The sequence below is a fragment of the Hemitrygon akajei genome, chromosome 25 (genome assembly GCF_048418815.1).
Source record: "Hemitrygon akajei chromosome 25, sHemAka1.3, whole genome shotgun sequence".
NCBI classification, from domain to species: Eukaryota; Metazoa; Chordata; class Chondrichthyes; order Myliobatiformes; family Dasyatidae; genus Hemitrygon; species Hemitrygon akajei.
In genome coordinates, this window is record NC_133148.1 from 49,169,272 (window position 1) to 49,241,360 (window position 72,089).

At 42.0% G+C, this 72,089-nt stretch overlaps 1 protein-coding gene across 1 annotated transcript; it reads left to right on the plus strand.

Annotated features, from left to right (window-relative positions):
- Positions 1–9,085: 9,085 nt before the first annotated feature.
- On the plus strand, positions 9,086–52,851 carry LOC140716291 (Ig heavy chain Mem5-like). Its single transcript, XM_073028894.1, has 5 exons — positions 9,086–9,378; positions 41,349–41,479; positions 41,594–41,956; positions 50,212–50,523; positions 51,392–52,851. Exons 1-5 carry the CDS (start codon positions 9,086–9,088, stop codon positions 51,493–51,495), a joined length of 1,203 nt encoding a protein of 400 aa, XP_072884995.1. The 3' UTR covers positions 51,496–52,851.
- The last annotated feature ends 19,238 nt before the right edge of the window (positions 52,852–72,089 follow it).

A 72,089-nucleotide genomic window follows, 5' to 3' on the forward strand; every position in this document is an offset into this window, starting at 1 on the left:
GCATTAACAACTTCCCACAACTCAGCCTTTTTAGCTTTCTTCAAAGCCGCAGGGTCGGGCACTGCCAGAAATTCTTCAACATCCATTTCTGCTGTTCTGCCCTCACAAGCCAATCAAAGGAAGATAATCACTCATTCAACAAGCCCCCACAAATTTTCAGAATAGCTCCTACCAATTTGTTCATATCCTGGATGCAGCCCCCAATTTTTAGTATGTACACTGTATCGGGTTAAAAAGGACTAGCAGAAATGGATACACCTGGAGTCTGAGTCTTCCGTTATAAACACTATTTTATTAGTAATGATGTGAGAAAGTAATATAAAACAAGATAAGGCAAACAGCTCAGCAGAGTATATGCATATTTAACTGAGTAAATAAAGTTCCCAAGCTTCTCCCAGCTCAGGTGATAAATGATACAGTCTTACGATTGTATCGGTAGGAAGTCAATTCAGTTCTGGATATTGAATTGTGTAGATTGAAGAGAGAGAGAGAGAGATGTTTTGTCTTCCCAGTGCAGATGCTGTTGAATCTTCCACGTCGTCCTCCTGTTCCCGAAACTTATTAAAGTCACCGACTGTGACCACAGAAAAGAGGGTGCCATTTCCACGTGGTACAGCTATCAACCCAGGCAAGGGTTAAACACACCGATAGCTTTCCACCGGTCACACCGTTTCCACACTGTGAGCCAAAAGCCCCTCCTTGGCTGTGGGCACAGAAAGCTCAACCAGTATCACTGTCTTCCTTGTCTCTGGTGTGTCTGATTACAAAGCTAGTTGACCTTGTATATATTCCACAAATGCTGAACACCAGCTGTCCATCATATAGCTCCACCTTTCCATTTCCAAGGCAAATCACAGGCTTTCATTGCACTCTCTGTCGCTGATCTAGGACACATGCTGCCCGCTTTCTCTCTCTTCAATCTACTCAATTCAATATCCAGAACTGAACTGACTTCATTCCTATACAATCGTAAGACTGTATCATTTATCACCTGAGCTGGGAGAAGCTTGCGAACTTTATTTACTCACTTATATATGCATATACTCTGCTAACCTGGTTGCCTTCAACCACCATCCCCTGCTTCCTACCTCCCAGCCAGTTTTGAATCCACCTGACCAGCACTCCCTGGGTTCCATGGGATCTGACTTTCTAGACTAGTTTGCTATGGTGAAGGCCTTGCTAAAGTTCCAACAGACATCCATGGCCAGGGCCGGATTAAGCTAGTGCAGGGCCTGTATCATACATTTTAAAGGGGCCCTAAATTAAAAAAAAACATAAGTATTAAAACATAAATAATTTACTTGCATAGTAAAGTAATTCAATTTTTTCATTTGCTATACAGCCAGATAATACGACAAATGTCTGACACTTCAGTAACAGTATTACTTGCATTTCAAATGTCAAAAGTAACAAAACTACAATTTAAAAGTTAGATTTTCTATATTTAGCATGAGCAACTTTGTTGATGATACTGGAAATGTCTATTTCACGCAGAAGTTCATGTTCTTCTGAACGCGGTGGACACTGAACGTCTGATCCCTGAAGTATTTTACCCAGTAGACGCAGAAGAAATTTGATAATTGCGCTTCGTTTGAATTTATTTACCCTCACCGTCTTTTATGAAAAGTAGAACATTAGAAAATTGAGAGCGGACTTTTAAATTTTAACAGCCCGGGTTTAACAATGGTACACGGATTATGGTACATGGTACACGATTTAACAATGCATGGATTATCTGTTACACAGTAATTGAATTTATCGGTGTCCCGAGTAAATCCCTTTCAGTTATTTGTACGGAGGCCGTGATGTCTCCTCACTCTCAACAGCTGCCGATGCGATTTTAGTCCGTGTTAATGAAAATGCGTTCACACCACAGTTTTCTATAGCAGATGATGTTCCGGTTCCAACCCACATTCCACGTTAGAATCGTTGCCTGTTTCAAACAGGGTTGTTCGCAAATCATCTGATGCCGTGAAACAATTAGTGGAACCAGTGGTGTTTACTGTTAACCTGATCTATCAGCACTCCCTTTCAGATTTTCAACTCGTGTTCCTGACAGTCCCTAGAATGCCGTTTCGTTCCTCGCAGTCTCATTTTGTGTATGAACGCCAATTGACAATTTAACCTGGGTCATGCAGACTTGTCACTGGAACTGTTTGTAGTTTTTTTCATTTGTGACGTGAGACCTCGAACTGTACAGAAACACCAAACACAATCCATGTCTGTCATTAGCAGACCTCATTCATTCGAACTTCATCCCTCTTATGAATATTCGAGTCAAATGATTCACTCATCCCTGACCTCCTAAACCCAGTCTATGCTTCCTTCTTTTTGGTGACAAGAGCCTCTGTCTCTCATCAACCAGGGTTCCCGAGCCTTGCCAGGTTTACCCTTCAATATCCTGCTATCACAGTCATGGTCCCTCCTGGCAATCGCCCACCTGGCTATTTACCTCAGGAATTGGGCCTCAATCACCTCGTTTAGTTTCCAATCATTCCCAGGTTCCACTAACTACAAACACTTGCTTTCCATCAGCAAATGCAGATAAAAATCCTGCGACCACCACAAGGAGCAGTCTGACCAGCCTGGAGCAGCGATGTCTGATGTGTCAACAACACGTCTGCCAAGTGAGCCACACGTGCCTGAACCAGAACCCTACGCTGGAGATCTGGGGAAGTGCCAGGCTTTTCTACTGCAATGCTTCTTTGTGTTCGAGCAGCAGCCATCCATGTACGCCACAGACAGGTCAAAAATAGCTTACATTATGGGGTTGTTGTGAGGAAATGCTTTAGCATAGGCCACCATGATTTGGGATAATGAGCCAGAGACCTGCTTTTCCTTCTCCACATTCATCTCAGAAATAAGGAAGATTTTTGACCATCCCGTCCATGGTAAATATGCCACTAAGCATCCACTCACCCTCTGTCAAGGCTCACGCAGTGTTGTCGAATACTCCATGGAGTTCCGGATACGAGCAGCCGACTCGGGTTAGAATGATGAGGCACTCCAGGAGGTATTCCAGCAAGGCCTCTGTGACAAGGTAAAGGACGAGTTGGCGGCTAGGGATGACACTAACAGCCTGGATTCAGTGATCTCCCTAGCCACCAGGTTGGACAACTGACTCTGAGAACGTCTGAGAGAGAAGACTGGTTACCCAGTTCCTCAGGCCATCTCACGGTCCACCTTACTTTCTTCAACCAGCCCTAGCCTCTCTCCCCCTTCCATTCCTTGCAGAGCTCCAGCTCCTACTGTTCTGGTGAGTCCGACGACACTCCCTTCAGGGAGACCCCCTCTGTCTGTAGATGGAGTAGCAGTAATTTTGTGTTCTTAGTTTTCTCTCTCTCCCCCTAGTTTAAATTTTGAATTTAAAATTTTTACTTGCTGATTCTTGAAGGAGAGTGATATGTCTATGTCTACGAGGAGTGGGAAGAATCTGTCTGAATGTAGTGACAAAGATAATGGAAAAGGAAAAATGCCAAAGGAAAGATCTGATGAAATGCCATCATGGGCTGAAGTTATCGTTCGGACACTGAATTCAATTCAAAATCAGAATAGGTCAATTAAAGACCAACTGGAAAAGAATAATAATGAAATGAAGTCATTTCTGGGAAAACTTAAAGACATGGAAACACAAGTTATTACACATGAAGAGAAACTGAAGTTAACCAAGAAAAGATTGTCCGAAACTACAACCCATTTGGAAAGATATCAAAATAAGATTATAGACCTGGAAACTAGGTCTCGCCGAAAGAACATACGAATTGTTGGATTGCAAGAAGAAGCTGAAGATGGAGATTTAATGGTTTACTTTGGTAAGCCTTTCCATACTCTATTTCTTACTATTTTATCACAGCCGCCTGCTGTAGAAAGAGCACATAGAGCGTTTACTTCAAAATTTAAGGATTCATGTAGACCAAGATCCATTCTGGTTTGTTTTCATCACTTTAAAATTAAAGATCAAATAATGCGACAGGCAAGAAAACAGAGAGTTTTTAGATTCAAGGAGTCTGAGCTCCGTTTTTATAAAGATTATCCGAAAGAAGTAATGGAACAAAGATCAAGGCTTGCTTTGGTAATGAAACAAGCATATGATAAGAAACTGTTTCCTTCTTTGCGTTACCCGACAAGAATTAAAGTTTTTCCTCCTAATTCTCCTCCTCGCACATTCTTTGATCCAAAAGTCACACTGGACTTTGTTCAGACTATACCTGCCACCGCTACTGACGCTGCTACCGCATGGACTATCTGAAGAGTTGTTTGATTACATGTATATTATTTACATTTTGAAAAGAAGATATATGAGGTTATTTGGATATTTCCTTGAGAGATTAATAAAAGAAGATAAGACTTGTTCATTATTGCATATTATTGGATTTTTTTGGAAAGTAGATTTATGGTTCAAGTTTGACTGTTTAAATGGCTATTCAGATATTTGACTGAGAAAAGAGGGTAAAGGGATTTGTTCCTTTCATCTAATATTTGGTTTGGTTTTTTTTTTGTTTCTTAATTAACTAATTTGTAGTTTTCTCCTATTAATAGGGTTTCTTTATATACATATAAATTTGGGAGGGTTTAATTACTTGTTATTAATATTTTTGTAAATTTTGTTCGGTTAAATATACTGTTAACCTTTTTTTTCTCTGTTTCATTATAGCGTCTTATAACCGAATTTCAAGTTTTTTTTTTACAGATTTAATGTTAAACTTAAGATGGCGCTTGTTTTTCTCTCTAAGAGATTATATTACTTTGGTTCTTTTTTTGTTTAATAGATGATGGAATGTAAATACTTTCCTTTGCTGAAACTTTACCGTCTTTCTTGCAAGGTCATTTTATTTTGTGCTGGCTGGGGGGAGGGACAGAAGAGACCGACATAGCAGTCCTTGGCTTTGTATTCTATCTTAGTTCACTTGCCTTTTTTTCGGGCTTTTGGGAGGGTGGGCGTGTTTAGAGTTAAGAGTATTTTTCCCATTGGGTGGTTCTGGAGCATGCGTGTTTTCTATGTGGTTGTATTCTTCATCACTGCCATTTTTGGTCATCACGTGTTGGTATGTGTTCTGCGCATGTATAAAGTAAATTAGAATAAAATTATAGTATGGCATTTAAACGGATTAATGTAATAAGTTGGAATGTATGTGGTTGGAATCAACCTATCAAACGAAAAAAGACTTTTTAAATTATTAATTGATTCCAACCTGATATAATTTTTGCTCAGGAGATGCATATCAGGGCGGGAGATCAAAATAAGTTTTTTAGATGGAGAATGGCTTGCAATTCCACTCTACTTCTCAGAGTAAAACTAAAGGCATGTCTATCTTTATTAAATCCAATATATTTATTCAAGAGGATATTGAATCAGATTCTAATGGTAGATTTCTAATTGTTAAAGGAGTGATTTGTAATAGAAAAGTTGTTTTGGTCAATTTGTATGGTCCTAATTTAGATGATCCTTTGTTTAAAAAAGGAATTTGCTTTATTGCCTGATTTAAATGAATATATGTTGATAATGGGTGGGGATTTTTAACTGTTGTTTAAATCCTATGATTTTGATGTCTTTTGAACAATTAGTCAATAAATATTCTCTCTCATATTCGCACTTTTTACAATACCTTCAAGTTAGATATTTTTTATAAAAATATTTAAGTAATTTTCCTTGCGTATTGGAGGCTGACCTGTTAGATACTATTATGAGTATGAACCCTTCGATGAAGGGTTCTATTGGAAGAATTTATAATTTATTATCACAATAGGATAAGCGTCTCCTTTATTGAAGATTAAACAGGATTGGGAAAAGGAACTCAATTTGACTTTTATATGGGAGGATTGGGCGCGGATTCTGAAGCTGGTTAACTCTTCTTTGATCTGTGCTAGTCATTCACTGATTCAATTTAAAATTCTACATCGTTACCACTTGATGAAGGAGAGGCTCTCTAAAATATTTCCCAGTGTTGATAGTTATTGTGATAGATGCAAAACTGAGATAGCTACATTGACACACAAACGTTCTGGAAGTCTTTTCGACAATTTCTAAAGCACTCAGAATTAACCTACAACCTAATAAATTGACTGCTTTTTGGAATAATTCCTCAAAATATCCATGGTATTTCTGTGTCTGACCAACATGTTATTGCATGTGTTACATTGATAGCTAGGAGGGCCATTTTGTTGAAGTGGAAGGATATATCAGCTCCTACTTTGTCACAATGGTTCTCTCAAGTAATGCTATGTCTTAGTTTGGAGAAAATTAGAAGTTGAAACTTTACTTGATTTTGAGAAAAGATGGGGCTCATTTGCTCGCTATTATCATTTGAGCTGATTGATAGATCTTCTCCACGATCTAATTGTAAATTTTTCTGATATATTTTCTTTCTTGCTGGCGGTTTGATGTTTATTTTCAAAAGCTTTTTGTATGATGTATGGCTCTGGGGTTGTACCCCAATGGGTCCTGCCCCCACACACTTTTTTGCTTAGTGGCGTTTTTTATTCACAAAATTTTCAAACTTTAAGGTTTTTTTTTCCTTGAGGCATTGTAAGTGTTGCTACTTCGATGTACTTGTGTTATTTTTGAATAATATAATAAAAAGATTTGAAAAGAAAGACACTCCCTCCAGGCCCCCAGACTTGGATGCAGATCCCGGCTACAATAAATTACCAACGGCACTCTGTGTCCCTATCTGCTTTGGTGGATTTCAGTGCCAAGGGCAATCTGATGGACGAGGACATAGCCTCCCAGGCTGTAATACCTTGCGAGCCGCTAACTACACCCCTGGAGGCCCGGGCCCTGCATGGAAACTGCTGGCTCGGGTGACCCACTGTACGCCTCCCCTGACCTTGATCCTATCCAGCAACCATTAGGAGGAGGTACGGTTCAGTTTCATTCGTTCACCTCAAGCCCCGGTAGTTCTAGGGTATCCATGGCTGACCCAACACAATCCCCACATCGACTGGTCTGCCAGGAGTATTGCCAAATGGAGCCAGTCTTGCCACGTCAACTGTTTGTTGTCAGCCCCATCTCCCAGGGAAGCTACTGCGACCCCGCCTGTCTCCACAGAGTACCATGACTTGGGACAGCTAAACAATGGGCCCTTTCCCTGCCTCCCCACCGCCCACATGATTGTGCCATCAACCTTCTCCCCGGGGCCTCACTACCCACCAGCCTTTTTAACCTATCCCGACCAGAGAGAGAGGCCATGGAGAAGTACATCAGCGAGTCCCTTGTGGCGGGCATTATCAGACCTTCATCTTCCCCGGTAGGCACTGGTTTCTTCTTTGTAGAAAAGAAGCATGGGTCACTTCGTCCTTGTATTGATTACAGAGGCCTAAACAGTATGACAGTTAAGAATAAGTACCCTTTACCCCTCATTAGTTTGGCTTTTGAACCACTGTGTGGAGCCACTGTTTTCTCAAAGCTGGACCTTCGGAACGCATACCATCTAGTCAGGTGAGGGAGACGGACAAGTGGAAGACGTCCTTTAATACCTCTCTGGGCCACTTTGAATATTTGGTCATGCCGTTTGGCCTCACTAATGCTCCCGCAGTTTTCCAAGCCCTCATTAATGACGTACTGAGGGACTTTATTAATCAGTTCATATTCGTTTACCTTGATGATATCCTGATATTTTCTAACACCCCCCAAGAACACGTTCACCATGTCTGTCAAGTCCTTCAGAGACTGTGGGGGGAAACCAATTATTTGTGAAGGTGGAGAAATGTGAGTTCCAAGTTCCTTCAGTCAGCTTCCTGGGTTATATCATCGAGGAAGGGCAGGTGAGAGCAGACCCTGAGAACATCTGGGTAGTGGAAGAATGGCCTAGGCCCACGACCTGCAAACAACTTCAACGATTCCTGGGGTTTTCAAATTTCTACCACCAATTTATCAGAGACTACAGTCGAGTGGTGGCCCCCCTTACCCGGCTTACCTCACCTACTACCCCCTTTTGTTGGGACTCTGAAGCTGACTCATCATTCACCGGCCTGAAGAGGCATTTCACCACCGCCCCCATCCTGGTCCATCCGGACCCAGTCCGTCAATTCATTGTCGAGGTGGACGGCTCTGACTCCAGGATAGGAGCAGTCCTGTCTGAACGATTAAGTTCAGACGAAAGGCTTCACCCCTGCACCTTCTATTCTCGCTGAGCGAAATTATGATGTGGGGACTCGGGAACTCCTGGCGGTCAAACTAGCATTGGAAGAATGGAGGCTCTGGCTGGAGGGGGCAGAACAACCGTTTGTGGTTTGGACGGATCATAAAAACCTGGGGTATATTCAGACTGCCAAATGTTTGAACTCCGGCCCTAGGCCTGTTGGTGTTATTTTTCGGACGGCTCAGGCTTTCCCTCACGTACCGTCCAGGGTACAAGAACAGGAAGCCGGACGCGCTCTCCTGCCAATCCGACTCCAAGGATGACACTTCCAGTCCAGGGACTATCCTCCCACCGTCCTACGTGGTCGCCACTCTCACTTGGGAGATCCAGTCCAAAGTAAAAGAAGCCCAACGGGATGACTCCAACCCCGGCGATCGCCTGTATGTGCCTGTTCCCGTCAGGTCCCAGGTTCTTCAATGGGGGCACACGTCTCGGTGCACCTGTCACCCCGGGAGTGATCGGATCCTAGTGCTCCTGAGAAAACACTTTTGGTGGCTGTCCACGGAGGCGGATACTCGTTCCTATGTCTCGGCATTTCCATCTGTGCACGGGGAAAAAGCCTCTCATCGGCCACCTGTAAGTTTACTTCGTCCTCTACTTGTCCCTGGTCATCCATTGTCATACATCGCCCTAGACTTCGTCAACGGTCTACCCTTTCACATGGGAACACCACCGTACTCACCATGGTAGACCAGTTCTCCAAGGCGGTGCACTTTGTAGACCTCACTAAACTCCCCTCCTCTCAAGAAACCACAGATCTCATCTGCCACGACTTCTGCCTCCACAGAATCCCCAAAGACATTGTCTTCGATCGAGGTCCTCAGTTCATCTCACAGATATGGAAGGCCTTCTGTCAAGCCTTAGGTGCATCGGTCAGCCTGTCATCCTGCTTCCACCCCCAGACGAACGGACAGACGGAATGGGTCAACTAAGACCTGGAGGCGATGATACGTTGTGTAACGTCAAACAACCCGTCGAACTGGAGCGACCACCTCCCATGGGTTGAGTACGCCCACAACTCTTTAGTAAGCTCGGCAATTGGAAGGTCTCCATTTGAGTGTTCCCTGGGGTACCAACCCCTGCTGTTCCCCGCGCTGGAAGAGGAGATTGCGGTACCATCTGATCAGAACCATATCGATCAGTGCCTTAAGGTGTGGGAGGAGACACGCACGGCCCTTCTCAGATCAGCAAAACGAAATAAGAAGACGGCCGACCGACACCGGACTCCGGTGCCTGAGTAACAACCGGGGTAGATGGTGTGGCTTTCCTCCAAGGACATCCCGCTGAAGAATGAGGATAAGAAACTCGCCCCTTGCTTCCTGGGACCATTGAAGGTTGAAAGTGTTATCAATCCTGCACCAGTCCGCCTAAAATTGTCAAGATCCATGCGCATCCACCCAACTTTTCATGTTTCCCAGTTAAAGCCAGACTCCGTCAGCCCCTTGTGTCCCCCGGCTGAGACTCCCCCACCTGCCTGTATCATTGACGACCATCCGGTATACACTGTCAGAAGACTACTGGATGTGTGCCATAGGGGTAGGGGTTTCCAATACCTGGTAGACTGGGAAGGGTACGGTCCAGACAAGCATTCCTCGGTCCACTGCTCCTTCATCCTAGACTCTTCCTTCATCCAGGATTTTCACCAGGACCATCCAGACAGGCCTGGAGAATCACCTGGAGGCTCCTGCTGAGGGAGATGTACTGTCGTGGTCCCTTCTGGCAATTGCCCACCTGGTTATTTTCCTCAGTAATTGGGCCTCAATCACCTCGTTTAGTTCCAATCATTCCCAGGAAAACAATGCTGGAAAGGTAGTAATAGGAACAAGGAAATGGCGGATGAACTGAATAAATATTTTTCATCAGTGTTCACTGAGGAAGACACTAGCAGTTTGGTAGAAGTTTCAGGTGCCAAGAGCCATGAAGTGTGTGAAGCTACCATTACTATGGAGAAGATTCTTGAGAATCTGAAAGTAGATAAGTCACCTGGACCAGATGGTGTACACCAGGACATTCATAAAGAGGTGGCTAGAGAGATTGTGGAGGGATTAGTAATGATCTTTCTAGAATTAATGGATTCCAGAAGACAGGAAAATTGCAAATGCCATTCCACTTCTCAAGAAGGGAGAAAGGCAGAAGAAATAATTTATAGTCCAGTTAGTCTGACCTCAGTGAGTGGGAAAATGTTGGAGTCAATTGTTAAGGATGTGGTTTTGGGGGGATTGGAGGCATAGAATAAAATGGGCACAAGTCTGATGGTTTCTCAGGGCTTTAATATAGGAAATCATCAGAAGGTGTTTCACAGGAGCATAAATCAGATGTCAGGTCATAGAAGGAGAGGGAATGGCAGGTGAGGAAGTGTCTGGTCAGAGGAGGAATCTGGAAGCAATGCCTCAGTCCAACGGGATGATGTGCTGAAATGCTTTGCACCACAATTTACTGACGTACTGAGACATCGACACAGAGTGATGGAAGAGTGAAGGGAATGGAAATGACATCCATAAGATGGATTTAAATTAAAGAGGAAGGGAAATTGTTACGTACCCGTGACACGTGACAGTGGTGTACTTGTCACGTGAGTGGTGTTGAAGCTATACTGGACTTAAGGTAATGGTTTTGTGATGGTGGAGTGATGTCATTTTCCCGCCAGTAGAGGTCACGTGACAGGTTTTTTTACAGGGTATAAAAGGAGGACCCCTCCCTGTGAGGAGGGGCAGTTCATGGCTGGATTTGCCATTTTGACTTCATGCCACTGCGTGGTTCAATATTATGACACAGTTTAGTTGAAAGATGGAGTTTTATTTAATGCCTAAAGTTTAAAAGGTCATTGCCAGCAGTTTCTTTATAATACTGCTAGTTAAAAATCAGTGGAGAGTGAAGATCGGAGTTCGGGAGTTAAAAGATCGAGGAAAATCGATTTCGATGATGAAACAGGTTCGACCTTGTTTGATCCTCATTCGGAAGGAATTCGTTGGCTGTCCCCGTGTTAATCCCTGCGAATAGCAGAAAGGGTTAGGAACAGTTTTGTAAAGGAAAGGTCAGTGCCTTTAAGCCGTTTCAATTTCCATCTTCGTAAATTCTCCGTGGGAAAAATATAGTTCTACTGGGAATCGCAGTGACACGACGTGAAAGAGAATTTAAATCATCTAGAAATGTCTCTCCTTTAATGGACTGTAAGCATTTTGAACTTTTGCAGTACTACTTTAAAGAACTGTTTTTGCAACATCGCTTTAAGAACTGTTTAAACTGCCACACAGCAGCTGATTTCCAGTTACGTTAGTGGTTTGTTTACTTTTGGGGGTTTGTTTTTCAGTGTTTAATAAATGTTTTATTTGTTATAAAAACCCCTGCCTCACTCATATATTTATTGTTGCTGAATCCGTAACAAAAGACACAGACTGCAGGTTTAAGTTCATTAGAATGAATCTGTGGACTTTGTTGAGGAAGCTCCTCAGACAGAGTAATTGACAGTAGGACTAGACTCCCATATAGAGGAGGCTGAGAGGAAACTCAGGAATCATTTTAGAATGAATTTGTGGCAAAAACTCAATAAAGTCCATGTTAGTTAATTAAGCAAATGTGAAATACATGCTCAGCTCTTTGACCAGTCCTACACTTTAATTGAGTTTATCCTGGGTTCCCCAGCCTGTCTGATGGATTCATTGATTAAAACTTAAACCTGTGTTGGATCCTGAGGGTTTTGCAACCTAATGTTCTCTGGAAATCTAGAAGGGGCATTAAAACCATTAATTATGATCACTGACTCCTTGTAGTACACATTCTACTCAAATTCCATTGCTTTAATTAACCAATAAGATAGTCCCTATTTGAGTAACTTGATACCTACCACTGAAACTGAAACAATATCCAGGAGATACATGGGCAATGGCAACCCACTGAAGAGCTACCTGTATAAGTAATTATTTAAAAACAAACAAACATAAGAAAGCTAACCTAATAGGAAAATTACTATTATACAGTCCAATCCAACACCTGAAGAAGCAAAATTCCAAACATAATAAGTTAGTACCATCCCAGTACCTTCCTCAGGACAGTTATTTGCAAGTATTGTGAGATCTGTCAATCTGTTCTTGCCAGAATTGATTCAGTGTAAAGAGACTCAAATCCAGTTCAGGTGATGTTATTTTATTCAAGGTGAACACAAAAAAAAACAAATAGCAAGGTACTGATCCAAGGCTTTTTCAGGAGTAAAACTACACATTTTATTGTCCAGGTGCCAAAAAGAAAGGTTTAGTAGATACCTATGCTTGCAGACCTCATTAGCTGACGACATTTCAATGACAATTGGATATCAGAAGTGGAAAGGGTGACCAATTTCAAGTTCCCATGTGGCAATATCTCAAAGTTCAATAGTTTCATTTAGTATTAAAGAATTGTATGCAATATACATTCTGAAATTCTTGTTCTTCGCAGACATCCACAAAAACAGAATAGTGCCCTATAAGAATGCGTGACTTTAAAAATGGTAGAACCCCAAAGCCCCCTCTATTCCCCCATCGCACGCACAAGTAGCAGCAAAGCAACAACTCCCCTCACCCCCACTTACTTCCGCAACAAGCATCAGTACTCTCCACCCACCAAGCAAGCAATAGCAAAGCCTACAAGAAAGACCATGATCTGCAGTACAACGAAAACTAATCATTCACCTGACAATTTGACATGCCACAGGCTCTCTCTCCCTAATGAAGGGAAAGAGAGTTGTCCCCTTTTCACATTCAGAGGGGAGACATCACAAATCAACTTGCCGATTTGCGATGATAGTCACTTGTGTTGCATTATTTTTTGAATTCTCTGACTCGAGAATTGGTGACAATCTCTGCCCCACCAACAAGAGAGATTGCGATTCACTGAGTACGGCGCCTCCAACAGTTGATCCACCATTCCCAATGTTCCGTTTTCTACTGTGACACTTCCGTCAGTGGCACCGGTATAGAATCAACTCATCCACAGGGCCACGAGGCCTCAGAACCCTGACAGCACGTTTGTCTTTTATGCAATGTCCTTTGGATTTCAAAAAGTGACTGGTTGTGAACCCCCCACCAGGAATGGGTCTTGATACCACAAAGAACTGATGTCTTAGTGTAACTCCAGTACAAGGACTCCAACAGAACCCCATCTACACAGAAAAAGAAATAGAGAAACAAAGGTAAAAATTAAGCTGTTTCCACAGATGAGCTCGAAGGAGTCTCTGTAAAACACCATTGTAGCTCTGCCACCGTATCTGAAGATCTATCCCCAGACAACATATCAATGCAGTTACAACGAAGCCACGATAGTGATTATATTTCATTACAATTATGAGGAGATTTGGTATGTCACCAAAGACATTCTCATCTTTTTACACATGTACAATGGAGAGCATTTTAACTGGCTGCATCACTGTCTGGCATGGCGGAAGATAGCAAGGGTACTGCACAGGATTTAAATAAGCTGCAGAGAGCTGTAAGCTTAGTCAGCTGCATCATGGGCACTAGTCTGTGTAGGATCCTGGACATCTTCAAGGAGTAATGCCTCAAAAACAGTGACATCCATCATTAAGGACTCCATCGCCCTGTTCATGCCTTGTTTTCATTGGTACTGTTGTGATTGTGATTGAAATGACTGGGAGACACTGAAGCTAAGGATATGGAAATCTTTATTCAGCACACAAACATGCATCTTACTGGAGACACTCTCAGAAGAGGGTCCCTGCTCTAATATTATACAACATAGGACAATTCAATAGTTACAATGTATTCACAGTACATCCTTTGAATTACATATAATTTTTAAACAGCTAGATGTTCACACCAACACTCCAGACACCCAAAATGAATGTTAATAACCACTGGCTCTGGGTTGCATTCATGCATATGCAGACATCTCAGGTCAATGGTGAATTTCTCAGTTTACAATCAACCCCAATCTGCAGCTCCAAGATGACCATTGCTCTGAGCTGCATTTTAAACTCAATCAACAATCCACATTCAGGTCTGAAGACTGATTGCTGTTGAAATTAATATTTGATATATACTGTAACTCCAGAATATGCATTAACACTATAATCAGGAAGGAAGTACAGAAGCCTGAAGGCACACACTCAACAACTCTGGAACAGCTTCTTTCCCTCTGCCATCTGATTGGACATTGAACCCATGAACATTACCTCACCACATTTTTACTTTTATTTTTGCACTACGTATTTAATTTAACTATTTAATATATATCTGTATTTGTTTTCTTTCTTCTATTATGTATTTCATTGTACTTCTGCCACAAAGACAACAAAATTCACAACATATTCTGTTGATATTAAACCAGATTTAGATACCTAAATTTGTTATCCCTGATCTTCAGGACCTGAGAGCTTCCAGGCCAAAGATAACCCTCAGCTCCAACAGTGATCCATACTGATTGTGGTCTGTGTTGCTGTTTCTCTAAACTTGATTCACTGGGCAGCCTTGGTTCTCATCAGCGTACATCAGCTCTCATCCATTTTGGTATAAAGTTCTTGATTTGTTGGGGAATTGGTCAAGTCCTACTCTGCCCTTGTGCCCACGGCTTTGTCTCCTAGGTGATAGGACAATGATACCTATAGTAAAAAATGACAAATTTACTATTTTAAAGGTGGGTCTCATCAGAGCTGCAAGAATTATATTGCAAAACTGGAAAAAACCCCGGCATCCCACTGTGAGGGAACGGACTGAGGAAATGGTTAAGATTTCGTTATATGCACAAGACAATATACGAAGGACACTTCACATTATGGATCATATACAAAAAAATAAAATCTAAGCAATAGTGATAAGTGTGGACGCTGAAAAAGCATTTGATTCGGTTAATTGGAATTTTCTTTACAGAGTTTTACATAGATTTGGTTTCCAATACACAATTATTAAAACTATACAGACACTATATGACAATCCTACAGCTAGTATTAAAATCAATGGATATTTATCAAATAATCTTACCCTAGAATGGGGCACGAGACAGGGTTGTGCATGGTCACCGCTACTCTTCGCATTATATCTGGAACCATTAGCTCAATACATCAGGCAAAATGAAGATATCAGGGGAATTTCTATTAAAGGGACAGAGCATAAATTGGCTTGTTATGCGGATGACATTTTGATCTATCTAGGGCAACCAACATACTCTTTACCTAAATTGATGCAATCCTTAGAACAATATGGTCAATTATCAGGATACAAGATCAACATAGATAAAACTCAATTACTTTCATATTACTATAGCCCACCAAGAGAAATTGAAAGTCAATACCCTTGGGCATGGCACACAGAGTCTTTCAAATATTTGGGCATCATTATGCCAAAAGATTTGGCAAAGTTATCAGAATGTAATTATCAGCCTTTATATAAAAAAATTAAGGAGGATGTGGCAAGATGGAACCTGATTCCTTTTTTCAGTCTCAGTTCAAGGATTGAGTCTATTAAAATAAATATGTTGCCCACACTGTTATACCTCTTTCAGACCCTACCAATAGAGATTAATCAAAATCAATTCAATGAATGGAACAAGAAGCTATCAAGGTATATTTGGCAGGGTAAAAGGCCTCGAGTTCGTCTCAAAACTTTGCAATTAGCAAAGGAAAAGGGGGGATGGGGCTTGCCTTCTCTTAGAGATTATTATTTTGCAGCACAGTTGAGAGCTGTGATATGTTGGTGCAACCCATCATATGATGCTCAATGGAAAAACATTGAGCAGCGGGTTCTTCCCATCACAATACATGCAATTTTGGCTGATAACAACCTGCAAAGGTACATAAATAGTATTGATAACCCATGGGTGAAATTGACTCTTAAAATATGGAAATCTACCATAAAAGAATATAATCTAGAGGGAGATACTGCAATTCTTAAATGGTGTGTATATGACTCGGATTTTACACCAAATAAATTGGATGCTAGACTTAAGGACTGGACAGCTAAAGGAATAACAGTTCTTTGCAACATAATGAAAGAAGGAACACTGTTCAGTTTTGAAATGCTTAAAGAGAAACACTTAATAGAAAAACAAGATTTTTAAATAGGTATTTACAGATGTGACAATATGTTAATAAGACACTTAAAAATGTAACCAAGGCAAGTACATGCTTGATAGAGCTATTTAGAAAAGCATATAATTCAGATAATGGTAGTGGAATAATTTCAAGCATGTATACGGGGTTGTCAAATCTTAAAACACATTTGACTTCATACATTAAAACAAAATGAGAGAAGGAAGGAGGGATAATTATATCTGAGGAAAAATGGACAACAATATGGAGGTAACAATGGAAGTGTACCAGTTCACAGAAATGGAGGGAGTTTGGATGGAAAAACTTGATAAGATATTTTATTACACCTCTCAGAAATCCCATTATGATAGCAACCTCCCTGTTTGCTGGAGAAATTGTGGAAATCAAAATGCAAATCATTATCATATCTTTTGGGACTGCCCTGTTATCAAAAACTATTGGAGGGGGATACACAATGCCCTACAAGACATCTTTAAATAAGATATACCCTTAGAGCATAAGACCATATATTTTGGATCTATACCTCAAGAATGGTTGAAAAGAGATAAATATTTAATGAATATACTGTTGGTGGCTGGTAAAAAGACTCTTACAAGGAAATGGTTATCACAAGAGAGCCCAACTTTAAATACATGGATGGAAATTACAATGGACGTTTACAAAATGGAGAAGATAACAGCATCTGTTAATCATAAGCTGGAACAATTTGATTCATACTGGGAAAAATGGTTTAACTACATAATGCCTCATAGACCTGATTTTATTCTCACAAATCAATGAATCTGTTGTAAAAAAAAAGATCACTCCTTACTTGTACATAGTTCCTTCCTTTTGTTTGCTTTTTCTTTCCACTCTTTTCTATAAGTGTATACCTCAGATAAATACCTTGTGGAGATTTTGTGATATATATGATTATATGATATATATGTACAATGTCTGAAATACATCTTATAGAAATGTTTGTTTGATGATAAACTTCAATAAAAAATAAATTACAAAAAAGATTTCATCATATGAACACATGTTGGGAAGAATTAACAGTGAGGGAAAAGTGCAAGACGCATGGGATCAATTTTGGTTGTATGCTAATTTAAACTTAAATTAGAAGTTTTTTTCTCTTTCCTAGTTTTATGTTTCCTGTCATGGGATGGCTGTATTAGTATGCTGTACTGTATCTGCTCTATGATATGCTGTGCTGCTTTGTAAAATAAGAATAAATATTAATAAAAATTTGAATTACAAAAAAACATTCATCAGCTCCTGCATGTCATACAGGGATTCTGCCTATCAAAGTAATGTTGACAAGGCAGCCCGTGGTATCTTTTGCTTTGTCTTTACATTCCACTTTATGTCTGCCAATTCGCAATTATCTGATCACCTGACCTACAGTCATCAGGATGTACTTATGCCCAGTCTGAGAAAACACACTTTCAGTTGTTGGTGGGAGTCTCGCAACTGCTTCAGAACACAAATTGCAGGTGTACATACATTTGAACTGCTCATTCCCATTACATAATCAATAAATCAGTAACAGTCAATCATCATTACAGTGAGCCCATTTCTGACACAAGACAAATGCTCTGTAACGAGGAGAGGGTCTTGCTGTCCATGTGTCTTTTGACCATTGGTTTCGATTCATTTTGTCTCATTTTGTGCAGAAGCACAACATTAGAATTGTATTTCCATATGTAAAGCAGTGTTTATTCTTTTTAGTAACACAGCTCCACCAGGAGGGCCCCCTACTCAAATTAAACCTGCCTGTGAAACTGGAGAGGAAGTGCAAGGACTGAGTGTTAATGTTATCGCAGAGTTTCAGACATCTGTCAGCTATTAATAACAAATCGTTACTGAGCTTCAAGTAAACCTCCAACACAGAACAGTACAGCACAGGAACAGGCCCTTCAGCCCATCATGACTGTGACAGCCATAACACCAAATTGATCTAAACCAAACTATCTGCACATAATCAATATCCCTCCATATCCTGAATGGTCATGAGCTTTTTCAAATGTATCTTAAAGATCCTGTCATGCTGATTCCACCATTACCCCTGGCAGTGCATTCCAGACACCTACCACTCCCTGTGTTTAAATAAAAGCTTATACCACACATCTCTTTTAAATGTTACATCCTCACCTTAAATCTCTGTCCGTTTGGAAATGACATTTTACACTGGGAAAATGACTCTGACTGCCAACCTTATTGATGACTCTCATACTTTTATAAGCCTCTATCAGTTTGCATCTCAGTATACTCTCCAGAGTAACAGTCAAAGATTGTTCAACCTCTCCTTACAGCTAATATTCTGTAATCCAGGCAACATGCTCATGAACATCTTTTACACCCTCTCCAAAGCTTCCACATCCTTCTTACAATAGAGCAACCAGAACTGTGGGTTCATAAAGTTTCACCCAGGTTAATGCAGGCATAAATACCTATGCTTTAACTTGGACAAAAAGCAATCTGTACTCTCCTCTTACCCAGTCCCATGAAATTCTCCCAGCAGGGACACTGTCTCCTTGATGCTGGAATGTACTGGATTCAACTTTAGGGCTTTTTCTTGGGGACACAGAAATTTTGACTTCATTAGTAATAAGTGGAACGTTTAGATGCTCAAATTAAAAAAAAATAATTGATTGGGTGGAGGAGAAAAATGCTTTCATCTGTGGTGGTGGGAGACTAAAACTATTGTAAATAATCACTAATCATCCAGTTTGGTTTATTTATCCAGAGACTGGGGAGAATGTGGATTTCTTCTACAGAAGTGAATGTGGTGAAAGGGAGCAGAAGGAGAAGTTAACCCAGTTGCACAAAGATGGAGTGACTGAATGTTCATGCAGAAAATAAACAATGGGATGAAATAATTGGTCTGAATCTGCTCCTGTTCTGTAAGTTTCATTTAACTCTGTGTAGTAGCAGAATCACGGGAGAGAAACAAAATCTATTGAGTTTCCTTTACTTCAACATATTCCTCTCCCACTCCCTTTATCTCTTCCTGGGGCTTTCACTCTCCTCACTCCTCCAGCCCATTGCATATCCACGTCACAGTGGCCCCTCCATACCAGACATTGATGTAACCGGTTAGGATGCTCTCAACATTACATCTGTACAAATTTCTAGTCTTTGATGTTTGACCAAATCACCTCAAACTCCTAATGAAATGTAGCTGCTGACGGGTCTTCTTCATAACTGCATCAATATGTTGGGCCCAGGAAAGATCTTTGGAGATTTTGACACCCAGGAACTTGAAACTGCTAAACCTTTCCGCTGCTGATCCTCTGACTATGAGTGGAATGTGTTCCTTCGACTTCCTCGTCTAAAGTCCACAGTCAATTCCTCGGTCTATTGACGTTGAGTGCAAGCTTGTTATTGTGACACCACTCAACCAGGCAATCTATCTCAGTCCTGTACGCCTCCTCTTCACCATCTGAGATTCTGCCAACAGCAGTTGTGTCATTGACAAATTTATAGATGGAATTGGAGCCTTGCTTTGCCACACAGTCAATGGTGTAGAGTAGAGCAGAGCATGTCCGATGTCTCAATTCCGAATGGGCAATAGGCAGTGGGAGCTGGAATGGGACAGCCAACTGTGAGATTTTTTAATCTTACAGCCATAAGCAGAGAAAGGCATACAAAATTTTGAGGGCTATAGGGTCAATGAAAATCAGGCTTTTTCCACTGAGGTTGGGTGGGACGACAAGCAGAGGTCATGGGTTAAGGGTGAAAGGTGAAAGTTTAAGGGGAACATGAGGGGAAACCATTTAACCCAGATGGTTGTGAGAGAGTGGAATGAGTTGCCTGCACAAATGGTGGATGAGAGCTTGATTTTAACATTTAAGAGAAGTTTGGATAGGTACATAATGGTATGGGTGTGGAGATCAGGGGTCCAGATTGATGGGAGTAGGCAGTTTAAATGCATTCAGCATGGACTAAATGGACCAAATGGCCCAAATGGCCCATTTCTGTGTTGTACTTCTCTATGACACTAGTTTAATGAATATAAGCCAATGATAGGTCGAGGCAGGTAGATATGAAAATTCTCAGGTGTGGTGAGAAACACAAGGAGGTAAACTGCCCACAGTCACAGAGGTTGTTGTTTGGTGAGCTCGTGTTTCAAGAGAGTCTTGGTTCTGCTGTGTCAGCTGACTGACACAGATTCCATAAGGCCAGAGATGGAATATGGAAGGTTTATTTTGGGTGAGAGACCCCTGGCAGTTTGGGTTCTAATTATTCCTAAAGATGAATTTAAACTTAAGGTCTCAATATGCTGCAGTTAATGGGGAAAACAGGGATACAGAGGGATACAGAGATCGAATTAGACCACACCTGGAGCACTGGCTGTGATTCTTGGCATCACCCCTCAGGAAAAATGTATTTTCCTTGGAGAGGGGGCTGTGTGGACGAGGCATAGTGAAGTACTGTTGGGACAGTGATGGACTATTAGGTCTGGTTTTCTGTTCTGAAGTGCAGAACATTGAAGGCTAGTGTAATTGGGGAGTTTAAAAACATTGAAGAATGGCACAGAATAATAACAGAGAATCTGTTGCTTCTTCTGTTTATTCCAGTGCTAGGATATTTAGGACCCAGGATATTCAGAATTCTCCCTGGAAATGGTCAAACTGGGGATTGCCAATTGAAACTTTCAAAATCAATAGAATTTTGTTTGATTTAGATCATTAAAAAATGTGGAACCAAAGAGGGTGAATGGAGCTTGGACACAGGTCATCTTAAGTGGGAATAGACTGGAGGGCTGAACAATTCTGACATTCAGTGCACGGGATAAATTTGAACAGAATCTCTGTGTGCAGCTGTTGATTTACCAGAAACATTTCATATTTTCGTTCTTGACAGGTGGATGAAACTGGGCAGTGATAGAGGCTATATCCTTCTCAGGCTTCCTGTAGGAGATGTCAACTTGACTTATTCTGAACAGGGGAACTTCCAGAGGAAAAAGACTTTCTAAAAAGAATAAGTATACTACTGGCGATATAGTTTTTTTTTGATTTGGAGGCCAATACCAATAATCAATTCTTGTAGAGTCATAAAAACTAGAACACTACAACACAGAAACAGACCCTTCAGCCCATCTAATCCATGCCAAACTATTAATCTGCCTAGTCCCATTGACCTGCACCCGGAACACAGCTCTCCATATACCAATCCAAATTTCTCTTAAATGTTGAAATCGAACGTGCATCCACCACTTCCACTGGCAGCACATTCCACACTATCATCACTCTCTGAATGAAGATTCCCCTATTGTTTCCTTTAAGTAATTCACCTTTCACCCTTAACCCATGACCGCTAGTCTTATTAGTCTCACCAAACTTCAGTGGAAAAAGGCTGCTTGCATTTACCCTATCTATAATCCTCAATTTTGTATACCTCTCAAATCTCCTCTTATTTTCCTGCACTGTCGGGAATAAAGTCCTTACCTGTTCAACCTTTCCCTATAATTCAGATCAAGTCCAGGCAACATCCTTGTAAAAGCGGATTGACTAATGGGACAGAAAATCTGAAGGAAGAAGGGGTCCTTGCAATCATGGGGACATATGTCCTTTGAAGAGTAACAGCACAAAGCTGTCTTGAACCAAATTTAAACATTGGGTTCTCCTGGGAAGAAGACAGATTGGCTGAGATTAAAGTTGGTGTTTATTTCTTCTGTAAACGGGAAATTTGTGCTCTGGCCTAATCCCATTGAACTGGTTGTTCCAGCTGAACTGCTCCAGTACAGATGCAACACTGACATGTACACAAGAATGAGAAAAATTCCCCGATATGTCCACTCTCGATATACGGGACAAATCTAATCAGCCAATAATTGTCCAAATAGTCTCCTCAATCTTTGGTAATGTGATGGGAGCAATAGTCGACAGTGTTAGCAGGTGGAACTTATTCACCAAATAACCTAATCACCAGTGACTAGTTCATGTTTTGCCAGGACCACTTGGTTCTTCTTTGATCACAGCCTTGATACAATTATGGGTCAAAGAGCTGAATTCCAGAGATGAGATCAGACTGACTGCCTTTGACAAGTCATGGCAATGAGCCTCTCCACCAAGGGACAGCTGAACCAGCAAAGGCAAAGTACATAAGAACATCATCAACAGCAAATCATTCATTATCCAGAGTTGGAAATACTTTATCAATGCTTCATAATCACTGGGTCTAAATTGAAATTCCCCACCCAACAGCAGTGTACAAGATCTTTCACCCGAAGGACTACAGTAGTTCAATAACACCACTTTCCACAAGCTCCAGAACATCCCTGGATGGACAATTAACACTGGCCCTCCCAACAATCCACAAATCCCAAAACTAAATTTAAAAAAAACAGTGGTTTGATGAAAGGTTTCGAGAGGTTGGTCATAACTAGAATCAATTTCTGCCTTAGCAAGGACTTGAACCCACTGCAATTTGCCTATTGCCATAGTGGGTCTACAGGGGACATGATCTCAATGGTGCTTCATGTGGCCTTGGGTCACCTGGACAATATGAGTACCTATATCAGGATGCCGTTCATTAACTATAGCTCGGTGTTTAACACCATATTCCACAGTACTGATTGAGAAGTTAGAGAACCTGGGCCTCTGTACCTCTCTGTCTGCAACTGGATCCTTGACTTCTTAACCGGAAGACCACAGTCCGTGCAGAAATCTCCTCCTCCCTGATGATCAACACTGGTGCACCTCAGGGATGTGGGCTTAACCCACAGCATTACTCTAGCTCAAATCCCATCCATAAATTTGCTGATGATACAACCATTGTTGGCAGCATCTCAGATGGTGATGAGAGGACGTATCAGAGCAAGATATACCAGCTATTTGAGTCGTGTCACAGCAACAACCTTACACTGAACATCAGTAAGACCAAAGAGCTGATTGTTGAATTCAGGAAAGGCAAGATGAGGGAACACGAAACAATCCTTACAAGTGGAGAGAGTGAGCAATTTCAGGTTCCTGAGTTCCAATGTCTCTGGGGATTTAACCTGGTCCCAACATATTGATGCAGTTATAAAGAAGACAAGACAGAGGTTATATTTCATCAGGAGTTTGAGGAGCTTATGTTTGTCACCCAAAACACTTGAAAACTACAGATGTATGCCGGAGAGCATTCTGACAGGCTGCATCACCATCTGGTATAGTGGTGGTGGAGGAGGGGGGGCGGATGATCTACTGCACAGAATCATAGACAGATGCAGAGAGTTGTAAAATTAGTCAGCTTGATCATGGGCACCAGCCTCCATAGCATCTAAGATACCTTCAAGGAGCAGGACCTCAGCAAAACAGCTTCCATCTTCAAGGACCCTCTTCTCATTGCTACCATCAAGAAGGAGATACAGAAGCCTGAATACACACACACACACACACACACACACACACACACACACACACACACACACACACACACACACACACACACACACACACACACACACACACACACACACACACACACAGTGATTCAGGAACAGCTTCTCCTCTGCCATCCAATTTCAATATGGACATTGAACCCATGAAAACTACCTCACTACTTTTTTTTAAACTTCTGTTTTTGCGCTACTTATCTTAATTGAACTATTTAATATACATATATACTTACTGGAATTATTTTACTGCTGCCACAAAGTTAACAAATTTCACAACATATGCTGGTGATATTAAAGCTGATTCTGATTCTGTTGGGGTAGACCTGCAGTACTCTAAGTTCTTAATGTCCAGCAGAGTCTTGCACTCAAAAGGTAATGCCTCTGGTTGACCCTGCCCTCCATCTTCTTACCAGAAGTCCCTTACTACCTTGACCCACTAACCCTTACCTCCAGGCCTCCAACCAACAGTACATTATTATTTAGAAACATAGAAAGCCTACAGCACAATAAGGCCTTTCGGCCCACAAAGCTGTGCCGAACATGTCCTTACTATAGAAATTACCTAGGGAGCCCTCTATTTGTCATAAGGTGAGCACTGGGAGCAGACCCAAATGCAAGAGACAGACACTGAAGTACTAGGAACTGGACTGGACTAGAGTTAGGGATGGGACAGGACACAGACTAGGAGCTGGGACAGGAACACAGACTTGGGCTAGGTCTTTGGCTAGGAAAGCAGGACCAGGACAAGGAACTGGGAACTAAGAGCCTGGGCTTGGACTCTGAGCCACATATTGGACAAGGGCCCAAAACCTGGTTCTTGACTTGGACTCGGACCCCGGAACTAGGCAAGGACATGATGTGGCTACAGGACTGAACATGGCTTAGGTTCTTTGAGGCTTGGCTGCAGGACTAGACATGGAACTCCTGCACAAGATGAGACACATGGATAGGAAAAGAACCCAAAGCCTTGACTCAATCATGGGACACCTGAACATGAGGCCTTGGTCTCGAGAGAGACAGGGACATGGAACACAGAGCCAGGACCCCTCCTTAGGAAAAGGACTTGGGGCCAGAGTTGTACACAAAGTCAGGACCCCTCCTAGCGAGCAGGACCTAGGACCAGAACTCATACACAGAACACAGACAGACAGTTCCCAACACAAGGCAGCAGCAAACAGTCAGACCGACCTAGCAAAGGCGTGGACACAGAGACAATTCCAAACAACAATATACAACTCCTTATCTAGACACAGCAAAGCTCCAGTCTCGCTCTGGTGGTAGAACTTGACAGCAATAGAGGCAAGGATGCAGGCAAAGGCAAGGCTTCAGGAGGAAGGTGAAGGAAATAGAATCTCTCTCTCTCTCTCTCTCTCTCTCTCTCTCTCTCTCTCTCTCTCTCTCATTGTTTTACAGCAGTTGGCACCCAGCTTAATGGTGCATTACCACCACCTTCTGCTCCGGAGTGTGCGATAGACTCACATTCTAAATCCCTTCACCCAATCGCACACATACACATACCCTAACCTACACTTTATCCTCCCCATCCTAGTACCCTATTTCTGTTTATCCATCATATCCTATAAAAAACCTCTGTACCCCTTAAGAAAGCTAAAAATACCCTAACCTGTGTTCTCTCACTCATGCCTAGCAACGCTTTTAATGTGAATTCCTGAACCCCAATTCCCTTAGATTAATTCTCATCATCTCTCTGTATCCCATACTTCCTGCAACTCAGAACTACATGTTCTACTGACTCCACTTCCTGACATTCCTCACAGTCCTGTCTGGTGTTTCCCTATCAATTTCAGTGTTTGGTTTAGTGCACAGTGCCCCAGCCTTAACCTAGTCCACACAATTTCCTCTCTTCTGTATCTACTACCTACCCTAGTACCTGCAACACATTTTTGTATTTGATATAAATGCCTCCCTTTCCCCTCCTTGTCTCATCTTTCTTGCCACATTTGGTTGATTTTTTCCCAGATTACACACTTAACCTCTGCTTTACTAATACTAATGTGCATTTCTATATTTTCTTTCTTTACTGCCCTCTTTGCCAACTCATCCACCCTTTCATTGCCCTTCACCCCTACATGAACTGGAACCCATAGAAATTTAACCTGACCTCCCTGATTTGCAACTCTTGTGACTGACTGAAGGACTTCATGAAGTACATCTTGCCAGCTATTTGAGTGAGAAGACCTTAAACTTGCTAGAACTGAAGATGAATCTGAGCATATCAACACTTTGACTAGCTTTCTCCACCCAACGCAACGCAACCAACACTGCCATCATCTCCACTGTATACACTGCTAACTTATCAGACGATCTTCTGCTGATTGCAATTGCTTTTGCTGGTATAGCCACCTCAAACCCTGTCACTCCTGTCTCAGGTTCTTTAGCACCATCTGTATAGACCTGAGTATAATCACTATACTTTTCCATCACATGACAGTTAAATGCACTTACCAAATCAGTTTTATACTTTCCTTTCCTTTTTACCTCTAACAAATGCCAGTCTATGTCAGGCCACACCAGCTTCCATGGAGCTACAACCGGATAAACTACTGAAGGACTTATCCTTAGATCAAACACTCCACATGATCTAGCGATATCATTCCCTACCTGACTAAAGTTTTCCCTCTGAAACCTCCCATTTTCCCAGGACTCCTGCAACACTCCTTTAGCAGGGTGAGAATCATTGTGTCCCTGCAAATTAACCCAGTAGTTTGCCATCAATTGCATCCTTCTTAATTCCAAAGGCATTATTCCCATTTCTACCTGCAGGGCTGATACTGGTGATGTTTTAAAAGCCCCACTGCACACTCTCAAAACCTGAGCCTGAATCACATCCAGTTTCCTTATAAGAGACCTAGCTGCTGATCCATATGCTACACTTCCATAATCCAACACAGATCTTACTAAAGCTACATACATTCTCTTTAATGCTGAACAACTTGCTCCCCATTCCCTACCAGTCAAACATCTCATCACGTTTATTACTTTTTTACACTTCTCCTCAACTTTCCTGATATGGTCTGCCCATGTTAATCGTGAATCAAATCTAACTCCCAGAAATTTAAATGATCCAACCCTTTCTAACTCAATCCCATACATCCTTAACTTCTTCCCTACCTCAATTCTTTTCCCAGTGAAAAATACAGTTTGAGTTTTTTTCCACTGAAAATCTACATCCTCAATCATAACCCCACTCTACCACTTCATCAATTGCTCCTTGTAGTTTCCTGATTATATGCTCCATATTCTTGCCTCTTTTCCACAAGGCCCCATCATCCGCAAACAGTGACCTACCTATATCCACTGGTACCCTTGTGAAGACATCATTGATCATAATGATGAAAAGTAACGGGCTAATCACACTACCCTGAGGTGTGCCATTTCCCACTATATACTGTTTTGATAATTCTGATCCAATCCGAACTTGAATTTTTCTACCAAACAAAAAATCTTTAATCCAATTAAAAACTCTCCCCCCAACCCCCATCTTGTGCAGTTTAATTAATAATCCTTCATTCCACATCATATCATAGGCCTTTTCAATGTCAAAAAACACTGCAACTACTGATTCTTTATTTGTCTGGGCCTTTCTTATTTCAGTCTCTAACCTTATCACCGAGTCCATGGAATTCCTTCCCTTCCTAAAATCACTCTGATAACTTGCCAGCATTCCTCTCTTCTCAAGATCATATGATAACCTTAGAGATATCATCCTTTCCATTACCTTACATATATTTGATGTTAGTGCTATTGGCCTGTAGCTAGTGGGTTTTGACGGATCCTTGCCAGGTTTCCTTATTGGAATTACTACTGCTTCTTTCCATGCACTTGGTAATCTTCCCTCCTCCCACACTGTTGTAAAAATGCAGTAACTTCAAGAGCACTCCTTCTCCTAGATTTTTTAGCATAACGTAGCATATTAGATCTTTCCCTGGGGAGGTTGGTCTCGATCTCTTTATTGCTCTCACCATTTCTGCCAAAGTAAATGGATCATCAATTATATAATCTGTTTCTTTCCTCCTGTTTAACACACCTGGGTATTGACTCATTGTTCTTTCCCTTCTTCTTCAGACAAATTTTCTGAACTATGTATCTTTACAAATGACTTGGCCATGATCTCAGCCTTATCCCTGCTGGAGACTGCTGTTTCCTCCTCAGATATCATTACTGGATACTCCCAATCCCTTCTATCTCCCCCCATCCTCTTAATCATTCCCCATACCTCTCCCACAGGCGTTGTTCTTCCTATTTTGTTGCAAAAACTCCTCCAACTTGCCCTTTTAGCTTGACGTATAGTTCTTCTCACCACTGCCTGTGCCTTCTTATATTGAATTGAATGCTGCATATTATGGGTTCTTTTAACTAGCCTGAATGCTCTATTTCTGGGTTTTTTTTACATCCTGACAACATTCCTCTGTCCACCATGGCACTATTTTTCTATTCATCCTATTTTTACTCCTGGGTATAGATCCTTCTGCTGCCATAATAATTGCTGAAGTCACCTGACTGTTTAATTCATCGGTATCTCCCGAAATGTCAATCTTTGTCAATGCTTCTTCACTTAACTTCTGGAACTTGCCCCAATCTGCTTTTCCAAACACCCACTTTGGGACTCCCCCACCTGGTCTTATTTCAACTCTTTCACCCATTGAACATAAAACTGGGTCGCGATCACTGCCTACTGTTGAAGCAGTCCAAACTCCCCAGTTACTGATGCCAGCCAAGACGTTAGACACTAACGTAATATCTAATAACGACTCAGTTCGTTTTGTTTATCCTTGTTCCTCTACCATCATTCATACATACCAAATCCCTTTCTTCCATCAAATCTTCAATTACCGTTCCATTTGAATCTGTAATCAGATCCCCCCATATTGTGCTGTGAGCATTGAAATCTGCACACCACACTACTTTATGTCTATTTTGTCCTTGTATCCTTAGAAGGCTGTCCAAATCCAACCTTTTACATGGATTGTATTAGTTAATTATAACCACTCCCTCCCCTCTCTCCCATATTTCCACCACTATGTATTCCTGATCATCTCCTTTTTCCAGTACTCTATATGGTATACCTTGCTTGATTAACATAACACAACCTCCTCTTCCCCCTAGATTTCTATCTTTCCTTATCATTGTATATCCATGTACCACAAAATCTAAAGCTGGTTTCAACCAAGCTTCCTGAATACACACTAAGTCCGGTTTTACAACCATTTCCTTAATAAATTCCATAAATATCTGGCCATTGGCCAGTAAACTCCTTGCATTCCATTGTAAAAGAATCACCATAATGAGTACTAACCAACCTCTGACACTTCCTGGCTTGACTGATTAGTGAGGTTGTCCCTCACTTCTTCCCATGTCAGTCCTACTAACCCTAAATGGTTTACTGCTGCTTTGACCACCAGCTGAATTTTGTCACTTTTTGACTTTACATCTGCCGTACTATTAATCACTCCTGCAATGAATGTTACTGGAGCTTTTTTTTCCACATAAATCCTGCCATTTACTCTTCACTGCATCTCTTGCATCCCTATTGCTCTCTGGTCATTAGGAGCATTATTCTGTTCTCTTGACATTCTTGCAGCTTCTGCATAAGAGATCTTTCTTTTCACTCTTATTTCTTGAATTTTATTCTCCCGTCTCATAACCTCACACCCACTATACGCCACATTATGAGCTCCTCCACAATTACAGCATTTTGGTTCCACTACTGTTCTGCACTTTCCATACTCATGATCATCCCCATATCTAGCACATCTCCTCTGCCTTTTACAGTTTTTAGCTATGTGTCCAAACCTTTGACAATTATAGCACCTCAATGGCTTTGGCACATATACCCTTACTGGGTAACTCATGAAACCCAGGAACACTTTCCTTGACACTCTTTCTTCTTCAAATTCAATCAATACTGTTTCACTTTCCTTTTTCATTCCCTCCTTTGTTGTTTTCAGTCCTAGAACATTAATTACTTCCCCCCTTTGATATTCCTCTTCAACTCCTCCATGTTTATACTCATTGGTACACCCGTGATCACTCCTTTACAACCACTATTTCATGCTCCCACCCTCCCTGTATATTCCACCTTGCATTTTCCTATCTCATTTAGCTTGAGTGCTTTCTCAAGTTGTTCCTCATTCACACATTTTACCAATAGATTGCCATAATTAAGGACTTTTGCAAATACTACTTCCCCTATCTTATTTGCCAGAGTTGTTGTTAGCACAAACATGTTAATTTTCTTCATGTCCTTGCACCTTCTCATTAAATCTAATTATGACAACACCTCCTCTCTGAACTTGTTCATCTTCCTCACTTTCAGAACTCTCTCCACTGTCATTTCTTACTCTTTTATTCCCTTTGTCTCAGTTTTCATTCATCCATCCCCTCACTATCTCCTTATTCCCTTTATTTCTCCCTTCACAATAATCCATTTCTCCCCAGCTGCCTACCTCTGATCCCAAATCCCTATCCCGCTCCTTCTCCACTCTCTTTCCTTCAGCCCCTCCTCTCACCTTGTCTGCCATTACCAGACCTAGGCAACCCCCTCCCAGCAATTCCCACTCCTTCCCTACTCTCTTACCCTCAACAAGTTCCAAACCACATTCACACATGCACCACCACCACCTTCCAAACTCTCCAACATCAATTCCCACTTTCAACCCAGCAAATAAAGCTGAACCCAGGAGCTAATTATGTAGCCAGCCCAAAATGAGAATCAGGTGCCTCAATTAGAGCACACCAACAGAACAAGGGAAAACCTAAATACCTGGAATAAGGAATGATGGACTGAACCGTGAAACAGAATGTGGGCTTCACGGACCAGATTATGACACTATTTTTCTAAGCTCCATGTACATTTCCAGGAGTCTCTTTAAAGACCCTATCATATCTACCTCCACTACCTGTTAGTCACCTTATGTACAGACACTCCTGTGCTTAGTGACACTTTCTGGTGATACAATTAATCTATGTATATGCACTCTTGTGTACTTATATTGATAGTGTTTTATTATTTTTGTGTCCTTTATCTTTTGTGGCTTTTTTTTGTGCTGCATTGGATTTGGAGTAACAATTATTCCGTTCTTTCTTTCTTTCTTTTTACAATATTTTTATTCAGAAGAAAAAAAAAGATTTTCAGAGTGCAACACATAGATACATATCAACATAACTTGTGTACATTCATATATTGTAATAAAATTGATCAAAATGTTATAGCATAACACATAAAGGTATACCACTCTGTAATCAAAAATTTAAAGATAGGTCATACATCATAAAATAAATTTTTATATATATAAAAAAAGTCAACCCCCTACCAACTACCAAAGAAAAAAGCTGATGGATGACAATGGATAATTAGAAAAACATTCACTTAAGAAGAGAAGATAAAAATATACATAAAAGTCTGTGCACTGTTAAACTTTATAAATTGGAAAAGTAATTTAGGAAAGGTCCCCAAATATCATAAAAAGATTGTTTGGAATTTAAGACTGAGCAGCGGATCTTTTCTAAATTTAAATACGACATAATATCACGTAGCCACTGAAGATGTGTAGGAGGGGTAGACTCCTTCCATTTAAGCAAGATTGCTCTTCTTGCTAAAAGAGAGATAAAAACTGAAGCCTGTAGGTTAGGAGTATTTGAAGTTATATCTTCATTTGCAATAATACCAAATAAGGCAGTAAGAGGATTTGGGTCAAATTGGACCCTAAAAAGTTGAGAGAAGGTATAAAATACTTACCGCCAAAACTTTTCAATTGTAGGGCAAAACCAAAACATACAAATTAAAGAGGCATCCGCAGAGTTGCATTTATTACAAAGTGGAGAAACATTCGGGTAAAAACTGGAGAGCTTCTGTTTAGAAACGTATGCTCTATGAAACACTTTAAATTGTAGAAGAGAATGACGAGCACAGAAAGATGATTTATTAACCCGTATAAGAATTTTATTCCATCTATCATCAGAAATCTGACAATTTAGGTCATTCTCCCAAGCTTTTTTTTATTTTATCTAAAAAGTCTTGTCTAGAATCAATCAACAAGTTATAGATACCGGTAATAGAACCATTAACAAAAGGTTTTAAATTTAAAAGATCATCCAGTAAATTTTTATTAGGACCTATAGGAAAAGTAGCTAATTGGAAACATAGAAAATCTCTAATTTGAAGGTATCTGTAAAAATGTGATTTTGGGAGTGCAGATTTATTTGCCAATTGGTCAAATGAAGCAAGAGATCCTGAGATAAACTGGTCCCAAAAACACTTAATACCTAATTCATCCCAATCTTTAAAGACTTTATCAGTCATGGAAGGGATAAAAAAATAATTAAGGAGAATGGGAGATGATAATGAAAAATTCGCTAAACCAAAAAATTTTCTAAATTGAGACCAGATCCTTAAAGTTTGCTTAACAATTATGTTATCTGTTGTTTTATTTGCTGAAAAAGAGTATGATCCAAGAAGAGAGACAATAGAGGAATTTTTCACAGAATTAACTTCTAAGGAGACCCATGATGGGCAATCTTTACAATAAATATAATAGGACCAGAAAGTAATATTCCTTATATTGGCAGCCCAATAGTAAAACCTAAAATTGGGTAGGGCTAGTCCACTCATCTCTTTATTTCTTTGTAAGTAAACTTTACTTAAACGAGCTTGTTTATTATTCCAAATATAAGAGGTTAAAATTGAATATAAAGAATCAAAGTACGTCTTAGGAATAAAAATAGGTAAGGCCTGAAAAAGATATAAAAACTTAGGAAGAATCTTCATTTTAATCAAATTAATTCGGCCAATTAGGGATAAAGAAAGAGGGGACCATTTAGAAAGCGTCTTTTTCACATAATTCAATACGGGGTTTAAGTTTTCTTTAAATAAATTCTTGAAGTTTTTAGTAATTGTTACACCTAGATATGTAAATTGACTTGTAACAACTTTGAACGGAAATTTGGCATTTGGAAATAGCTCACTTTTACGTAGGTTCAGCTTATATCCTGAAACGGAACTAAACTGGGAGATTAAAGAAAGAACCAAAGGTAAAGAAGTTTCAGTGTTAGAGATAAAAAGTAAAATATCATCAGCGTATAATGAAATTTTATGAGACATACCTTCGCTTAGTATATCAGGAATGTCCTTAGATTCTCAAAGTGCTATTGCTAAGGGTTCTATAGCTAAAGCAAAAAGTAAAGGACTAAGAGGACAACCTTGTCTAGTTCCCTGCTGTAATTTAAAGGGCTTAGAAATTTGGAAGTTAGTAATAACCTGAGCGGTAGGAGACAAGTAGATTAATTTAACCCAACGAATAAAATTAGGCCCAAAATTAAACTTTTCTAAGGTCTTAAAAAGATAATTCCACTCAATCCTATCAAAGGCTTTTTCTGCATCTAAGGATAATATACACTCTGATATTTTTTTGGATGGTGAATATATCACATTCAATAACGGACATATATTAAAATGTGAGTAACGATTTTTAATAAATCCTGTCTGGTCATGTGATATAATAGATGGTAGAATATTTTCAAGTCTTCGAGCTAAGATTTTGGATAAAATTTTTGCATCAACATTTAATAAAGAAATCGGTCTGTATGAAGAACATTCAGCTGGATTTTTAATTTTTTTAAGAATAAGAGAAATAAAAGCTTCATAAAAAGATTGAGTGAGTTTACCTGATTTAAAGGACTCTGATAAAACAGAGGATAAATAATGTGTAAGTAACGTAGTAAAAGTTTTATAAAACTCCCCAGGAAAACCATCAGGTCCTGGGGTCTTACCAGAATGTAAAGCACGTATAGCCTCAGCCACTTCTTCATTGCAAATAGGCTGATCTAACTGTGTTAGACTATCACCAGACAATGTAGGAATGTTGATATTAGTGAAAAAAGCATTCATATAGGTATCATCTGAAGAAGAGTCAGACTGATACAACTTAAGGTAAAAGTCTTTAAATATGTTGTTAATTTCAGAATGGTCGGATGTCTTAGTTCCATTATCTTTAAAAATTTCTGTGATTTGACGATTAACTGTAAAAGATTTTAAGCGATTGGCTAATAAACTACCAGTTCTATCCCCGTGAATATAAAATTGAGTTTTATCTCTCAACAGCTGTTGTTCAATTGGGTAAGTCAGCAGAAGATTATACTTGGATTGGATTTCAATACGCTTATTATATATACATGGATCTGGAGATAGGGCATACTTTTGATCAAGATCTTTTAATATCGCTGCTAAGTCAGACCTTTCTTTGTCAGCTTTTTTCTTTATATAGGTAGAGTAAGAGATAATTTCTCCATGAATATATGCTTTAAAAGTATCCCAGACTATATTACCAGCAGTATCTCCTTTAAAATTTTCTTTAAAGAAAAAAGTAATATGGTTTTCCAAAAACTTTAGAAAATTTTTATCGGATAACAATGATAAGCTAAAACGCCAACTTCTATTTGGTACAAAGTAAACAAGTAATCTTAAAGCCAGAAGCACAGGTGCATGATCAAAGCAATCTCCTTATAATCACAGGATCGTACCAGTGGAAGCAAGTTTCTATCTATAAAAAAAAATCAATCCGAGAGTACGTATGATGAACCTGAGAGAAATATGAATATTCCTTTTCTTGGGGGTGTAAAAAACGCCACACGTCAAGAATACCTAATTGAGATAAAAAAGATTTAAAAAGTAAGACTGATTTATTAGTGACAGCGGTTTTACTTGAAGAGCGGTCTAATATAGGGTCAAGCCAAAAATTAAAATCTCCACCCATCACTAAGGAATACCGATTCAAATCAGGCAGAAAAGAGAAAAGATGTTCAAAGAACAAGGAGTCATCTGTATTTGGAGCGTATACATTCGCAAATATGATTAGTTTATTCCCAAGACTACCTGAAACAACAACTAAGCGCCCATTTGTATCAGAAATTACATTATGTGGAATAAAGGATACATTCTGATCAAACAGGATAGAGACACCTCTCGATCTAGATTGAGAGGGTGAGTGAAAATGTATACCCTTCCGTCCTTTTAAAGAACGTGAAATATCATCTTTACGAATATAGGTTTCTTGGAGAAAGATTATATGAGTTTTAAGTTTCCGGATATAAGAGAAAATCTTATTTTGTTTAACAGGGTTATTTAGACCTTTCACATTGAAACTGAGTATATTGATAAAAGAATCCATCAAGTATCCTTTAGTAATGTATAAAAGGTAATCACAGACGTGTAGATAGTGAATAAGTAAAACAGTAAAAACATCCAATCAGCTTTATAGAAGAACCCATTTCCCCCCTCCCTCCCCCCAAAGAGAGAAATCAGCCAAGGGAGGCTGAAGACTAATTCTAACGTTCCCAACCCAAAACTCCGGTGGCTCCAGAAAATATATATGTATAGCTGTGCTGAATAAACGATTGTAAATGTATATATATATATACAAAAAATATATATCAAAGTAAATATGTTTGCTAATTACGATTAAAAAAACCAAGGGAAAATATAAGTATTAGTCTCGGTAAAAAAGGAAAGACTGTAACGTTCTCGCTCGGGTGTAACGGAACCCCAGTTAAACATCGAGGTAAACCGTTGTCAATGAAGACAGAATCACAGTAAGATTAACCGTTTACTGTTCACTCTTCCACATTAACGTATGGTGAAAACTGTTGATAAAACAATACAAGATTGGTACAGTATTTGATTCCTTCTAGATATCACATTTACATCGTGAATACTTGCAAAGGTAAAACTACAACAACTACATTACATTAAAGTGCAGCATACAGTCAGAATCTACCTCCTCCATTGACTGCTTTAAATACACTTCAACACAAACTATCCCGACTCTTTAACTAACGAAAACATAGACCTTATCGACCGACGTTACTTTTAACAGAATCAGCGTTAACATTTTAATTCAACATATCGATTATCTAAGACTTAAGCGTTGCTTTCACTATGTTTCTGGTGCGTAGAAAACAACCTTACTTGCGCTGAACTGGCACATGTGTGGCCCCCACCCTTGCGTCTTTCCCAAACCGGTATTTGCCCACAAGACGCGGCGAAACCGGATGTGACGTCATCGCACCGCGATATATTACAGACAACGAATTTACTTAAACAACCCTAACTTAAACTAAAAAATGCTAACAAACGAATTACTAAGCGAAAATATTATAAACTAAATAACTGCCATAAAGACAGCACAAAGACAGATAAGGAAAACCAAATATGGAAAATCAATAAGTAAAACAACATATACTCACGGGTGCAAAAAAAAGAGTAAAGAAACAAATAGAAGGTCATTAAAAAGGGAAGCGGTTTAGATAGCTTCCTACATAACACTGAGAGAATATAACGTATTGTTTAAAAAGAGCTGCAAAAAACAGCAAAAGAGAAAATGGATGCTGTCTGCCTGCATGTTTTGCATAGTTTGAAAGATAACAAGGGGCCAGTTACTTAATCAAACAAATCATTAAGACTGCGTAAAACCAAGAAACCTTGTTATCAACAAAACACCAAATTACTTAATTGAACACCTGAAATTAAAACATTTAACATAAAACAACTCAAAGTTGAATTTAAGGATGGAGACTTTGTAAAAATTTCTTAGCTCCTTCAGGCTTCGTAAACCAAGAAACCTTATTATCAGAAGTAGTTTACAAGTAGTAACCTTGAGTTTACACGGATCTCTGAGAGAAAGGCAACAGCCAAGCTTAAAAAGATCAGACATGACATCTTTAAAAGCCTGTCTAGCTCTTAGAACTTCCGGTGGATAATCTTGAATGATCTGAAACTGTTGATCACGAAATTGTAATATACGTTTCTTCCTTGATTCACGAAGGATCTGTTCTTTAATCTGATAGTCATAAAAGCGAATGATAATAGAGCGAGGTTTGGCAGGATCCCAATTAGGCGGGGTAACTCAGTGAACGCGCTCAAATTTTGGTAGTTCCGATAATATATCAGGGAATAAATCTTTCAGCATTTGAGCACAAAAATCGATAGGTTGATTACCCTCCAGTTTTTCAGGAAGCCCAGGAATTCTGATATTGCACCTTCGGTTCCTGGTCTCCAAATCTGTAAGTTTCTTCAGTAACGCGTTGTATTTTTAAAGTTGTTCCTTAGAAATTCTCTTGAAACCTTCGATATCCTTTTGCAACACCGTCAGAGATTCTTCATGTAGCTTATTACGAATTTTGTGGTCATTCACAGTCTGCTGTATACTTCCAAGTTTCTGATTAAGCGTTTTCAGTTCAGATTTAACCAGGTCGAAGGAATTCTGTAACAAATCAAACTTGGATTCCAATTCATCCAGTTTATCCAATTTTTTGAGTTTCTCTGACATTTGTTGAAACATTTCAGTCAAAGTCTCTAAAGTAGTCTTTTTTTTGACAGTTTTCTACTCATGGTGCTCTCACCGAGACAGGTTTAAACAGCAAAGTAAGCAAATAATTTCGGAGCACGTAGCTAGTGCAACCTACTCCATTGCAGCCATCGGAAGTCTCCATTATTCCGTTCTACTTTACACTTATGTACAGGAAATTAAGTTAAACAATCTTGAATCTTTGACAAGCTCCCTCACTATTTCACCAATACTTGTGCCCTCTGCAAACTTTGCAATCAGACATCTGACATTCCTGACCAAATCATTACTGTGTATTACTAACAACAGAGGATCCAGCAGGAATCCTCATGGAGCACCACAGGTCACAAAACTTCAATATGAATAAAAACCACTCCATTGTTACCCCCTGTCTTCAATAACCACGTCAATTTTGAGTTTAATCTACCAAATCACTGTGAATCCCACAATTTTCTGGATAAACCTACCATGAGAGATCTTTTGAAATGGCACAAAGTCAACATGCAATGCCCTAACCTCATTAAGATCCAGGCTTGGGCTGATAGGCATAAAGTAACATTCATGCCATACAATTGCCAAGAAAGATGATATCCAGCAAGAGAAAACCCAGCTGTCACCCACTGACATTTCACAGCATTACCATCACTGAATTGCTCACCATCAATATCCTAGACTTTACCATTGACCAGAAACTGAACTGGAATGGCCATTGCACAATGTGGCTGCAGGAGCAGAACACAACGGGAAATCTTGTGGCAAGTAACTCATGTTCTAACTCCCCAATGCCTGACTACCATCTACACAGTGCACGTCAAGAGTGTGATGGAATACCTTGTACTTCGGGTGCAGCAGCCAAGAAGCTCAACACCATGAGATGTAGAGAAATCCACTCAACAGGCTACCTGCACTTTGTACCATCTACAGGATGCACTGCAACAAAGGTCCAAAAGTGTTTAAGCACCTTCAAAACACAGGACCTCTTTCAATTGGAAGGACGTGGGAAGCAAAATCTTGTGGAACACCACCATCTCGATGTTGCCCTTCAAATTACATAACATTTTATATTGGAAATGTATCACCTTTCCTTCAACATTGCTGGGTTAAAATCCTTTCCTGAGAGCATTGTCGTATGCCCCCAACTCAATGACTGAATGGTTCAAAAAGGCAGCTCACCACCAACTTGTCAAAGGCAGAATGTTTTGTACAATTAAATGCTGGATCAGCTTGTGGAGCCCATGACCTTGACTGAATGAAAAAAAGGAAGATATATTTGAGCAATTAATGTGAGTTCTTTGAATAAATAACAAGCATCACAAACAAAGACAAAGAGGTGGATGTGCTATTCTGATCTCCATTGGACATGATGAATTGTGATGAGGTGGCTCAGGAGGTAACATATTGACATGGACAGAAGATTGGCTAGCTAACATGAAACAGAGAATCAGTATAAATGTATCTTATTTTTGGTCACTTTGATGTATTCAGTGATTGTCCAGAAGGATTGTTGCCAAAGACACAACGTTTTAATATTTATGTAATTGATTTGGATAAACACACCTAAGGACCTTCTTCATGATTTCCAAAAGGCTAGTATGTAGATATAACAATTATGAAAGCTCATACATTGTCATTGTTTATTGACAGTGGAATGGAACACAAAGGTAGGGAGGTTATGATTCAGGTTTATAGGGCAATGGTCTGTCCACATCTGGAGTTCCGTATACAATATCGGTCTCCATATTTAATGAGAGATGTAAATGCACTGGAGCGGTGCAGTGAAAGTTTTAACTGACAGATGTGGTCATTTGAGGAAGGATTGTTCATGTAAAGCTTGAATCTATAAAGTTTAAAACAGTGGGATCAAAGGACTGAACCAGGCACTCGGTGGCCACTTTATTAGGTACACATGTGCACCTGCTCATCAATGCAAATACATAATCAGCCAATCATATGGCAGCACAATGCATAAAATCATGCAGACATGGTCAAGAGGTTCAATTATTGTTCAAACTAAACATCAGAATATCATGGTCCTGGCTGGCATTTCCCACCCCTTCCCTTTCCTCCTTAATTGGTCCTTAATCCCCACACTTGATTCCCAATCGTTCCCAATTCCTCTCAATCACCAGCACCTGGTTTCCATTAGCCACCAGAGGATAAGACTCTGACAGCTCCAATCAGCTCTTGCCAGATTGTTGGTTGATAGACAGAGATACCTTGCTCCAAGTCTCCAACCCTGTATCTCTCTGTAAACCAAGTCTCCCAGGTCCTGACTCAGTCTGGTCCTGATTCTACACCTGTTATGGAGATTCTGCATCCTGTTCCTGTCTCTGTGTTGGAGTCCTGCACTTGGGTTCGTTTTCCTGCCATGTCTGTGTCACAGAGAATGGGGAAGAAATGTGATCTAAGTGACTTGTATTGTGGAATGATTGTTGGTGTTATATGAGGTTGTTTGAGTAGCTCAGAAACTGCAGATCTCCTGGGATTTTCACTCACAGTTGTCTCTAGAGTTTACAGAGAATGGTGCAAAAAAAAATGCAGTGAGGGGCAATTCTGTGGGTGAATCCTCCTTGTGAATGAGAGAGATCAGAGGAGAATGGCCAGACTAGTTCAAGCTGAGAGAAAGATGTCAGTTACACAAATAATCTCATGTTACAACAGTGGTGTGTAGAGGAGCACAAGAGAGGAATGTCTTTACCTAGAGTACATTGAATCTATGGAATTCGTGACTCAAGGGGCTACAGATCCTCATTCCCTGAGAGCATTCAAGGCAACAGCTATTTTACTGATATGATTTTAATTTGAGTTAAAATCTAAGTGATGATCTTATTGAATGATATAGCAGCTGAGTGGGATCAAATGGCCCCTCCTCCTGCATCTGTTGCTCATTTTCTGATGGCTGCCGCTGCCCTGTATTGACTGCTACCACAGTGGGATGCAAGGATGTAACAGTGAAATATCCTGGAATCTTTCCCTACACTCAAGGTATTTTTACCTGTTTCAGTGGGATCATTGTCAGTTTTGTGCCACTCTTTGTGGATCATGATTCCTCTGCAGAGATTGGAGCCCCTGGTGCAGGCTGGACCTGCCAGGTAGTGAACAGTGAAGTACTGCCTTTCCAGTGGAGGTAAAGATTTGGAATGTTTTCCACTGCCTGTCTGAACTTTGATCATTCGACCAGCATCACAGAAAGTCTGAATCTCTTTATTCTATTGTTGTTTCAGATTGCTTACTCTGTGCCATTTGGGTCACACTTTCCCTCAGTGACACCAGTGACTCCACTTCAAAAATTACTTAATTGACTGCAAAAACGATCCTGGTTTGTCCTGAAGCTATGAAATCTGATTAAGCCCAGCATCCCAACTGGGGCATAGGCCATTGGCAGTAGCTGTCAGATTCTTCTGTCCGAGGTCAATCTTGTTGGTAATCCTTTCTCTCCCAGTGATGAGGTCTTTGGAGCTTCTGTTGGCATGTTTGTAACACTGGGTTTTTACGGGATGGGGTTGCTAATGCCATGCCCAAACCACCTCCTTTTGTGGCCAAGTTGCAGTCATCTATGGTGATGTTATGAATGCTTCTGAGCGACTGCAAATCACTGTGACAGGGTGAGCTTTGGTTTGATAAATAATTCAATCAGCATGTTTATATTTGAGTAAGAATGCTAAATTTAGGACACACTGTACTGCCATTACCAGGATGGGTATTTTTGATAGAAACAGATGATCCTCTCTATGGATTTCTTCCCCCTGTCATCACCGACCCATCCCATATCACTTCTCTGCACACCTGACTCACAACCATTCTGTTTCCAAATACAAATATTTCTCCTGCTGTTCGGTTTCTGCTCGGGAATTCTTTCCATCAAACGTCCTGCTCCTCTCATAGGCTGAAACAGGTTAAAAAGTTTTCCAACATTGGTGGGGGGAGATTTTCTGAGGACTTGGAACTGAGACTTCTGTTGTCAGGTCCCAGAGAGAGAGAGAGAGAGAGAATATTTCAGATTAGTGTATATTCCACCCCTTTCCGTTTGACATTGATACCTATTACTTGGGTTTAGACAGTATATTGTGTTAATTATTTTGGTTATTTTAGTTATTCAGACCTTTTCCTCACACTGGTGTCTCTCAGTCCCTGTCTCCCGGGGGATATCTGTCCACTGACTGGTGTCTCTGATTCTCTCTCGCTGGGATTCTGTGTGTTTCAGTTTACACAAACTGTTCATCGCTGAAATTGATGAATCGATCAGAGTGTGACAGATCTTTAATCCGGATCTGGTCACTGCCGCTGACCTGCCGCCTGTTGCAGAGACAAACATCTTTTGGGGAATTGAAATCGCTGCTGTGGGCGGGGACAGGAAGCTGCGCCTCTGGTTTCAGTGTGTGAGAGCCTGTTCAAACCGCGGCTCCCTCTCTCACTCACAGCCCACGTCCCTATTTAAACAGCGCTCACTGCGGCTCCGGACAAAGCCGGCCTGAGCTGAAGCCGCCGATCTCAACAGTGTCCAAGTCCGGCTCAGTGTTCAGGGCGATGGGGGTCGTTCCTTATCTCTGTCTCCTCCTGTCTTGTCTGGCAGGTGGGTGTCCCGCGGCTTGTCCCGCACACGAGATCGGTTGATTCTCGGAATTTCTGTGACCCTCTGCTCGTGGAACGATTTATTAACGTCTGTTCTTTTCTCCTTTAATGACAGGAGTGCATTCCGACATCGTGCTGACACAGCCCGAGTCAGCGGTGGTAAAGCCCGGACAGTCCCACAGACTGTCCTGCGCAGTCGGCACCTTCGATAGCAAAATCTATGGAATACACTGGTTGAAACCGATCTCCGGGAAAGGGCTGGTGTGGTTGGCTGGGATATACTATGATGACAATAAATATTACGCGCCCGGAGTCCAAGGCCGGTTCACTGTTTCCAAGGACAGCAGCACCGTTTATCTGCAAATGAACAACCTGAGACTGGACGACACGGCCACCTATTACTGTGCGAGATACAGTAATGATATGAAGTACTATCTTGACTACTGGGGCGGAGGAACCTCGCTGACAGTGACTTCAGGTAAGTCCAACTTCTCAATTGTATAACCACTTACTAGTATTTATTTAAGGTTTGGGGAATTCGGTGATTTCGCCTGAAATCAGTGAGATATTTAGAGCGAGTACATGAATCTCCCCGAACCGGCGGGTTTCTCTAGAGCCCAGTAACAGTACAAGGGTACATACCCCACCCCACCAGTGAACTGTCCACAGACCGGGAACAGGCTCAGGGGAATGGGGTCGGATCTTGTCACCAGACTCTGCCTTGACACCGGCCGGTTGTGCTGAGTGAGCTCAGTGTTTGGTTCAAGTCTGGCTTCTGATCCTCAGCACCAACTGAAGCCACGTTCAGGGGCTGAGCGTTTCAGTGCAGTTGAACTCGTTCCCTGTCAGTGACAACAATGGATCTGTTCAGTGTCAAGTTATTGGGATCTGGTTTTACTGTCGGCTGCTTTCATGTTGAAGGTAATAGGATTGAGACATAATCTGAGGGAATGGTTACACATGTATGATCTGGTTGATGGCTCAATATCCCCAGGGTATAGGTGGGTGTCAGTTCCATCATGTAATGTCCGGCGTGAGGTCCGTCCCGGGATACAGCAAAAGTATCGGCGATATCCCAGGATTAATTGATGGGATTAAGGTTTTAGTTTTATTCCCTGATGGGTGAGGAGGTGGGGTGCGGTGGGGAAGAATTTTGGAGTTGGGAAGGCAGTGGGGAAGTGGTGCAGGAGGGTAAGGCTGGGAATTGAAATCACAATTCCTTCACACATTCCGGGCAGCCTTGCATTGGTGGGCGGGGGAGGGGGGGGAGGGGGGCAGGTGGGGTGGGGAGGGAAGCGTTCAAGTCAATAATGTGTAATAGGGGAGCATTTAAGGGAAGGTTTGTTGATGAACGTTTGTGATCTGGAACACACCGCCTGAATGATGGTGGTGGCCAATAGTGAGTGTAGAGAGGGAACAGGAGATCCGCCTTTTGTAGGGATACAGGGAAGAGCAGAGAGACCAATGGGTTTATTGGGTTTGCTCAGCTAAAGGGAAGCACAGACACTATCGGATGAATGGCCTCCCTCTCTGCTCTGTCATTCAATGAAGAGAAGAACAGCCCTTAACTCGACAGTGGGGTTATCGGGGCGCCTTCTTTTGACGTAGGAAGCTATTCTTACGAAGCCGAGTTGCTAACTCGACGCAAAACCGACTTGGATTCGAACTCGGGAACCTTTGCTCCGGGGTATCATTTTGCCACCAAATAGGTCAGTCATTCAATGGAATCGGTATTTATCTTGTAAATCTGGGAAATTCTTCCTCAAAGAGATTCCAACAATCACCCCAGAGTACACAGAGCATGAGTTAAATGCAGATTACAGTTCCCATGTCCTGTCCTGGCAGCCACAGATTAGATACAAAGATCCTTCTGTACTCTCCCATCCCTCCCAGGGCAGAGGCAGCAGAGGTTAGACACAGTGAAGCTTCCCCCAACCTGTCCCATCACACACTCACGGGACACGAGTTGAACTTTACTGTTCAAATGAACTGCTTATTCTCAGTGCACAGACGAGCAACTGCTTTAATTGCTTGCCCTCCATCCCCCGACTGGGTTTGTTTAACAAGAGCTTTCCTACATTAACCAGTGTTGCTGGTGATTCAGTAAAAGTGGTTGCGAGATAGTGCTGACATTTACAGACAACTTTCATGGTGTCCCCGAGCTCTTCACAGGCAATGAAGTAGTTTCAAAGTACAGCCCTGTTGTTGAGTCGGGAATGTGGAGCCACTCTGCACACAGCAGAATCCACAAACTACAAGGTGAGAACGATCAGACAGTCTGTTCTGGTGATGTTATTGAAGGAGAAATATTGTCCAGGACACCGTGGACACAGTGATCCAATGGACAGGCACAAGGTTGGATTCGGAGTGATGGGAAACAGGGCAGTACATCAAAGCAGATGAGTAGTGCAGAGGGATGGATGAACAGTCCACGGTTACCACCACAACAAAACTGACAACGTTAAACTCCGTTCATAATAATCTGCAACAGATTTGGATCTGAGGTCAGATCTCCAACATCTTAATAATTGGTATTGTTTTTAAATCTAGTCATTGGTAATGATGACCCTTCAGATTTACTGATGTCCCTCAGGGAAGGAGATCTCTCATCCTTGCCCTTCGAGCCTACTTATGACTCCTGACCCATCAATGTGTTTGTCTCCAAATGCCCCCTGAATGACAGCTCAGATGTGTAATTCATTCAGACTTTACCGGCAAAGCCCAGATCCCAAAAGATGAATAAATAAAATTGCCCACATGTCGTTCATACGACCCGATGTTCCATCCACTTACTGCAATTCAGACTAAAATCAGACCGAGTCTCCCCGGATCTGTTCATTCACCATTGATCATTTTGTACAAATACCCAAGTATCATTTCTTTGCAAATTTCTTCTGAGCTGATTCACCCAGATCCAGTTCCCCTCTTCACCCCAGCGCCCTGTGACTCACCCAGATCCAGTTCCCCTCTTCACCCCAGCGCCCTGTGACTCACCCAGATCCAGTTCTCCTCTTCACCCCAGCTCCCTGTGACCCACCCAGATCCAGTTCCCCTCTTCACCCCAGCGCCCTGTGACTCACCCAGATCCAGTTCCCCTCTTCACCCCAGCACCCTGTGACTCACCCAGATCCAGTTCCCCTCTTCACCCCAGCTCCCTGTGACCCACCCAGATCCAGTTCCCCTCTAAACCCCAGCGCCCTGTGACCCACCCAGATCCAGTTCCCCTCTAAACCCCAGCGCCCTGCTGTCAGTTTGATGGGTGTTTTTATAAAGACCCAGAGGAACACTGATCCAGACAGAACTGTACTTACCACCTGCTGGTCCTGGGATGTAAAAGATCCTCAGCTGTAAATCTCACCGACTGCCATTATTGTGCCTCCTGCACTGCCAACACTGCGCAGCTCAGAGAACATCTGTGGGGTGAGAAACAGTTAATGTTTCACATCAGTGACCCTTCACCAGACTCTCAGTCTGATTTCTGGCAACTGTTGTTTCCAGTTTTATTACTGATTTTGTTTCTTTTGTGTGTTTTTCATTGACTTCTACAACCCCAGAACATCCCAAAGTCTTTCCTAAATCAGCAAGTACTTCTGCAGTGTCACTTCATCCAACTAAACCTCCAACTTGTCTGCATCTTGTTCCCACAAACTGAACTACAACATGACAATCTAGTCTGTTAGTGTGATGTTGGAAGGGAATGGTCACTTTTAGCCAACAATCCTAAAGCTTCCAACCACTGGTAACTCATCTGAATTCTGACTGTGCAGTAGATAAATAGACAGACACTAGCTAGTTGTAGGACATCCAAATGGTGCCATTTCCTTGGAACAACAATTCTTCTGTTGTGAGAATTAACATTGATAAAGGGCAGTGAGGTTTCTCAGACATCAGCTGACCAGCCTGTTCCTGAGCTGGTGTGTACCTGGGAAGCTGAGGATACTGTGGTGAAATGGAGTATGTTGTGACTAGCAGTCTGAAGGTGACAACCTGTGTTCACCCACTTGCATTTGAGTCAGTTCCTCAGTTCCACAGACCAGTGTAACCCAGGATCTATTGAGTGACAGATGCCTCCAGAGCTGTTACCACCCTCTACCACATGGCACCTGGTCCTGCTAGAAGTCCTGTTGTAACATTGAGAAATCCACCTCCACATTTCCCTCACAGGCTGGACCTGACCAAGGATCACATTTCCCATTCATCTGACTGGGGATTCTGAGCCTTGGGAAGGGATTTAGTCATGAATGATTTCTGGCTGATTATTATGTTTTAATGCTTTTCAGGTTTATTATCTTAAAACAAAATATGTGAAATTAATTGTTGCCACAGGAATTTACATCGACTTTAATGTTTCCCAGACATTTCAAACCTGTTAAATTACATGACAGCATTGACAAGACGGTGCCCTCCCCACAATTACCCAGTGTCAGAGTGTTCTGGACCCAGAGTTGCAGCAGGGTGCTGCTTGAGACTATTTAATGCTGAGGCCCGATACACCTCACCGCAAGCCTCCAACATCCAGAAACCCAGCGTGGTCCCACCTTTTCTATGTAGGAGTGTGGGGAGAATCCCAGCAGGTTAGAACCAGTACCATTCAGCCCGGTCTGTGTGGACATTGTCCAGTTGGCACCGTGCCCTGTGCTTTTTCTCCTGTGACACTTCACCCACAGCACAGGTCAGCTTGTCCATCTGTTTCACAGAAGTTGTGTCCCTGGTGGGGAGTCTGACATCAGCATTTCACTGGTTGTTTCAGGCTCAGTCTGAAGGAATGAGAAAGGGACTATTTTTCTGTTCTGCCTGTCCTGTCAACCTGAATCAACTGTTTGCTCAGGAAGGCAAATGTTCTGAGTTCACAGTGCCCAGTGTCACCTGGAAATGGTTTTAAACAATGCAGCTGTTGTTATTGACCAGTTAAATTATATTGATTGCTTTTTACTTGTTATATTTGCTTATTTATATTCATTCTATTTGAAATCCACATTTCAATATTTTGTGCCCTTTGTCCCTGAGTGATTACTGTAAACTGAATATTTCATAATTTTGCCCCAATTGAAATTGTGACCTTCCAACCACTTGACTTCTACTCCAAATATTGAATTTGCTGCCCTTCCAATAGCAGAATCGATCTGAAGCCTGTGTGTCTGTTGACCATCTTACTGTTGGACAACAAAGCCCTCATCTACTGTAATTCACACTGTCTGACACATACTCTCCCACTAGTCTCCTACTCCCAGAGTTCCTGCATGTTCTGCTGTGTCCACACAGTCTTGGGTGATTTTATCCTCATCCACCAGCCACAATCTGTCATTGACAGAGTCAATCATGAGGTAAATGATGTCATGTCGGTGGGTCAGAACAAACCCTGTCCACAACACTGTCCAAGGTAATTCTGACAACTGGTCAAACCACATCTCCTCAACATATCCACCTGTCAAAGCTGTCAATTGGTCAATTCATTAATTGATCTTGATGCTTTTACCTACCTTGGTAAGTCAACACATCTCATTTTCCAGTGAATTGAATTGAGAACCAAAGCTTTCAAGTGTATTTTGCACCTTAAGTGGTTGTGAATTGACACAACCTGCATTTCCTCGCAGGACTCTTTGGGCTGGTCGTTCAGTGAGAATATCACCTACATCTAACGGCATTTTGAGATTTTTCCATCTGCCCAGGAGTCTCAGGTGTTGCCTGATACTTCCCCACAGAGTCTGGACTAATATGCTTTCAGTTCCTCTGTCGTTCCTGATGCAAGTTACCATTCCCTCCCAGTTACCCAGTAGTTTCCGCAGGCTCAGTGGGGTTGAAATTCTTGTGACACAGTAAATATGTGAGGAAGTGTCAGCTGTATCACGTAGTCTGTTGAGTTGAATTTCAGAAGCAGTCCATTTCTCAACCTCCACTATATTGCATACATGGTGTTGGAGACCCAGGACCATGTCCACACCAATCAAGTGAAGTCAACTTTTATTGTCATTTTGACCATAACTGCTGGTACAGTGCATAGTTAAAAATGAGACAATGTTTTTCAGGACCATGGTTTCCATGACACAGTCCAAAAAACTCGATTGAACTATGTAATAAAAAAAAACACAGAAATCTATACTAGACTACAGACCTACACTGGACTGCATAAAGTACACAAAAACAGCATTACAATAAATAATAAAGAAGAAGGTAGGGCAAGGTGTCAGTCCAGGCTTTGGGTATTGAGTCTGCTAGCTTGGGGGAAGAAACTGTTAGATAGTCTGTTCTTGAGAGCTCAAATTCTTTGGAGCCTTTTCCCAGACAGCAGGAGGGAGAAGAGATTGTATGAGGGGTGCATGTGGTCCTTCATAATGCTGTTTCCTTTGCGGATGCAGCATGTAGTGTAAATGTCCGTGATGGCAGAAAGAGACCCCGAAGATCTTCTCAGCTGACCTCACTGTCTGCTGCAGGGTCTTGCGATCCGAGATGGTGCAATTTCCAAACCAGGCAGTGATGCAGCTGCTCAGGATGCTCTCAATACAACCCCTGTAGAATGTGATGAGGATGGGGGGTGGGAGATGGACTTTCCTCAGCCTTCGCAAAAAGTAGAGACGCTGCTGGGCTCTCTTTGCTATGGAGCTGGTGTTGAGGGACCAGGTGAGATTCTGCACCAGGTGAACACCAAGAAATTTTGTGCTCTTTACGATCTCTACCAAGGAGCCATTGATGTTCAGCGGGGAGTGGTCGCTCCGTGCCCTCCTGAAGTCAACAACCATCTCTTTTGTTTTGCTCACATTAAGAGACAGGTTGTTGGCTCTGCACCAGTCCGTTAGCCGCTGCACCTCCTCTCTGTATGCTGACTCATCGTTCTTGCTGATGAGACCCACCACGGTCGGGTCATTGGTGACCTTGATGATAGGGTTTGGGCTGTGTGTTGCAGCACAGCCGTGGGTCAGCAGAGTGAACAGCAGTGGACTGGGCACACAACCCTGGGGAGCCCCTGTGCTCAGTGTGATGGTTTTGGGGATGCTGCTGCTGATCTGGACTGACTGAGGTCTCCCAGTCAGGAAGTCTAGGATCCAGTTGCAGAGGGAGGTGTTCAAGCCCAATAGGCTCAGCTTTCCAATCAGTTTCTGAGGGATGATTGTGTTGAATGCTGAACTAAAGTCTGTGAACAGCATCCGAACGTATGTCTTTTTTTATATCCAGGTGGGTTAGGGCCAGGTGGAGGGTGGTGGCAATGGCGTCATCTGTTGAGCGGTTAGGACGGTACACAAACTGCAGGGGCTCCAGTGAGGGGGGGCAGCAGGGTATTGATGTGCCTCATGACGAACCTCTCGAAACACTTCATGATGAATGATGTAAGTGCAATTGGACGGTAGTCATTTAGGCAGGACACTGAAGACTGGCATGGGGATGATGGTGGTGGCCTTGAAGCATGTTGGAATGGTGGCGCTGCTCAGGGAGATGTTGAAGATGTCAGTGAGAACATCTGCTAGCTGGTCTGCACATCCTCTGAGTACTCTACCAGGAATGTTGTCTGGTCCAGCAGCCTTCTGTGGGTTGACCTTGCACAAGGTTCTGCTCACATCGGCCACGGAGAGACACAGCACCTGGTTATTCGTAGCAGGGGTGGTCTTCCTCTCTGCCACGTCATTTTTCGCCTCAAACTGGGTGTAGAAGTTATTCAGTGAATTTGGGAGGGAGGCATCACCTGCACAGTCAGGTGATGTTGTCTTGTAAGTGGTGATGTCCTGGATGCCCTCACTCCTCTCATCAACAGCATCACCAAACACATCAAAATTATTCTTCTAAATCTTACTATTTTTTGTAAACTCTACTGATCAGGTGCTAACAGACTTCTCAGAATTGGGAATTGTGTTTGGATGTAGTTGGAAGTTGGCTTGCAGGTACAACAAGTTATTAAGAAGGCAAACAGAATGTTCCTCATTGCTAGAGGAATTGAATTCAAGAGCAGGGAGGTCATGCTGCAACTCGACAGGATACTGGTGAGGCCGCACCTGGAGTACTGTGTGCATTTCTGGTCTCCATACTTGAAGGATGTACTGGCTTTGGAGGTGGTGCAGAGGAGGTTCACTAGGTTGATTCCAGGGGTGAAGTGTTTAACCTATGAGAAGAGATTGAGTCACCTGGGACTACACTCTGGAATTCAGAAGATTGAGAGGGGATCTTATAAAAAACATACAAAATTTTGAAAGGGATAAATAAGATAGAAGTAGGAAAGTTGTTTCCATTGGTAGGTGAGATTAGAACTAGGGGACATTGCCTGAAGATTCAGGGGAGAAGATTTAGGATGGAGTTGAGGAGAAAATGCTTTTCCCAGAGAGTGGTGAATCTGTGGAATTCCCTGCCCAGGGAAGCAGTTGAGGCTTCTTCACTAAATATATTTAAGAAATGGTTAGATAGATTTTTACATAGTAGGGAAATTAAGGGTTATGGGGAAAAAGCAGGTAGATGGAGCTGAGTTTATGGTCATATCAGCCATGATCTTATTGAATGGTGGAGCAGGCTCAATATGCTGGATGGCCTACTCCTGCTCCTATTTCTTGTGTTCTTATGACAGATTCACTTTGGTATTTTGACTGAGATCTCAATCAGACATTGGGTCACTGCCTCAGTCCTGCACTGAAGTGTTGGCCTGGACTGTGTGCCAAGTTGCCACTGTGGGATTGATCCACACCCTCCTACATCAGTGACACAGACTCACAGCTGAGTGTTGAAGTGAGCCATCTGTGAATCTTTCTATTTCAGAGGTCAAGTCCATACCATCAGTCTACATCACTTCTTCCTGCAACACAGAATCTGACCAAGGCATCAGGCTCCTCTGTCTGGTCAAGGACTATCAGCCTGAGAGCATCAGTCAGACATGGTCCACTAACAGTGGGGACATCACCACAGGAATCAAGAAATACCTGGCAGTGTTGGGGCAAAATTTAAAGTACACGATGAGCAGCTTGCTCGAAGTCTCTGCGGCAGACTGGAAGAATAAAGTCTACTACTGCAAGGCAGGGTACAAGCCAAATGAGATTGTGACAGCAGAGTGGCGGAAACGTCAACCAGAATGTTAGTATCAGAAACTATTTGCATTTAAAGCTGCACTGATGTCAGAACATAAATCTGGAGTAGGAAGCTTCGTCAGATAATGTAGGAGCATGGCAACTAACTCCTTTATTCTGCTCTTACAATGGCAGTGAGAAAATGTATGAAAGTCAATATGAGCAGTGAAACTAGGTATCAGGATCTGCCTCCATTGTATCCAATCCATTGTCTAATTTCAGGAGGCTCTCCACCACCCCCTCCCACTAAACCCTCCCTACAGATCAGCTCCTGTACACATACAGAGACCACTGACCCATTGTACCCCTGCACACAGAACAACAATTTAAACTTTACCCCACTCCTCCTGCACTTTCCCCTCCACCCTGCAGCTGCCCCCTCTTCTGGTAAAAGCAGCCCTTCTGAATGTGATGAAGGAATCCACTCCACTGCCCTTCTTTAACCATCTTTTCACAGATCTGAACAAGCCTTTGCAGTTGCAACAAAATAATTCCCTCCTGTCCATCTGTTCTTTCCCATTGAACCTAAAATTGTGTTTCCCAAACTCACCAGTGGAAACAGTACCACACCATGTCCTCCTGCTCACAGGAGCTGGTATCAGTCATTCTCCATTAAACAATTAGATCATGGCAGGTCTGCACCTCAACCCTATGACCCACCTCTCTGCATTATCATAGCATAGTGGGACACACTGCTGGGAGGCCCAAGTGATACACCCAGCCCTCCCACTCACTGGTGAGAGTCATCAGATCAGCTGTAAATTAACACCATTCTTGAGAGGGCTGGAATTGGGGAACTAGCCCGGGATGAAGGGGAATGAAATCCAAAACATGGGCCAAGCAACATGTACTGACAGATATTAAATGTGTTACAGCTCCGAAGCTCAGCTCCCTTGTTCCATCCCGGGAGGTGATCCACAGTCAAGCAAATGCTGTCCTGGGCTGTGTGATATCTGGATTCTCTCCTGACAACATTTAAAGTATCCTGGAAAAAAGCTGGATCTGCCCAAGGAGGCATCGTTCTCCCTTCCACTTTGAGATATAATGGTACATTTGAAACGATCTCTTGCCTGACAGTGCCTGTGCAGGAATGGACCAAGAAACAGAAATATACTTGTGAAGTAAATCACGCACCAGTTTCAGTGGTCAGGTCAACATGACGTATCACAAGGGTGAGTGATGTCTGAAGAAAAATTAATTCATTTACAGCACTAAACTACTTAACTGATACTCCCACACAATTCCTGTCCGTACTGTCAATCTGGTTGAGTGATGTACAGATGATCTTTGCACTTTGACTCAACTCGTATCACCAGCAGCTTTAACCCCATCTACTGGGCAGGAAAGGTGCAAGATTAGGGTCACCTGTCCATTCTGTCACAATAATTTTAGTTGTTTCTGTTTGTAGTTATATTGAAAATAAGTTAGTGAGCAAAGCTTGCGTCCCATGCTTTACCATCTGGAGAAAATCTCCCCATTCCCTTTTCACTGTCTTCTCAGTGTTAGTTCCTCAAAAAATCTCTGCAATTTTGTATTTGCTTCAGTCCCCAGAGTCTGTTTCCAGTGTTTCCTGAGAGACTCTTCTGTCGATTGTCCACTCACTGAAATGTAGGTGCCTGGATTATTTTTGAATTGATGCCAAATCCTCGAGTGAATGTTGTGACCTTGTGTCCTCATATCCTCGACCAGGTTCAGAGAGCACATGCATTTATCATGGCTGACACAACCTCATCCCGATAGGATGCGATATACAGAGGATAGAGAGGGGGAATATGTGGGGCTCCCTTTTTCCAAGCACTAGAAAAGAGGTGAAAGTGTCTCATGGTTAAATCTATGAATCTTCCATTTCTAGGTGGAAACTGTCCCAACTGTTTTTTTGAAGCCTGTGCCAAGGTTCTTTTACCAGAGTAATCTCAATGCAACATTCTCTGATGGTTCTACCCAACAGTATCATTGTTCAGCAGGAAAGTGTGAAATAAGTGATTGGCTGTGTACACAATTTGTCAATTAATTTTATTACAATCCATTTACTGGATTCCGGACCTACCTCTGGTGTCCATTGGGATTGAAGTTTAACAGGAGAGAAGAGAACAAGTGATTCAAACTGATGACCTCTCTAATCACATTTCTATTTGAATTCTATTATCCTCGTGGCCACCTATTTCAATTTGACTTCCCATTCCCATTCTGACATGTCTGCCCATGGCCTCCTCTACTGCCCTGGTGAGGCCAAAGTCAGGTTGGAGCAGCAACACCTCATATTCCATCCAGATATCTGCCAATCTGATGGCATGAATACTCATTCTTGCAACTTCATTAATCTCCACTCTTTTATTCTTTTTTTCCTAATACCCTCATCCATTCACTTCTCACCTGCCCATCATCTCTATTTGGTTCCCCTCCTCCTGCACTTTCCTCCATGGTCCACTGTCCTATCAGATTCCTTCTGCTTCAGCCATTTATCTTTTCCACTTATCCCCCACCGGCATCTTACTTCATAAAACCAAGAAACACAATAGAATTCAGAGTCAAACATCCAATATGTGAAAAAGAACAAATTGTGTAAACAATAAAACAAATTCAAACAAACAATCCACGAAACCTGAACCGCAGAGTCCCCAAAAGTAAATACACAGCCACGTCACCAGTTCAGGACTGCAACCGGTCCAGGAGACCGATGGCTGCAGGCCACGGCCACGGAGCCAGGTTCAGTGCTGAGGTGAGTGCCGATGGCTGGAGGCCGCAGCTGCAGAGTCAGTTCAGTGCTGAGGTGAGTGAAGCCTCCTAGAGCAGTGAGCCAAATACTTGTTCCTGCTTCACCTTCTGTTTCAACGCCTTAATCTTTTTAATCTCACTTGGCACTTAAATCTGCCAGTTATTGGTTTATTTTCCACTCTCAACCAACATAATCCAATTTTCCAAAACTCTGATAATTGTATCTCAAAAAATGCTTTCATAACTTGAGGAGAATCCAGACCATTTCCCTGGAAAGGGACTCTGGAGATCTCTTATACTTCAAATCACTGTCGCCCTCTGACATTGAACGTAATCCCAACCTCAACTTAGTGCCTCAGTTGTGACTGAATTTCCAGCAGAGCAGCTCTCCCTCTGCTCCTGTGTGGGAATAGTCAGCCTGGACAATGTGTAGAAGCCTCTGGAGGGCGGCTTGAACACACAACATTCTGACAAAGCACAAACAAATGTTAATTACACAACAAGTACAAAAGTGAATTATTAATATTTCTGAAAAAAACTAAATATTTTGAATACTTTTGAAATATGAAGTGTATATTCTGAAATATTTTCACTTGAAACTTTGCTCTGCTTCCTGTTCACAGTCACACTCTGAAATACTGGCTATTTTCTGTATTTGTTTAAAGAAACTACAAAAACAATGTAAGGGCCAATCTTGTTCATTTACGTTCCCTCAGGGTGTCTACCCTGTCTGCTCAATAGGGGAGATTCCTTACTTCACCAATGTAGATTGGTCTCATCTCATCTTGATGGGACTGGCAAATCATTGACCAGAGTTGAACAGGAAATGCTGGTCTTGTCAGTGACAAACTCGTCCATCAGGGAATGGTGAAATGATGATTGTGACATTTCTCTCAGATGAATGTTTAGATACCCACCCCTCCGTCACTTTAAGCAAACCTTCCTTTGAAGAGATCTGGACAAAGAGGACCGACCATTCTGTGTGAGGTGGTTCACAGTGATTTACATGGATTCAGTGTAACCTGGCAGGTGGATGGAAGGAAGAGGGAAGATGGGGTGAGGACTCTGGGTCCAGACAGCAACGGAGGTGAAGACATGATGATCAGCAGACTGACAGTCCCTGCTGCAGAGTGGAACAGTGGGGCTGAGTTCTCGTGTGTGATAGAGGACGAGAGTTTGCCAGCACCGGTGAAGAAATCCATCAGGAAGAACACAGGTACGTGTGGACAGAATTCAGTGTGAGTCTGATCTCAGCAATTGGACAGATTTATCACTATCCAGCACTGATAGACTATAGAAAATGAGAACAGGTGTAGGTCATTGGGTCTCTCGATCTGTTGAACCATTCAATCTGGTCTCAGCTGATCATCCAAATTCAATCCCTGTTCCTGCTTTCTCCAGATATCCTTTGACCCATTCACATGAAGTATATACAACCTATTCTTGGATATATTGGATGATAATTCTTCAGGTGCTTTCTGTGGGAGAGAGTTCCACAGCTTCTCACTCCCTCTACACGTACACAGCTGAGACTGCCACCCCTGCTCCAGGGGAGATGGAACAAACAGCACAGGATGATGCAAGTCCAGGGGCTGAGTTCCACTTTCTGTCGAGTTGCTGTGTTCAGCGACTCCCATTGATTAAACTGAATAGACTAACCTTGCTGGAAGCTGTAAAATGCAGCAGGTTCAAGATTTAAAATCCCAATGATGAGCAGAAAGGGGATAAAGTGAATCCTCTCAGATTTAGAAATTGTTCATGTTGGTACAAGACCAGAATGTGTCGGGTAAGGAGGGAATTATTGGAAGATTCATTCTAATGGAGATTCTCTCTGTTCCAGGTGATGTTGTGACCCGTCCTCAGGTCTACCTCCTCCCCCCTTCATCGGATGAGGTAGACACCGATCAGACTGGGACCTTGATGTGTCTGGTCACCAAGTTCTCTCCCGCAGACATCTATGTGGCCTGGATGGCCAATGACACCCTTCTGAAGACAGGGTTTGTGAACCAGCCAGTGACCAAGGACCCCAGAAGAGGCTGGAACACAATGACCAGTCAGCTGAAGGTTTCTCCTGAGGAGTGGGAGAGCGGCACCACTTTCTCCTGTGTGGTGGGTCATGAGTCGCTCACAACCAACCTGTTCTGAAGCATCAATAAATCTCACAGCAAACCCACCCTGGTCAATGTCTCACTTGTTCTGACTGATAGTTTTAAATCTTGTGTGTAACACTGTGTGATTGAATACATGAAACTCTAGTTTTGTTAGTTTTATGATTATTAATTATCAGAAAGGATTATTTAGCTCATTAAAACATGAAACCTTGGACCTTTTAAAATTATGGATGAAATTAAGATCAGGAACCAAATTAAAGTACAAACATGGGTCTCTACAAATCTGAGTTACTTGGTATATTCTCAGACCTTCTGCCACGTTTGAATGGATTTCAACCCTCTGTTGGACTGCACAATGTATTAAATCTTTGTTTGTCAATGTATCCATCCAAGTTCAATAAATGTGATTTTAAAATGTTTTGGATGTGATTTTTGGAGACAGTTAATAAGGAACATTCAGGGTATAAATGGGATAGAGTTTGTCAAACGTATTCAGAAAAGTTTCCTTAATCAGCACATAGAAGTTCCATTGAGAGTGTGTGCAGTACTTGATATCTAAGTAGTGAATGCGGCCAGGCAGGAGACAAATGATTGTACAGGAACATAGAAATCTACAGCACTTTACAGGCTGACAATGTTGTGCCAACCATGTAACTGACTCTAGAAACTGCCTAGAATATTCCCTTCCCCATTGCCCTCTTTTTCTAAGCTCCATGTATCTATCTAAGAGTCTCTTAAAAGACCCTACTGAATCTGCCTCTACCACTGTTGCTGGTAGTGCATTTTACACACACACCACTCCCTTTGTGACAAACTTACTCTTGACATCCCCTCAATACCTACTTCCAAGCACCTTAAAACTATGCCCCCTCAGGTTAGCCATTTCAACACTGGGGGGAAAAAAAGACTCTGGCTATCCACACAATCAATGCCTCTCATCAACTTAAACCTTTATCAGGTCACCTCCCATGCTGTGTAGTTCCAAGGAGAAAAGGCCAAGTTCACTCAACCTATTCTCATACGGTATGCTCTCCAATACAGGCAACTTCCTGATAACCCTCCTCTGCACCCTTTCTATAGTATCAACATCCTGTAGTGAGGTGAACAAAACTGAACACAGTCCTCCAAGTGGGGTCTGATCAAGGTCTTGTATAGCTGTAATATTACCTTATGGCTCTTGAACTCAACACCATGGTTGATGAATGCCACCATACCATAGCACTGTCAACCTGCACACCAGCTTTGTGTCCTGTGGACACAGACCCCAAGATCTCTCTGATCTTCCACACTGCCAAGAGTCTTACCATTAATACTATATTCTGACTTCATATTTGACCTAACAAAATGAACCACTTCACACTTATTTGTGTTGAACTACATCTGCCACTTCTCAGCCCAGTTCTGCATCCTGTCGATGTCTTGCTGGAAACTCGAACAAAATTGCAGACTATCCACAACACTCCCAACTTTTGTGTCATCAACAAACTTACTAACCCTCCCACCCTTCTACTTCATCCAGGTCATTTGTAAAAATCACAAAGAGGAGGGGTCCCAGAACAGATCCCTGTGGAACACCACTGGCATTGACCCACATGCAGTGTATGAACCGTCTACAACCACTCTTTGCCTTCTGTGGGCAAGCCAATTCTGGATCCTCAAAGCAATGTCTCATTGGATCCCATATCTCCTTAATTTCTGAGTGAGCCTTGCAAGGGGAACCTTATCAAATGCCTCCCTCACTTTCCATATCTTGTCTGGACCTGGTGACTTACCTAACTTCATGCTTTTCAAAAGCTCCAGCACATCCTCTTACTTAATGTCAAAATGCTTAAGTGTTTCAGTCTGCTGTAAGTCATCCTCATAATTGCCAAATTCTTTTTCCCTGGTGAATACTGAAGCAAAGAATGCATTAAGTACCTCTGCTATCTCCTCCAACTCCATGCACATGTTTACATTATCACACCTAATTGGACTTATTCTCATACTGCTCATCCTTTTGCTTTTCACATACTTGTAGAATGCCTTGGGGTTTTCCTAAAAAATCCTGCCTGCCAAGGCCTTCTCGTGGCCCTTTCTAGCTCTCCTAATTTTATTCTTAAGTCTCTTCCTGGCAACCCTGTAATTTTCTGGAACTCTGTCACAACCTTGTTTCTTGAACCTTTAATAAGCTTTTCTTCTTAACTAGACGTTCTACATCCTTTCTACATCATGGTTCTTTACCCTACCGTCCTGCCTCAATGGAACACACCTATGCAGAACACCATGCAAATGTTCCCTGAACATTTGCCACATTTCTGTCATGCATTCCCTGAGGACATCTGCTCCTAATTTATGCTCCCAGGTTCCTGCCAATAGCATCATATTTCCCCTTACCCCAGTTAAATGTTTTCCCGAATTGTCTGTTCCTATTCCTCTCTAACACTATGGTAAAAGAGATAGAGAGCTGTGATCAGTACCTCCAAAATGGTCTCCCACCAAGTGACCTGACATCTGACCAGCTTCATTTCCCAATACCAGATCAAGTACAGCCTCTCCTCTTTGCATCTACTGATCATAATGCCATTATTTTCAAAGTAAATATGGAAAAAGATAAATCTGGTTCACAGGTTCAGATTCTAAATTTGAGAAAGGCCAATTCTGATGGTATCAGAAAAGATCTGGCAAGTGTGAGTTGGGACAGGCTGTGTTCTGGGAAAGGTGTTCTTGGTAAGTGGGAAGCCTTCAAATCGGAAATTTTGAGAGCACATTGCTTGTATGTGCCTGTCAGAATAAAAGGCAATGATGACAGGTTTAGGGAGACTTGGCCTCAAGAGATATTGAGGCCCTGATGAAGAAGGAAAAGGAAGTGCTCAGCAAGGTCAGGCAGGTAGGAACAAATGAGGTACTTATGGGGTATAAGAAATGTAAGAAACCCCTAAGAAATAAATAAGAAGGGCTAAAAGAATGGACAAGGTTGCCCTAGCAGGAAAAGTGAAGGAGAATCCAGGGGATTCTACTGGTATGTTAAGAGCACAATGGTTGCAAGGGACAGAGTTGGTTCTCCAGAAGATCAGAATGATGATCTCTGCGCAATTCCAAAAAGGGTGGAGAGATCTTAAATGTATTTTTTGCATTTGTATTTACTTGGTAGACAGACCCAGAGTCAACAGAAATGAGGCAAAGCAGCAGTGAAGACACGGACCCTTTACAGATTACAGAAGAGGGGGTGTAAAGATAAACCAGGAAATTGTAGGATGGTGAGCCTGACATCTATAGTGGAAAAGTTTTTGGAAGGTATTCTAAGGGACCGGAGATATGAGTGTTTGGATAGACATGAACTGATTCAGGATAGTCAACTTGGCTTTGTGTGTGTAGGTCACTTCTAACCAATCTTATAGAGTTTTTTGAGGAATTTACCAGGAATGTTAATGAGGGCAAAGCAGTGGATGTTGTCTACATGGACTTTAGGACCTCACCTTCAGTGAGTCTCCAGAAAGTCACCCTTATTCTTTGCAAGACACAGAACATGTTATGTGGTCCACAACGTGACTAACATACTGCAGAACTTCTAATACACCATTTGTGCTCAAGCAACTGGGACCGTGACACCAGTACTGATTCAATGTAGAACTGAGGGTATGATTGTGTTGAATGCTGAGCTGTAATCAGTAAACAACAGCAAGTATTGTTATTGTCCAGGTGATCCAAGGCCGAGTGGAGACACTGTGAGATTCCATCTGCTATAGACCTATTGTGGCAATGCCAGGTCCTTGCTTAGGCAGAAGTTGACTATGGTTGTGACCAACCTCTCAAAGCATTTCATCACAGTAGGTGTGAGTGCCACTGGGCAATAGTCATTGAGGCAGCTCACCCTGCTCTTCTTGGGCACTGGTATGATTCTCACTCTTTTGAAACAGGTGGAACCTCTGACTGAAGCAGTGCGATATTGAAAATGTCCTTGAACATTCCCGCCAGTTGGTTGGCACAGGTTTTCAATTCCATGCCAGGTATACCGTCGGGGCCTGATGCCTTGTGTGGGTTCACTTTTTTGAAAGATATTCTGACATAGGCATCCGAGACAGAGATGACAGTGTCACCAGACACTGCAGGGATTTGCACACACATTTTATTCTGCCTTTCAAAGTGTGCAGAAAGCAAAGATGAGCATTGAGATCACCTGGGAATGAAGCATCACTGCTATTCATGATGTTAGGTTTCACCTTGTAGGAAGTAATGGTCTGAAAAGTCTGCCAGAGCTGAAGGGGATCTGATTCCTTCTCTGAGTTCAATTCGAATTGTTCAAAGGTTCATTTATTATCAAAGCCTATATCCACATACAACTTGAAATTTGCGTTCTCCTGATAGCCACGAAAACAAGAAAGAATATGAAAGTCGTTCAGAGAGAAACATCAAACCCACCCCTTCCCTTCCACCACCAACAAAAACAGCATCCCAATCATCAATAACCCCCTTTTCCTTCACAAAATGGAACAGGAACTTTGATGCCAAAAAACAACCCCTCTCCTGCACAAAAAACTAACAGAACACCGATCCACAAACATCCTCCCCTCACACAACAAAATGGAAAAGGAACTGGTGATAAAAACACAGAATATGAAAATGTCCACAGTTCATTAGTACAATCCACACAATAGTCCAATCCATAAACACAGAAGCACAATACCATCTCCGATATCACCGACATTCATTGAAAGAGAAGAGAGGGGCACCACATGAGGCAGAGAGGCCGACCCATCTGTAACAGTGAGCAACACAGCAATAGGCCGCTCACAGAATCCATCTCCAGCAGTGATCAAAAGACAGGCAGTCAGTGCCGAAACTCTCGCTCAGTTAATGGATGCTTTAAATGGCAAAATGGTGTCAATCATCAGCTCACACCCTGTCTTGAAGTTTTATCGCATTGTCTGAGTACATGCCAGAGACAGCAAAGTGCTGGATCACTGAAACGATCTCCAATCTAAATCACAGTCTCTAACTCTAACAGTCCCAGAAACAAACTGAAGGTTAAAAACAGATGCAAAAAAAGTCACAAGGATATTTTTGTGAGCTTTCTGGAAGATGTTGACTGAGGAAGAGATGCTGGCACCATCTTGAACAAGATGTGTTTCTTCACTCTTAAAATAGCCTTCCACAGGTCGTACTTGGCCTTCTTGTCTAATGCTGGGTCACCAGCCTAGACTGCCATAGGCCGAGCCCTCAGTAGACTATGAATTTCCTGGACCATCCACAGCTTTTGATGTGGGTATGTCCAGTATGTTATCGAAGGCAAACACTCATCTACATAGGCCTTGATGAAGTCGGTGACAACTGTGGCATATTCATTCGGATTTGAAGATAAGTCTCTAAATATTGTCCAGATCACCATCTCAAAGTCCAGTAAGCATACTTCTGCCTTCCTTGACCATATATTCTTGGTCATCACAACCAGCACTGTGGTCTTTAGTCTCTGGCCTGGTTCAAATCCCGGTGTGCTATTTCATGTTTAGTGATCATGGTGCTCAGCTCTTCCAGTGACTGCCCGATGTTGGCCTGAGGTGACTGCCCCCACACCATGCCTGGTTCTGCTGTAGACTAATTGTCTGAAGTTGTTTGCAATCGTTCATCGACAACTCCATTATCACTGTGTCATGTGACAGGGGACTGAACCCAGCAGGATTTAATCATGAGCTGTGTCCTGCTATGATCTTTGTTGGCCCTGCAACTATTCACTGATGTTACTAATGATGTGGATGATGGGACACAAAGCCGTGTCTATGAGTGTCCAGCAAATGAAAAGCAGACTCCACAGGAAATAGAATGCCAGGGAGGTTTGAAGTGTAGAGATGGAAATAGATGAAGTGAACAGGACAACTGGAACAAAGTAAGATCATTGACTGCGGCAGGCAAGTTACAGAGATGAAAGGAGAGATTTTTCATGGGAGATTTGAAAGTCAGCATCAGAATTTTCAATCTGGAGGAATCCCAGGCTCAGTCCAAACAGATACGCTGGGCCACTGTCCTGCAGTTCCTGCTGTTACCCAGCTGAGTCCTGAGGAAATAAGCTCCTTGATGTTTGATTTTGTTTTCTCAGTCAAAGGTTGTAAGCAGAGATGAGCAACCCACTCTGCAAGCAAACCTGATTTCATTCCAATGTACAATTCTGTACAAATTGAGCTTCAGGATAAGTCTGAGCTGAAGTTGTCAAGCCAGCTGACAGCAGATATTGTCCAGTTTGTAAATTTTCTATTTCTCATCTACAGAGTTGTCTGTCTTTATCCAAAATCCCTCCATTGAGGAGATGTGGATCAACCAGACCGCTACTCTGGTGTGTATGATTGTGGGTGCTGATCTGAGCCAGGTCCAAATCCACTGGCAGGTGAACGAGGGGGAGAAAATCAAAGCAAACGTGACCAAAAAACCGAGAGAGGAAGGAATCCGAGACACAGTGATCAGCCAACTCCAGACCAGTGTGGAGGAGTGGGCCAGAGGGGTGGAGTACACTTGCTCTGCCCAACAACCTTCTTCAACCTCACCAGTATCAGCACAGACAAAAAGTACCAAAGGTGGGCAAGAGGTCAGCGATTAAACTGGACAACGTTGTTACCTCAGTAAAAATGTTTGACATTTCCATTGTTTGCCCATCAGTTCCATTGGAGACATAAGGTCCCAAAGTCAGATTGCTGCCACCACCAGAGGGAGAGACCAAGAGTGTGTTGCCTCTGGATTCTACCCGAACCAAATAACCATCACCTGGGAGAAAGGGGACTCTCTGATCTCTTCCAACATCAGTGTGAGACCAACTGCTCTGGAACAGGCGGGACTTTCATTGCCAGCTACGTCCTGACCGTGAGCACAGAGGAGTGGAAGGAAGGCTCAGTTTTCAGATGCACAGTGTCTCATCCCCCCTCCAACACCAGCGTTAGGCAGGATGTGAAAAACATTCAAGGTATGATTCTGAGATTCACTCCACTGTTGACATCCTCTGCCACAGCCACAACCCAGGGCCAAGCAAGGTCAATAGGTAACGGCAAGTGTGGCATTGTTGTAGCTGTGTGAGTGGATTAATAATGCAGAGGCAGAGAGTGGGAAATAATCAGAGTTCATCTGATGCTTTCAAAACTTGACTCTCTTCCAAACTACCAACACAAGGTCTGTCTGTCCATCGTAAGTGCCCTTCTGGTCCCCTCTGCCACATCTCAGACAGATATGTGAGAGTGCAGCACTCCCTCAGTACTAGTACCAGGATCACTGACCTACAGTCTGTTCCCAAGCCTCAGGACAATGGCGTGAACACACAACCAGAGGTGACTGTGCCGGATTCTAGTTTGAGATTACAAACTATTTCTCTGATGTTCTTTGGTGACGGACACTGGCCTTCCTACCCTGTTTACCCATATCCATCAGTCCCACACCAAACTCTTCACTGCTCTGTGATCGGCCGGCTGGAGCAAAGCAAGGAATGCTGACCTTTTCAGTGAGGGATTGATTACAAGATGATTGCAAGATCAATGTTTGCACATCAGCATCTCAGAAACACTTGTTGAGTTCCAGTAAACCAGAGAGGTGCACAGTACTCAGCCAGACACAGAACTAGTGCTGAAGCAATGGTACAGAGTACACATGTGATGGTATCCCAATGTTAACCCTTTCTCTGTTCACAAATGTACTCTAACACGCTGAACACATTCCACAACTTCTCTTTCATTTCCAAAAGTAAAAAGCCTTTGCACTTTAGATGTGGAGAGATCACTAGCAATGTAAACATTGGCTTGGAAGGTGTAAGAGCAGAATATTCAAGATAAACATCATATGAATAATAAAGTCCATTCCCAATAGGTACCCTCCAAAGACTCCTTTCCCCATCAGATGAGATGGAAAGAGGTTGGGTTACTGGGTTCTCTGCAGCAGAGATTCCCATGGACAGAGTAGCCAACAACTCCAATTGTCAACCTTCAATTGATGGTTGATCCTACAACAGTGTGGCTTACCTTGCTATGACATCATCCTCACTTAAACAATCAAGATTAAAAAAAATTTCATCAGCTCAGAATGAAAAAATATATTTCACAATTAAGTACATCAAAATAGATTACCAACATTTCTGAGATCCTGCAGTTCTTGTTAAAACTTCCTTGTGTCTGGTCTGATCCTGTTGGAAACTTGTGTGGATGACTTGAGAGTTTAAATCTCAGCCTGTGTTTGTGTTATCAAAGTTCAATAAAGAAGGTATGGAAAGCATTTGGCTGCCAGTGTTTCATGCTGGTATGTTTTGGGATACAAGTGTGTGATTTAAATATGAGGGGTGGGAAGTGTTGTCTGGTTGGTTCTGTCCTTCATTGTATAGACAGATATTTAAGTAGATATAGGTATATTTGTATTATTATTTCCACTGTGTAAATGACAAAACATTCCGGATTGGTCCACAATTTCAATGGTTAATTGATAGGGAAAGGTATTTCATCAACTTTGTGAAGACATTTGGTGAACTCATTCAGAAAGTGGAGAGTTACAGAAAGAAGGGTCAATATGTAGCCAGTGATGCCCTGGGACCTGCAGCAATGTGTTGAGTGCTGACACTATTCACTAGATTTATTCATGGTTTAGATATTGGGCAGAAACACTCATGGCAAAATTTTTTCACTTACACAAGACTGGTAGACTTGTCAGCAGTCTGGAAGGCTTTAACTACAGAGATAATAGATGAAATGAATAGACAGGAACCAACTCAAATCCAAAAAAAAGTCACACTTCTTGGAGGGACTGCTGAACATACATGCACACCCCAATGCAAGTTACAAGTTGAAATGATGTTAAATGAGAGTGTAGCATATCTAATGAAGAACATTAAAGGAAGATCTGGTCGATATTTTCAATGGAGCAAACATAGTCAATGAGGAGAAACTAGTTCATTTAGTTCTGGCCAAGGGCTCCCAAGTTACAAATGACATGCTGTAAGGAAACATGACTCAGGTCACCAAATTATGTTGAGTTTATTGTCATGTGCACAAGTAACTTGAAGCACAGTTAAAATCAGAATCTTGCTTGCAACATCACAGACTTGTAGATTCAGAGAACACACTAAATCCTAATTTTATGTAAATCATGTAAAACAATGAAGAGGGGAAGAAAAAGACATTATTGCAAAGAAAAACAAATGTTCAACTGGAAGGGGTTTATGGAAGTTCAGAACAATCTTCCAAAGTGTCAGGTCTGAAGGTCATTTTAAACATGAGATTGAATGGTTTGGATAATCCCAAAGATTGATGGATCTGGGGAAATGTAAGGTCAATGCAGTTGATCACATATATACTGCAATATTATTGAACAGTGGAACTGGCTCAGGCCTCTTTGTTCCTGTCTTCCTGTTGTCTTCACATGATTGGGATGTTGTTGAACTTCAGGAAACTTCAACAAGAAACTAACTGTCATACTTTCTCAATTGTTTCAGAAACCTGCACGGACTTGACAGGAGAGGAGGGGAAGGAAGAACAGGGACACGTGGATGGAGATGACAATGTGCTTACAGTTGCTGCCTTTGCCATTCTGTTCATCATCAGTTTCCTCTACAGCACCTTCGTCACCGTTGTCAAGGTAACTAATTGACTAACGGAGGCATCCCATGAAACCCAAACTTTCACCTTCCTTATCTCACCACATTGCATTCTCTGACACTGCAATCCCAACGACAGCACAATCAACAGACAATACAGTCTGAGGCCCCTCACAACCCCTGGAACTTTACACCTTTCCTCTTTAATCTGAACCTCTGCCTTTTGATAAGTAGAAGGTGGCGGAGTGTGAATGTGTATTTGGGTCAATAATCGTGAACAAGGATATCAAACAAGAATTGTATTGAGAGAACAACAGTGTAAGGGTAAGAAGAGGATGATCTGGCAGATGAATATGTGGCTGAGGAGCTGATTTAGGGGACAGGGATCACATTTCAGGATCAGTGGGATCTCTTCTGGGGAAGGTAAGACCTGTATAAAGGGACGGGTTACACCCAAATCCATGGAGGCAAGTATCTTTGCAGACAGGTTTGCTAGATCTGTTTGAACTAATTTGGCAGGAGGGTGGGAAATTAAGTGATAGGGCAGAGGATCGAGTTGTTGGTTTACAAACAGAGGCAGTGTGTAGTGAGACTGCTAACAATCAAAGTCGGATGATCGGGCAAAATTGCAGTCAATGAGATGAGTTGAAATGTAAAAGGGGGACAAAATTGAAAAGGGTGATGAACACGGGACTGAATGTTCTGTATTTGAATGTACACTGCATATGGAATAAGCTAGATAAACTTGTAGCACAGCTACAGATTGGCATGTATGACATTGTGGGCATTGCTGAATCATGGCTGAAAGAAGATTATAGCTGGGAGCTTGATGTCCAAGGATGCACATTGTATTGAAACATCAGGCAGATAGGCAGAGGGATGGTGTGGCTGTGTTGATAAAAATTAAATCAAATCATTAGAAAGAGGTGATATTGGATCGGAAGGTGTAGAATCTTTGTGGGTAGAGCTGAGAAACCACAAGGGTTAAAGACCCTGACGAAAGTTAGAAACTGACCTCTGATCAGCAGCAAAGATATGGTCTACAAAATCCAACTGCAGATAGAAAATGCATGCCAAAAGTGTAATATGAAGATAGTGATCAAGAATTTCAATATGCAGGTAGATTGAGACGGGTTGCAGCCGAACTGGGGAGGAACCAGTATCCTGGCTGCAAGGTTTGCTGATGCCACTTGGGAGAGTTTAAACTAGTTTTGCAAGGGGCTGAGAACCAGAGCCCCAGGGCAGCAGGGGAAGGATCTGACCTGAAGTTAGATATCAGGGAAGGTATTGAAAAGCAAAACTGAAATAGCAGCTATGATGGGTCCGATAGTTTGGAGTGTGCATATTTTAATTCTAGGTGTATTATGGGTAAGGGTGATGAAATTAGAGCATTGATCAGTGCATGGAAATACAATGTTGCAGCCATTACTGAAACTTGATTGAGAGAGGGGCAGGAATGGACAATTACTGTACTGGGTTTTCAAAGTTTCAGAAAAGATAGAGGAGGAGGTAAAGTTGGGTTGAGAGTTGCACTATTAACCAGGGACAACATCACAGCTGCACTCAGAGGAGACATAATGGAGGGGTCAGAAACGGAGTCCATTTGGGTGAAGCTCAGGAAGAGGAAGGGTGCAATCGTACTGATGGGATTGTACTACAGGCTCCCTAATAACCACCAGGACATTGAGGAACAGATATGTAATCAGATTCAGGAAATGTGTAAAAATAATAGGGTTGTTGTCATGGGGAATTTCAAATTCCATAATATAAACTGGGACCTTCTTAGTGTAAGGGATTCAGATGGGACTGAATTTAAGTGCATCCAGGAAGGTTTCTTAAATCAATATGTGCACAGTCCAATGAAAGGAGGGTCCATTCTGTTCCTGGTGTTGAGGAATGAGCCTGGCCAGGTGACTGACCTTTCACTGGGTGAATTGTGATCACAACTACGAATCTTTCAGGATATTTATAGACAAGGACAGGTATGGTCCTTGTGGAAGAGTTTTAAATTGAAGTAGTTTTAAATTACAGAGGCATTATGCAAGAGCTAAGAAGTGTTAATTGGAACACCTTTTCTCTGAAAAGTCCACATCAGACTTATGCAGGGAATTTAAGGAGCGATTCCACAGAGTACTGGAAAGGTATGTTCCTGGCAGAAGGAAGACAATAGACAATAGACAGTAGGTGCAGGAGTAGGCCATTCAGCCCTTCTAGCCAGCACCACCATTCACTGTGATCATGGCTGATCATACACAATCAGTACCCCGTTCCTGCCCTCTCCCCATATCCCTTGACCCCGCTATCTATAAGAGCTCTATCTAACTCTCTCTTGAATGCATCCAGAGACTTGGCCTCCACTGCCTTCAGAGGCAGAGCATTCCACATATCCACCACTCTCTGGGTGAAAAAGTTTTTCCGCATCTCTGTTCTAAATGGCCTACCCCTTATTCTTAAACTGTGGCCTCTAGTTCTGGACTCACCCATCAGCGGGAACATGCTTCCTGCCTCCAGTGTGTCCAATCCCTTAATAATCTTATATGTTTCAATCAGATCCCCTCTCATCCTTCTAAATTCTAAAGGATGGGAATAGAAAGATAAGAGAACCTTGAATGTCCAGAGAGGTGAGGAATTTAGTCAAATCAGATGTTTGGATAGAGAATTGGCTTGCACATAGAAGACAGAAAGAAGTGGTTTGAGGGACTTATTTGAGCTGGAGATTTGTAATTAGTGGAATTTCGTAGGGATTTGTGCTGGGACCTCTGCTGTCTGTAATGTATATAAATAAATCTGGATGAAAATGTAGATGGGTGGGTTAGTAAATTTGCAGATTATACCAAGATTGATGGAGTTGTGGATAGTGTAGAAGACTGATAAAGAATACAGCACAATATAGATCAGTTGCAGATATGGGCTGAGTAATGGCAGCTGGAGTTTAACCCAGATAAACATGAGATTTTGCACTTTGTTAGGGCAAATGCAAGACAGTGTTGCTATGGGATCCAAGTTCAGACTCCTTCAAAGTAGCTACATAGGTCCATAAGATGGTTAACAAGGTTTATGGAAAGCTTGCTTTTATTAGTCGATGCATTGAGTTCAAAGATTATGTTGCAACTTTATAAAACTCAGGTTAGGCCATATCTGGAGTATTGCATACAGTAATGGTTGCCTCACTATCGGAAGGATGTTGAGGCTTTGGAGAGGGTGCAGAAAAGGTTTACCAGGATGCTGCCTAGTCTAGAGGGCATGTGCTATCATGAAAAGCTGGATAAACTTGGGTTGTTTTCTCTGAAGCATTGGAGACTGAGGTGAGATCTTTTAGAGGTTTACAGGATTATGAGGGGCATAGATAGAGTGGACAGAGAGGATGTGTTACCCAGGTTGAAATATCTATTTAGAGGGCATGCATTGAAGGTGAGAGGGGTAGGTTTTATACTCAGAGTCGTAGGTGCCTGAAATGTTCTACCTGGTATGGTGGTAGAAGCAAATACATCTGAGGTTTTAAATGGATGTTTGGATAGGTGAATAGATGTAAGGAAGGAGGGATACAGACAAAGTGTAAGTAGGAGGGATGTGTGCTCTGGTGTTATTGATTTGCATTTAGCTGTTTCAGCACAACATTGTGGGCTGAATGGCCTGTGTTGTACTAAATCATTTTGGTGCTTGATCCTAAAAGAAGGAATTTGTAAAATGCTTATGAGTTTGTTTTTTTAGAGCAGCTGGTGACTGAGTCCACCAGCTGATTAGCTGTTCTGGATTGGGTATTGTGCAATGAACTGGAATTGATTAGAGAGTTTCAGGTAAAGGAGTCACTGATCATAATATAATAGAATTCACCCTGCAATTTGAGAAGGATAAGCTTAAGTCAGATGTATATGTATTATCGTGGAGTGAAAGGAATTACAGAGGCATGAGAGAGGAGATGGCCAAAAGTTGACTGGAAGGGTACACAAGCAGGAATGACGGCAGAGCAGCATGGATGGAGATTCTGGGATCAATTTGGATGGCACAAAATAGATGCATCCCAAAGAATGAATATTCTAAAGACAGGATGACACAACCATGGCTGACAAGACAAGTCAAAGCAAAAGAGAGGGGATGTAGTAGAGCCAACATTAGAACATAGAAACATAGAAGACCAGAAAACTGACAGCATAATATAGGCCTTTTGGCCCACAAAGTTGCACCGAACATATCCTTACCTTAGATATTACCTAGGGTTACCCATAGCCCTCTATTTTTCTGAGCTCCATGTACCTTTCCAGGAATCTCTTAAAATACCCTATCATATCCACCTCCACCACTGTCACCGGCAGCCCATTTCATGCACTCACCACTCTCTGTGTAAAAAAACTTACCCCTGACATCTCCTCTGTACCTACTTCCAAGCACCTTAAATCTATGCCCTCTCGTGCTAGCCATTTCAGCCCTGGGAAGAAGTCTCTGACTATCCACATGATCAATGCCTCTCATCTTATGCGCCTCTATTAGCTCACCTCTCATCCTCCGTCGCTCCAAGGAGAAAAGGCTGAGTTCACTCAACCTATTCTCATAAGGCATGCTCCCCAATCCAGGCAACATCCTTGTAAATCTCCTCTGAACCCTTTCTATGTTTTCCACATCCTTTCTATAGTGAGGCGACCAGAACGGAGCACAGTACTCCAAGAGGTGTCTGACCAGGGTCCTATATAGCTGCAACATTACCTCTCGGTTCTTAAACTCAATCCCACGATTGATGAAGGCCAATGTACTGTATGCCTTCTTAACCACAGAGTCAACCTGCGCAGCCTATCCAAACATTTCTTTAAAACCTCCAATGTATTTGCCTCTATCAACATACCAGGCACCCACGACTCTCTGCGTATAGAACCTACACCCCTCACCTTCAATGCATGTGCTCTGGTAATTAGTGGAGAGTTAGAGCATTGAAAAGCTTTTAAAAACCAACAGAAGGCAAATAATAAATGTCATAAAGAAAGAAAAGAGGGAACATGAAGGTAGCTAGCCAATAATACTAAACGTGCTATCAGACCACTGGAAAATGATGCTGGAGGGGTAGTATTGGGGGACGAGGAAACTGCGGGCAAACTGTTTAAGTATTTTGCAACAGTTCATTGTGGAAGACACGAGCAGTATACTGCAATTTCAAGAGTGTCAGCAGGCAGAAGTGAATGAAGTTACCATCACTACGGAGAAGGTGTTTGGTAATCTGAAATGTCTGAGGGTAGATTAGTCAACTGGACCAGATGGTCTACACCAAGGATTCTGAAAGAGGTGTCTGAAGAAATTGTGGAGGCATTTGAATGATCTTCAAGATTCACAAGATTCTGGCATGGTTCCAAAGGATTGGAAAATTGTAAATGTGAAGGGAGAGACCCTTCACAAGATGTGCTCTCAGAGTACCCTGAGACGAATGATGGACTAGGCTGTAGCAAGCATGGTGTTCTAAAGGGAAAATCTTGCCTGACAAGTCTGATGAAATACTTTGAAGAAATAACAAGCAGGGTGGACAAAGGAGAATTGTTGGATGTTCTGAACTTGGATTTTCTAAAGGCCGCTGACAAGACAAGAGCCCATAGTATTACAAACAGGAGACAACTGCAGATGCTGAAAATCTAAAGAAACACATATAATATACTGGAGGAACTCAGCAGGCCAGAGAGCGTCTTTGGAAAAGAGTAAACAAATGACGTTTTGGGTCAAGAGTATTCACCAGTCTGATGACAGGACTGAGCCAAGAACTGACTGTTGTTTCTTTTCCATAGATGGCGTCAGGCCTGCTGATCTCCTCCAGCATTTTCTGTAAGTTGCCTAAGAACCCATGGTATTATAGGAAAGATACTAGCATGTATGGATCGATGGCTGACTAGCCAGAAGCAAAAAGTAGGATTAAAGGGAGATTTTTCTGGTTGGCCGCTGGTGATGAGTGGAGTTCCACAAGGATCTGTGTTGCGACCTCTTTGTGTTATTTGTCAATGACTTTGCTAATGGAATTGATGGCTTTTATGGCCAAATTGGCAGACAATGCAAAGATAGGTGAAGGGGCAGGTAGATTTGAGGAAGCAGAGAGTTACCAGGTTCAGATATGGCCCAAGTGTGGAGTGAGAGACACTGAAGCAGGCCGATACTTCACAGACTTTAATACGAATGGTGTTAAAGAGAAAATAAACAATAAATGCTAGGTCAAACAGGGACGTTAACTAAAACTCTCAAAAGGAACATGAAGCCCACACTGCAGCTAAAAAGAACATCTAAACATTAAATGAATACCGCTAGTCTTCAGAGTCAGTTGACTTGAAAGTCCAATATCTCAGGAAAGGCCAAAAACAAAACATGCACTACGACGACAGATAAGGAATTAAATAGTATCATGATTAAATAATAATTAGCTGACACACACAAATTCACAAGCGCAATTGCTGTATCTACCGTGCTGCTGAATCCGTGGCTGTGGCGCAGAGAAGCTATAGAAATACTTGGACAGATTGGAGAATGGGGAAACAAAGTGGCAGATAGAATAACGTGTTGGGATGTGTATGGTCATGCACTTTGATAGCAGAAATAAAAGTGTAGACTGTTTTCTAATTGGAAAGTAAATTCCGCTTCTGAGTTGCAAAGGGACTTGGGAGTCCCTGTGCAGGATTCCATTAAGGGTAATTTGGAGGTTGAGTCGGTGGTGGGGAAGGCAACTGCAATGTTTGCATTCCTTTCAAGAGGACTAAAATATAAAAAGCAAGGATGTAATGTTCAGGATTTATACGGTGAGGCCTCACTTGGAATATGGTGAGCAGTTTTGGCCCCATCTAAGAAAGGACGTGCTGATGTTGAAGATAGTTCAAAGAATGTTCTCAAAATATTTCTGTGATAAAAATGCTTATCATAGGAGGAGTGTTTGATAGTGCTGGGCCTGTCCTCACTGTAACTCGGAAGAATGAAGTGGGATCTGGAGAGATGCGCAGAGGGTGAAAAATTTGTGGAATTTGTTGCTACGTGTAGCTGTGGTGGTCAGGTTGTTGGTTGCATTTATGGCAGAGATTGATAAATTCTTGATTGGGCATGGCATGAAAGGTTACGGGCTGAAGGCCAGGAAATGGGGTTGAGGAGAAAAAAAATGATCAGCCATGATTGAATGGCAGAGCAGACGCGATGGGCCAAATGGACCAATTCTGCTCCTACATGTTATGGTCTTATGGTTTATGATCTCATTGAAACCTATCGAAT

Excerpts from the sequence above, each read along its gene's own strand:
- LOC140716291 (XM_073028894.1), top strand. The coding sequence starts at position 9,086 with ATGATACGTTGTGTAACGTCAAACAACCCGTCGAACTGGAGCGACCAC. Across the intron at positions 9,379-41,348 it reads CACCGGACTCCGGTGCCTGA|CGCTCACTGCGGCTCCGGAC; the intron begins GTAACAACCGGG and ends CTATTTAAACAG. Across the intron at positions 41,480-41,593 it reads CCTCCTGTCTTGTCTGGCAG|GAGTGCATTCCGACATCGTG; the intron begins GTGGGTGTCCCG and ends CTTTAATGACAG.